Source organism: Heterodontus francisci, chromosome 13 (assembly GCF_036365525.1).
Source record: "Heterodontus francisci isolate sHetFra1 chromosome 13, sHetFra1.hap1, whole genome shotgun sequence".
Classification (NCBI taxonomy): domain Eukaryota; kingdom Metazoa; phylum Chordata; class Chondrichthyes; order Heterodontiformes; family Heterodontidae; genus Heterodontus; species Heterodontus francisci.
The window spans coordinates 25,645,215-25,717,303 of NC_090383.1; the positions used below are offsets into that span (position 1 = coordinate 25,645,215).

The 72,089-nt window shown below is 44.3% G+C and overlaps 1 protein-coding gene across 1 annotated transcript; it reads right to left on the reverse strand.

Moving 5' to 3' along the window:
* Nucleotides 1-3,738: 3,738 nt before the first annotated feature.
* tmem178a (transmembrane protein 178a) lies at nucleotides 3,739-45,194 on the reverse strand. Its single transcript, XM_068045766.1, has 4 exons — nucleotides 44,621-45,194; nucleotides 13,422-13,535; nucleotides 11,768-11,905; nucleotides 3,739-4,253 (listed from the first exon to the last, which is right to left on the reverse strand). The coding sequence occupies exons 1-4, from the start codon at nucleotides 45,051-45,053 to the stop codon at nucleotides 4,012-4,014; spliced, it is 927 nt and encodes a 308-aa protein (XP_067901867.1). The 5' UTR covers nucleotides 45,054-45,194; the 3' UTR covers nucleotides 3,739-4,011.
* Between the last annotated feature and the right edge of the window lie 26,895 nt (nucleotides 45,195-72,089).

Below are 72,089 nucleotides of genomic sequence, written 5' to 3' on the forward strand. Positions count from 1 at the left end.
ACCGTCCTCCACTGCTGCTGGCTTCATCCAGGCCACTCATTCCAGGCGGTGACATCAACTACATCATTGACGGAGCGCAATGTAGATACACCTGGTCAAGACCGGACGGGTCTACCCGTTCCAGGATTGACTTCCTGTTTGTGTCCCATGCTTTCATGGTCAGATCCACTGACGTCAAGATGGTGTTCTTCTCTGACCATTGCCAACTATCACTTACAGGATGACCAGTGGGTTGGCAAGAGGACATGGAAGCTGAATGTTATACTGCTAATCCCAGAGAAGATTGAGGAACTCAAAAGGGATTACAAAGGTTGGAGAACCGTGAAACACCTCTTTGAGTCTCCAGTTCACTGGTGGGAAGTGATCAAAGCAAACATCAAGAGGTTCTTTATCTCCAAAGGTGTTCAGAGGGCAAGGGAGAGACAGAAGGAAATGTCCTGACTCCAGAAAAGAATGCAAAATCTGCTCCAGCTGCAGTCGATGGGGGTTGAGGTCAAGGAGGACTTCCATGAGGTGAAGAGCCAGTAGGCCTCGCTCTTTACCACAGAGGTCTCCAAGATCATCTTCCGGTCCAGAGTCCACTCCATTGAGCAGGATGAGACATGCTCGCGTTTCTTCTTCCAAAAGGTACAGAGAGAGAGCTCTGTGATCAGCAGCCTGAATGAAGAGGATGGCTCGGTAACGTCTTTGCAGTCTGACATACTAAGGATTAGCAAATCTTTTTATGCTGGGCTGTACGACGTGAAGCCCACGGACAGCAGAGCCTCCCAGTCCTTCCTGTCATCTATCGCAAAGGTCTTAGATGACAGCATGCGGGAGAGTCTGGACAAACCACTAACTCTGGATGAGCTGACAAAGGCCGTCAGGTCCTTTGAGACGAGTAAAACTCCTGGAAGCAATTGCTTCTCAGTTGAGTTGTATTGACCTCTGTGGGACTGGATCGGCCCAGACCTGCTGGAAGTATACGAGAACATGCATCTGGCCAGCAGCATGTCAGAATCCATGAGGAAAGGCATCATCACCCTCATCTACAAGCGGAAAGGGGAAAGAGCGGAAATCAGAAATTGGCGGCCCATCTCACTGCTTAATGTTGACTACAAGATTCTGTCCAAAGTCATCGCCAGTTGGGTCAAGTCTGCTCTGGAGTTGGTGATTCACCCTGACCAGACCTGCACTGTACCCAGCAGGAAGATCCCTGATAGTCTTGCGCTACTCAGGGATACGATCGCCTATGTAAGGGACAGGAGGGTGGACACCTGCCTCATCAGCCTGGACCAGGAGAAGGCTTTTGACAGGATATCGCACACATACATGATGGATGTGCTCTCCAAAATGGGGTTTGGGGAGGGAATCCACAATTGGATCCAACTGCTTGACACAAACATCAGTAGCGCAGTCTCAATAAATGGGTGGGAATCAGAAAGTTTCCCGATCCAATCTGGAATCAGACAGGGCTGTCCTCTCTCCCCGGTCTTGTTTGTTTGCTGTATCGAACCTTTTGCTGAGTCCATTAGGAAGGATGTGGGCATAAGAAGGGTGACAATCCCAGGCAGCGGAGACACTCATGTCCAGCCTCCCTGTACATGGACGATGTTGCCGTCTTCTGCTCGGATCTGCTGTCCATTTGCAGACTGATGAGCATCTGCGACCAGTTCGAACTGGCCTTGGGAGCCAAAGTTAATCACGGCAAGAACGAGGCCATGTTCTTTGGGAACTTTGATCCCTTCACCCTCAGGTCAGACTATCTGAGGGTGCTAGGGATATGGTTTGGAAGGGCCGGGGCGTCCGCCAAAACCTGGAAGGAACGAGTAGCCATGGTACACCCTAAACTGAGCATATGGGAGCAGCGTTCTCTCTCCATTGTGGGTAGGAACCGGGTCATCAGATGCGAGGCGTTCATGTGCCATACCACCTATCCTTTGTGGAAAAGTTTGTGTGGACCACCAATCCATCAGGTAGTGGTCTGTACGGAATGTCCTCAAGACCCTATGGGAAAAGGAGATGGTGGATCCTGTCGGATGGTTCCCCGAGCAGACTGCCAAGATCATTTGGCAGAATGCCTCATCACGAGAATTTTCCAACAAGTATCAAGACATAGCTTGGCTGGTGGTGAGAAGAGCCCTCCCCGTCAGATCCTTCCTGCACGCCCGGAGTCTTTCCCCTCCGCACGCTGCCCCAGAGGTGGCTGTGGTGGGGAAGAGACTGTTGCCCACCTCCTTCTGTAATGTGTCTTTGCAATGCAGGTCTGGAAAGAGATGCATTGGTTTTTGTCAAGGTTCATCCCAAGCAGCGCCGTAATGCAGTACTCAGTGCTCTACGGGCTGTCCCCAGGGACCCACACCGAGATAAACATCAACTGCTGCTGGAGGACCATCAACTTGATGAAAGATACTCTTTGGTCTGACCGAAACTTGCTGGTCTTCCAGTGCAAAGAGTTGTCCATAACCGAGTGTTGCAGACTGGCACATTCCAAGGTCCAGGTCTACGTGCTGAGGGACGCACTAAAGCTTGGGGCAGCCGCTGCAAAGGCTCAATGGGGAAGGACCACTGTGCAAGGTCCTCCCGCCATAGTGAACTGGGGGGCTGGAACCATGTGAAACCCCTTGGGCTGTATACACCAAATATGTTTTTGCTGTGTAATGCAAATATACATTGCATATAAAATGGAATGGAAAGAGTTGTGAGGCAACTCATGCTCTATATCGAAGGAATCTGATCTCTATTGCACTTTCCGAAATGTCACATTTGAACTGTTTTGAACTGTTTTGAAATGTATTTTTTACAAATTTTTATGAATTAAGCATATTCTTGGAAAAAAAAAACTTACCGCCTCGGCCGTCTGAATTTTGTTCTTCCCAAGCCTATGAATTGTGTCTGGGGCCTCATCTGGCACCCATACACAGTTCACCAGTAGCAAACAAATGAGGCCAGCAGACCAATTTTGCATGGTCCAGCCATTGGCCTCATTAAACACATACAGAGTGCACTGCACCGGGATCCAATCAGGTGCGTTCCATTTTCTTGGCCACTGAGTCTTTAATTTCAACAAATAAAAACTGTATCTACAGACAAAGAGCACATAGAATTTACACTCTACCACATTTATGGAAATATTCTAACAATTGTACCAATTATTCACATTTTCATTCACCTTATTTAACACAACAACTGACAGCACACTATTGTCAAATAATTACAGTTGAACCTTATTCAAATTACACAATTTAGTAAAAGGATCACCACAGCTCTAAGAGAGGCAATATTTGGAATGAAAAAGTGCAAGTTGACATTGGACTTGGCAGTTTAAAATAAATAAGCTGATATTAATCTTTGATGGTAGCACTAAATGAGCAATAGCGAATTGATGGTCGATTTTACACCCTGCTCAATTTTCTTTGAAATTGAATAGAAAAAAAAATTGGGCTGATATAAAACGGGCTGCCAATTTGCTTTTACCCATTTAGTGTTGCCACCACAGATTGATTTCACTCCCAATGTGCTTTACTTACGGAGAAGTATTGAAACATTTTCCTCTTAGACACCATGAAAGTAACACTCTAAAACCTAAAATACAATTTTTATAGCTGAGCCCAGTTTTAATATTTCTGTTACTTTTTTGAATTTGGAATACAATAATAAAATACTGGTATTGTACAGAAAACAAATACCACAGGAGAACAATTTCAACTCATCTCAGAACTGGAATGACAAAACAAAATGGAGGCAACAGTGGTCAGTTATAAAATATTTGTTTTACGTAGAATATAGTCAGTAGCTGTTTAACAGTCCTTTTTGTGTTTGATAGCTTTACATTGAACGCCGCAGTTCTTTCAAATAACCACTGTGTTTTAAAGACACAAGCACAGATATATCATAAGAAATAATTCTTGGCATAATGTACGAAGAATCAAAAACACAGATGCGTTATTCGTAGGCCACAATCCCAACACAAGATCATATCGGAGAAGCATAGGTTGCTCATAAAATCAACAGTATTTTATAAAGGTCTGCTCACACGGAGGAATCTCTGATGGACTTTTGATGGATTGTCTTGGTTCTGCTAAGGAATGGAAAAGCAGTGCACAAACAGCCTGCCATCATAGTTAACCCCAGGCTGCACCACGCACAGAAAATGGACCAACTGTACCCATGGTCAACATCGCTCGGTAGCCCGTAGATAAATTTTGGTTGACGCGACAGATCATACGAAATGCTGGCTGCAAATGTGCAAAGCGAAATTGTGCAAAAAATTCCTAAAGATAAAAAAAGAAAAATTGCTGTCATTTATATCCAGAATGTAATCCTATTCAAACAATGTTGCATTTTTCACCAAGAAGCCAGTGAAACAAATGTGTGGCAAAACAGTGAATATGGCAAATTAGTTTAAATGGATGAAAATAATGTATTTCGACAGGTATCTGGGTGTATTACAAAATGGCTAGTGTCAGTTAAAATACAGCACTTTATAAAATTTACATGTAAGGCTTTTTTCCATGTGTAAGCAACAGTTCAGAAACAATCCATTATAAAAATATGACTCAGGGTTTTATATATATTAATCACATTTTCACAAAGTTATTCATTTTACTGTAATGGGCAGGTACTCTAATTGATAGGATGTGACTTGTGGTATCCCACTAGGATCTGTGTTGAGGTCTTAACTATTCACCATACTTATTAATGATGTAGATGATGGTATAGAGAGCTACATAATCCATGTTTGTTGATGACACAAAGATAGACAACATTGCAATAGTGTATAAAATTACAAAGATATATTAATAAATTAGGTGAATGGGAAAAACTGTGGCAAATGGATTTCAATGTAGGTAAATGTGAGGTCATCCACTTTGGACATAAAAAGGTTGGATCAGAGTATTTGCTAAATGATGAAAAACTAGAAACAAAGAGTCTCAGGGGTCCATGTACATAGATTGTTAAAATGTCATGGACAGGTACAGAAAATAATCAAAAAGGATGATGGAATGCTAGCCTCTATATCTAGAGGGCTGGAATACAAGTGGGTAGAAATTATGCGACAAGCCATACAACGCCCTAGTTATACTGCACATTGAGTACTGTGAGCAGTTCTGGGCACCATACTTTAGGAAGGATATACTGGCCTTGGAGGGAGTGCAGCATAGATTTACCAGAATGATACCCCTACACTCCAAGGGTTAAATTACGAGGTGAGATTACACAAATTAGGGTTGTATTCCTTGGAACGTAGAAGGTTAAGTGGTAAATTTAGCCTGAGCAATCCTCATCCGTTTCTCTGAGGATTGGTTTTGTCTTTCCATTTCCCCATTTGCCTGTGTCCATTTAGGTGCGACGCTGTGATGGTGAATACCTGTGACTCGCAGGTAATCTGCAAAGATGTGCGAAATGAATTGTGGCCCATTGTCTGAATACAATGTGACTGGTGGACCATGCCTTGCAAATATTTCAGTCAATGCAAACACTATTTTCTCTGCCGTTATAGACTTCATTACCACATACTCATGATAACGGCTGTAATAGTCATGTGAGCCGCATGGAAGATGGCAGGATCCCCAAAGACACATTGTACAGCGAGCTCGCCACTGGTATCAGACCCACCGGCCGTCCATGTCTCCGTTATAAAGACGTCTGCAAACGCGACATGAAATCGTGTGACATTGATCACAAGTCGTGGGAGTCAGTTGCCAGCATTCGCCAGAGCTGGCGGGCAGCCATAAAGACAGGGCTAAATTGTGGCGAGTCGAAGAGACTTAGTAGTTGGCAGGAAAAAAGACAGAGGCGCAAGGGGAGAGCCAACTGTGCAACAGCCCCAACAAACAAATTTCTCTGCAGCACCTGTGGAAGAGCCTGTCACTCCAGAATTGGCCTTTATAGCCACTCCAGGCGCTGCTTCACAAACCACTGACCACCTCCAGGCGCGTATCCATTGTCTCTCGAGATAAGGAGGCCCAAAAGAAGTCAATCACCACTAGTTTAGACTCTCCTGATGGAAATGGACCTAAGAAGTCAACTGCTAAATCCTCTGTGGTCCAGCCAGTAACAGTGAGCTGCATAGTGGTTCTGGTGGATTGGGTCTACTGACAAATTGACATCCATGACATGTTTTGACAAACTGTTCCACATCTTTCTCCATCCCTGGCTACCATACTTTGGTTCATAGGTTTTGCTTAGTACCAACCACTCCCAAGTGACCCTCATGAGCTAGCATCACTAGTTGAGGCCTACGTTTTTGTGGCAATATAAGTCTGTTACCTCTGAGAATACACTTCCCAATTGTGCACAGTTCATCTCGTATAACAACGTCTGTCTTGAATGGGCAATTCTCCCAATTTCCAACTTGGATTCTCTGTCTGATTTCATTCAATTCTGGATCTTTGTCTGATTCTCTTTCAATCTCTCTTAATTGTCATTGCTCTTGATAGAACAAAGAACAAAGAAAATTACAGCACAGGAACAGGCCCTTCGGCCCTCCAAGCCTGCGCCGATCCAGATCCTCTATCTAAACATGTCGCCTATTTTCTAAGGGTCTGTATCTCTTTGCTTCCTGCCCATTCATGTATCTGTCTAGATACATCTTAAAAGACGCTATCGTGCCCGCGTCTACTACCTCCGCTGGCAACGCGTTCCAGGCACCCACCACCCTCTGCATAAAGAACTTTTCACGCATATCCCCCCTAAACTTTTCCCCTTTCACTTTGAACTCGTGACCCCTAGTAATTGAATCCCCCACTCTGGGAAAAAGCTTCTTGCTATCCACCCTGTCTATACCTCTCATGATTTTGTACACCTCAATCAGGTCCCCCCTCAACCTCCGTCTTTCTAATGAAAATAATCCTAATCTACTCAACCTCTCTTCATAGCTAGCGCCCTCCATACCAGACAACATCCTGGTGAACCTCCTCTGCACCCTCTCCAAAGCATCTACATCCTTTTGGTAATGTGGCGACCAGAACTGCACGCAGTATTCCAAATGTGGCCGAACCAAAGTCTTATACGACTGTAACATGACCTGCCAACCCTTGTACTCAATACCCCGTCCGATGAAGGAAAGCATGCCATATGCCTTCTTGACCACTCTATTGACCTGCGTTGCCACCTTCAGGGAACAATGGACCTGAACACCCAAATCTCTCTGTACATCAATTTTCCCCAGGACTTTTCCATTTACTGTATAGTTCACTCTTGAATTGGATCTTCCAAAAGGCATCACCTCGCATTTGCCCTGATTGAGCTCCATCTGCCATTTCTCTGCCCAACTCTCCAATCTATCTATATTCTGCTGTATTCTCTGACAGTCCCCTTCACTATCTGCTACTCCACCAATCTTAGTGTCGTCTGCAAACTTGCTAATCAGACCACCTATACTTTCCTCCAAATCATTTATGTATATCACAAACAACAGTGGTCCCAGCACGGATCCCTGTGGAACACCACTGGTTACACGTCTCCATTTTGAGAAACTCCCTTCCACTGCTACTCTCTGTCTCCTGTTGCCCAGCCAGTTCTTTATCCATCTAGCTAGTACACCCTGGACCCCATGCGACTTCACTTTCTCCATCAGCCTACCATGGGGAACCTTATCAAACGCCTTTCTGAAGTCCATGTATATGACATCTACAGCCCTTCCCTCATCAATCAACTTTGTCACTTCCTCAAAGAATTCTATTAAGTTGGTAAGACATGACCTTCCCTGCACAAAACCATGTTGCCTATCACTGATAAGCCCATTTTCTTCCAAATGGGAATAGATCCTATCCCTCAGTATCTTCTCCAGCAGCTTCCCTACCACTGACGTCAGGCTCACCGGTCTATAATTACCTGGGTTATCCCTGCAACCCTTCTTAAACAAGGGGACAACATTAGCAATTCTCCAGTCCTCCGGGACCTCACTGCCACAAACCACACAGATGATTCAGCTTCCTTCTCTGGTGAAGATCTGTGTGTTTGATCCTCCCTCAGTAGTCGTGACAGCGAGTTAGCAATGTTCATTTTTCCAGCAATTTTCCACCTTGTACTTGTGTTGCTGGAGTCTCAAAACCTATCCTTCGATTCTGGCACATGGTTTGGATCTGGGAGAATAAATCATCTGTAATTGCTTGTGATCCATCATTAATTCAAACTCGATGACAAACGAGTATGCATGGAATATTTCACATTCCCACACCAATCCTAGGGCCTCTTACTCTGTCTGAGAATATCTCCCCTCCACATCTGTCGGAGATCTGCTTACATAAGCAATGACTCTTGGGCCCTCAGCATGCATTTGCACCAGCGCTGCTCCTAATCCTACTGGACTGGCATCTGCAATGACTTTCATTGGTGTATTTGGATCATAGTATCCCAGGGTTCGAGCACTTGTCAAGCTGTCTTTCACAGCTTTGAATGCAGCTTTCTGTTCTTCATCAAATCTGAACCATTCATTCTTTCTGGTTAACCTCCTCAATGGATCAGCCAGGGTGGCAAAGTATGGGATATACCTCGCACAAAATCTCACAAGTCCCAGAAAACATTTTACTTTGCGAGCGTTTTGTGGTTCACGTGCTTCTGCTGTTGCTTCTATCTTGTCTTTGGCAGGATTGATTCCACTGCTCGTGAGTTTATGGCCCATGAACTTTAGCTCTGTCACGCCCAGCAAGCACTAGCCTGTATTTACCATTAAGTCCTGCTAACTGCAATCTAGCCAATATTAATAGCCTCTTGTCATGTTTCTCTCTATTGGCTCTATGAATAATGATGTTATCTGAGATATTGGCTGCTCCTGGGATCCCTTGTATCACCTTGTGAATTTCATGTTGGTTAATTTCTGGTGCCGTATTGATGCCAATTAGCAATCTCTTGTATCATTAAAATCCAAAATGAGTGACAAAAGTAGTCACCTTCCTTGAATCAGGATGACGCTCCAGCTGGTGGTATCCCCATTTTAAGTCTAATTTGGAGATACCTTGCTTGTTGACAACTCTTGAAAGATTTCATCCACAGTGGAAATTGGATGACGTTCTCTCACTGCTTCATTTACCTGTCGCATATCATCACAGAGCCTGATGTCACCATTTGGTTTAGGCACTACCACAACAGGGCTCACCCAAGGTATTGGCCCTTCAACTGGCTCTATGATGTCTTGACCAACCAATTCCTTGATCTTTGCTTCAACTTTCCCACTCAGACCAAAAGGTGTTCTGTGTACAGGCTGGGCTACAGGCTTCACATTCTCATCAATGGTTAATCTCATTGGCAGTTGTGCAACTTCCCAATTCCTTGAAACACTGATCTAACTCGTCTCGAAGCTCCACGTAGGATTTCACAGAATTCACTTTCACTCCAATGTGTAGCACCCCCCAAGGCTTGGCCAGTTTCTCTACTCAGAAGAGGCTCACCATCCTCTTCAATCACTACAAATTCTGCCTCCACACTCTGCTCTCCAGCTCTTACACACACAGTGAAACATCAGTTTGAAGTGGAGTTTTAGATGTGTAAGGATGAAGCTTTTTGACAGAAAACATGTATCCACGATTGCTATTTGTGTCCTCACTCACTGCATCTTCTTCAACTCATCTCACAGTTGCACTGCTTTCATCTCTCTTTCCTTTACATGGTTTGCCAGGCTTGCCACTCTGCTCAGATTTGCTTCTGCACTTCTTGGCGAAATGATCTCTGCCCGTACATTTTCTGCATATCTTTCCCTTGGCAGGGCTGCAATCGTCTCTTCCATAGTGCCCCAAGTTGCCACATCTGAAACACTCTCTCTTAGATTTTTGCCGTTTACATTTACTCATATCTGGATTCCGTTGTGTCACTTAATTAACCTCAGATTTTGTCGTGCTGATGGTGGAAATGGGACTAAATTTCATGCTGTGAAATTGTTCATCCACTGCTTCCAATGCAGCCACTATTTTCAAAGTGTCATCCAACGTTAATTCACCTCCTCTTTCCAGCAGCCGATGTCTCAATTTATCCGACTAGCAATGTTGGACCACCTGATCCATTATCTGGTTATTCAAACCCATTGCAACATAATTGCATTCATCCGATGCTTGCCTCAAGTGAGTCACAAATTGGACTACTGTTTCCCCCTCTTTCTGTCCCATCTGATGGAAAACATCAATTGGAATGTGGCATTTGCCGCCACCACATAATGGTCCTTCAAAGCTTTCACTGCACATTCATAATTCGCCTTTTCTCCCATGTCAGGCAACGTCTTAAAAGTCTCCCTCACTGACGCATCTGCGTTGAACAATAATAAGGCCCATCGCTGTGCTTTCTGCACCTCTGTCCCCCCATCCAAAATCAAACCTCAACTGTTTCGAACTCCTCCAGCCACGCTTTCCACTTTACACTGATGAAACTGGCATCACTCATCGGATCAAACGGCTCAATCCTCTGAACTGCAGACTTAACAGCTCCAGAAAATGCCATTATACAATCCTAAATATCTACAAATTTACCTCTGTATGGTTTGTCTTTATAACCTCGTTGCCAATGTCACATCTCAGGCTGAAATGAATCACGTTTGAAATCACACAGCTTTAACTTTAACAAAGGTTTCACAAGTGTTTTATTAAAGACTTCTGTAGAGTTCTTGCTTACTGCTCTCACTGTGGCTACAAAGCCTATCTGACCTTACAACAACCCCCAGATCAGATGTTTTCCCCAAAGCACAAAGCTACTTTCAGTTTCCCTTCCAAGTACCATATATTCTCTAATACTCAAGACCACACATACAATCATGACAGGCAGGACTTGCTGCCTCAGAGGGGCAGAAGTCCCGCCCAAGGCCAATTGAGGGCTTGGGTCACACATATTGCTGTGTGGCTTCTAGGCCAGGTGAAGGCAGGCTCGCCCCCGACTTTTAAGCCGGTGGGTGGGGCCTCCATTGCCACGTAAAATTCCGGCCAGGATGCCAGAAAACGTATTTTCTTTTTCTTGATAATTTTCTCCCTTCCTGTTCTAAAGTGCTGAGTATAGCTGGAGGATAGGTTGGGATTTTTAACTTAACCAATGGATCTGGCCTCCATACAATTGTGATAGCATTGAGGTAAGTTAGAACAGCTTCAAGAGGAAGCTGTGATTCATTTTACTTTATAACTGCAAGCACAGAAAATACTACTTTTTAAAGTTACTTTGTGTCTTTGGTTTAAAAAGTTCTCTGCTGGCCTATTTAAATGCCCGTTTTAGGGGCTGGAAATCCCATCTTCTCCCATCTGCTCTTACAGTTCTTTGAAATCTCTTACTGTTTAGGCACATGTGAAGCTCTATTCCATGGACTTGAGCACAAAATCTAGGCAGACTGTAGAATATGGTATTGATGGAGTGCTGCACTGTTGCAGGTGTCGTCTCATCTGCCTTCTCAGGTGAACATAAAAGAATGCATGGCGCTATTTCAGAGAAGAACAGAGGGAGTTCTCTTTGGTTCCTCCCAATATTTAACCCTCAAACAACATCACTGAGACATTATCTGGTCATTATCACATTGCTCTTGTGGAATCTGTGCACAAATTGGTTACTGTGTTTCTTACATTACAACAGTGACTACACTTCAAAAGTACTTAATTGGCTATAATGTGCTTTGGGACTTCCTGAGGTTGTGAAAGGCACTACATAAATGCAAGTTATTTCTTTTTCTCTGCCTTCACTCCAATTACAGCGATGTATTGTTCACCCTGTCCACTGTCGAAAGGTATCTGGATAATGTGTAGAATTAGGTGTAAAATTAATCAAGTGAAAATACTACAGACACACAGACTGCTGAAGAAAAGTGCTGGAAAATGACCTGCCATTAGGAAAAGGAGACCTGCCACATGCTGAGTGAGGCTTTCTTCCCAGAAGAAACTCATCGACGCCACAATGCACCCACACAGCAGGACAGCAGCTGCCATGCCCAGGAATCCAGCAGTGATCCTCCTCAAATCTGAGTTGGTTGGATAGGAAAAAAATAGTTTTAAAAAATCTCATTAGTATTTCTTTTTCAACAGTTTCAACAGCATTCCATTGACCAAATTCTGTAAAATAAAATAGTGCTTATTATCATTACAGTTAAAATTATGAACCACAACACCAGTAATGTGTGCTGGATCACAGAGAAATGGGACTTGGGGCTCTGCCTAGTAATCCACTGGACTGTGAGTCCCCAATTTAGCTGAACTGCGTGGAAAAAACTAAGCAGATCACAAGCATCGCTTCTTAGAGGGGCAGGTAAAAATTCTGCCAGTGCAATTTCTAGAGACCTGTTCAAAACTGGAGCCAGTAGATAGCTGGGGCCCAGGTCCTGCACAAACCTTTCTGGATCCAAAGTTGAGGGTCAAAATAATTTAGTTAGGGGATCGCCCATGGCATTGCTTGCATGCCGCATTCTGCCTTTAACTTGGTGCCCAGTAATACGGTGTGCCTACTTTATACAAGCATGTTACTGTCCAATGTAAATGAGTTGATAATGACCGAAAATGGGATCTGTAAAATCTAAACATCATTCCCGTCTCATTTAACTATGCCTTACCTTATTTGGACAGGCACTTTTGGCATCCAGTAGAAGTGAATATAGAAATGAGCAGGACTATCATGTAACAGATCCAAAACCCTACTATCTGCCCCCGTTTGCCAAATCCCACCTAAAAGTTCTACCCAGATCGGGTCATTTTCAGAGGAAAAGCAAACCTGTTGGATTTTAAATGTTGTTTGGCTGCAATATGTAGTACCCACAGGATGCATTGCAGCAACTTGCCAAAACATCTTTGGCAGCACCTCCCAAACCCACAATCTTTACTACTAAGAAGGACAAGGGCAGCAGGTGCATGGGAATCATCACCTCCAAGTTCCCCTCCAAGTCACAGACTCTCCCGACTAGGACATATCACCCCATTCCTTCATTGTCGCTGGGTTAAAATCCTAAAACTCCCTACCTAACAGCACTGTGAGAGCATTTCCACTGCAAAGACTGCAGAGTTTCAAGAAAAAAGTTCACCACCACCTTCTCCAGGGTTACAAGCAATAAATGCAACCTTGCCAGCAACGACCACATCCTGAGAAAGAATAATTTAAAAAAACTATACAGGAAGAACTCTTTCTTTTAGAAGATCTCCACACTGCGGCCACACTAATTTCCTCAAGGTTCCTCCCACTCTGTGGCTGTAACTTCAGTGACAACTCTGTTTACGCACGTAAACAGGATTCCTGCTGAACCTCCATTGGGAGTACAAACAACAGGAATAGACCTGAGAAAACTCCTGCCACTTGCCCTGTTTCTGACACCTCCTACCAGCAACCACTGAGCCACATCAACAGGAATTAGGGATAAATCTGCGGGTGAAGAAATTCTACCTTCTCAACTGGAAAAGTGGGGAGAAGGGAGTGTGCAAGAAGGGAGAAATGGAAAGCAAAGCTTGAAAGAACCATTAGTACAGCACAAATTTATGCTAATTTACACTTACGCAGCAGATGCCATTCATCCTGCTGGATGGTTTTTGTAAGATTGAAAGGAATATTTCTTAGACGGATGGGTTGGGAGTAGTGATACTTGACAGATGTGCATCTCTGTGCAATTCCTGAGAGCAAAATGAGATTCATCAACATCAGACAACTGGGAATTAAATATCAATGGAAGTCTGCAGTAATCATATAAACACAGTAAATATTATTCCTAAGTACTGACCATCGCAATTGACATATTTATATATTGACTGTTTTATCATGCAAATAATTAAATTACATTTGTAATATAAATGGCATTATGTTAGCATCAGAATAATAATCATTAATACCATAGTCTACAATGTTCAGTTCATGAAATAACACCCATCATGAAAGATTTTTACTGAAAATATCACTATTCCAGATATGTCAGTCTTGTACAATATGTTAGCCTCTAGCCATACGTGGCCAATTGAGAATTCAGATGTGGTTCATTGCATTTCTGATTAGTAAATAAAAAATTAGTAATCGACACCATCATTGGGCCCATGATTTCAATACTCATATTTACATGGCATATGCATGTGTACTTTAATCCTTTATGTGTATTTTTTGGTAAAATGTTGAGATGTAAAGCATAGTGTGCGAGTGTTTTTTGATTATTTTGTGTCCTTTACTACCTTGGTTACTACTTATTGGTTATTTTGTAAAATAGTGTGTGACATGACTGAAAACATCAGACTTCAGCATCATGGAAACACAAGCTACATTGTACGGACAGGGGAGCTATCATTGTGGTCATCTCGACCAATCGAATTATTCGCTCCAGGCTAATAGAAGAAAGTGACCCAACCAGTAACGAGAAGCTCCAAATTCCCTACCAATTGTTCCATGCCCCAGGACCCTCTCCTACTCCTTCCATGCTCCAAGGCCCAATCAGTGTGACCATACTCCAACACCCCTATTCCACTCCTTCCTAGTGTTATCTTTCCAGTGCTCCTAACTCCACCCGAGGCTGGCCTGGCAGTGCTTTTGCACCCTGCAACTACCCCTCCCTTGCAGATCTCATCAACCCTTGAAACCCACCAATGCTCCCAAATGCCATGACCCCAGTTCCCAGTGTTCCCCAGCCTTAAGAGCACCATCCTGACACTATTAACTCACTCTCCACTTCCCTGCAGCACTACATGCACTTCCTGCAATTTAACTTTTACCTAATTAAAACTTGAAACATCATTCCTAACATTTATTGAATCCTAAGCTTTAAAAATCATAAGTGGCAAAATCAACAATATAGTTAAACATATATTTAATCATAATCAAACCACTTATTTACAGTTTCTTTACAAATAAGCACCCAATCAGGAATGTCACAGCTGAAAATATAACTGACACTCCCATAGCATTTTGAAATAAAACCTTAGTTTAACAGTCAGTGTGCCTGATAATATATTGGATGGTACAAAGCACTGTATCCATAGACTCACCATCTATTATATGTTAAATTCAGTACATGACCAGTGCATTTAATTGAAAACTTATTGGCCTGGATTTTTCTTTCCCAACAGGGGCGAATGCTGAGACGTTCACTGCTATTGAGGGCCGCAACAGGACCTCAACTTCTGGCGATCGCACTTATGCCAAAACCCAGAAGTTGCGGTGTGCCTCAACGGACTCCAGAGGAGCACACACTGATGGTCATGCCATTCCAATGCTTAAAGCGACAGGGACCAGAAGAACTTTGTCTAATTGCCCATAATGTGCACGGATATTTACATGCAAGGAGTTAGGGCTGATAATCACAGGCATAAATCAGCAAAGAAGGTCTAAATTAGTGGCAAGTAAATTTAAAGCAGATATATTTGGATGGCCTTGTTTATTTGTGGGGTGATAATCTGTCAGACAGGGTAGTAAAGATGAAAATATTAGCACCATTCAAATCACAGTTGTATGGTATAATGGGAGATTAGAGTATTAGAGAGGCTGCCTTTAACGGGCCAAAAAGCCTGTTACTATCCATAGTATTCCTTGTGTTTTTTCTGCATGCTCCATAAATGAAATCTCTCTCTCTCAGGTACTAACTTACTTCAATAGTTCGATAGAAATTTATGAAAATGCATTCATTAGGATAAAAATAGTGAGTTAAACTAAATTTTAAAGATATTTGTAGAATTATGTAATTACATCAATTTTATTCATATTTCAAAGAAAGACACCTTAGTCACAATAGGTTATTATGTGACTGCTAAACAGAAATGATTGTTTGGACCAGTTAACAATTGTTGCAAATATTGAGACGTACACTCCGGCTTACAGTTCTTCACGATTCAATGGCAAGAATGCAAGAGTGTCACAAATGCTCCCCTAGCTCCTCTTCCACAACTAGCACCCCCGCTCGCCCACCTCCCCATCGCTCCCCGGCTCCTCTTTACAGCTCCGCATCCGTCTCCCCAATCAGGCTTATCTTCACCCCCATCCTGGCTCCTCTTCCCCCCTCCCACCATCCCCCCTCCCAGCTTCTCAGTCCCACCAATGTCAGAACAGCATTTGATAGAAGGGGATACCCACCCCGGTTCTTCAGTTCCACTTGATGGGAGGGGGGAAACACAGCAAAACCATCAGAGGTTATCCCCTTCTATCAAATGCTGTTCTGACATTGGTGGGACTGAGAAGCTGGGAGGGGGGGATGGTGGGAGGGGGGAAGCGGAGCCGAGGAGGGGGGTAAGAGGAGCCGGGTGGCATTGATACCAGAGGGACAGACATCGGCAAATGGGAGGTTTATGCAAAGCCAGGGGCCAGAGGGATTTGTCACTGAATTTTCCTGTGCTTGTCTCTCTCACTTTCTGTCTGCCTCCCTCTCTCAGTCTCTGTCTGCTTCTCCCTCTGTCTCAGTATTTAAAAGTTTCTAAACTTTTAAAAGTTGTTACAAAGGTGTCAAAAATGTTTAAAAGTTTATAACAGCGTTAAAAAGTGTCATGAGTGTTTTTAAAATATTTAAATTCATAATAAAAAAAATTTACCTGCATTGAGCTGAAGACTGACCTCAAGGGATATGGCTTCAGCTTGTGACATCACTAGGAGGTGTGGCTTCGCTAGCAATGCACCACACTGGAAGACCTCACTGTTTGTCCCGACGCCAGGCCATGTTGCAACAAGAAAAGAAAATTCTTGCTGCAGCCAACGAACCCTGTAAGTTCATTTCTCTCTGTGCAGTCAGCAGTGAACGCCATCATTTCGCCACTGACTGTAAAATCCGGGCCATTGAATGTACCTGCAGTACCTGTTAATTCTGTAGGTGGCACTGTGAAGGTTACATTGGCCTTGGAGGGAGTGCAGCATAGATTTGCCAGCATACCTTGTCTCCAAGGGTAAAATTACAAGGAGATTTTACACAAACTAGGCCTGCATTCCTTGGAGTGGTTTTTGTTGAAGTTCATCCCAAGCAGCTCTGTAACACAGGAGTCTGTGCTCTACGGGCTGGTCTCAGGGACGCACACCGAGATAAACATCAACTGCCGCTGGAGGGCCATCAATTCGGTGAAAGATGCTCTTTGGTCTGCCCGAAACTTGCTGGTCTTCCAGTGCAAATAGTTGTCCACAACCGAGTATTGCAGACTAGCACATTCCAAGGTCCAGCATTAAAGCTTGGGGCAGCTGCCGCAAAGGCTCAATGGGGAAAGACCACTGTGTAAGGTCCTCCCGCCATAGTGAACTGAGGGGCTGGACCCATGGAAAACCCCATCAGGCTGTATACACTAAAATATGGCTTTGCTGTAAAATGTACATGGCATGTAAAATGGAATGGAAGGGTTGTGAGGCAACTCACTCCTGTAGTGAAGAAAACTGATTTCTTTTGCACTTTCTGGAATGTCAACTTGGTGCTGTTGAACTGTTTTGTAATTTTTTTAAACAGATTTTTATGAATAAAGTATATTTTTGGAAAAAAAAATTCCTTGGAATTTAGAATGTTAAGAGGTGAATTGATCGAATTTTTCAAGATATTTAGGGGAACAGATAGGGTAGATAGAGAAAATCTATTTCCACTGGTTGGGGGAGTTTGTCACTGGGAGACGTTGTCTAAAGACGTTGCCTTTCAGCAGTAAAATTAGGAAACAACACTTTTACACATAAAGTGTGGTAGAAGTTAGGAACTCTGTTCCACAAATGGCAGCTGATGCTCGATCAACTGTTAATTTTAAATCTGAGATTGATAGGCATTAAGGGATATGGGGCAAAGTTGGGTACAGGAGTTAGATCACAGATTAACCATGATCTCATTGAAAGGTGGACAGGTTCAAGGGGCTAAGTGGTCTTCTCCTGTTCCTATGTTCCTATGTATTTTTTAATGTTAAAGGTGTCACTGAATGATGCATAAAAACTGCTAATTTATACAGAGTATAACACCCTATCATTGCACAATCTGGCCACCAGGCTCCAACAAATTGCTCAAAGTGCTTTCTGAAATTTATTTTCATCCATCATGTTTTGTCTGTAACTGGAATAGCTAATGTCCCTAGTAAGTGTTTAAACAAAATGGTAAAATTTTATTAAAAGATTCTATTTCACAATAACGTGATTACATTTATCCATTTAATTGTTTCTTGTCTCTTAATGACTTCATTAAAGGTTTTATTTGAAGGTTTTAGTCTCTCCCAAAAGGCTGCAGTTAGACTTAACTAGCTCAGAGCTGTGAATTTGTAAGCTGAATTTGGATATGTATAGCCTGAGATATGTACTATATCTAATTTCACAGGTTGCAACTGTTTATTTAGTTCGACCAATGCAATATTTTGCTTCTGCATCCAGCACTTACTGTCTTATATCTTTTATTCAAATAATTATATATAAAAACACCAGGACATATTTCAAAAGCTTTACTCAGATAAATTTATGTTGAATGTTTTCCAATAACACAGAGAGGCTGTGCATGCAGGAGAGAGAAATTACAGTGTTCTGATGATACACTTGTAGATTTTGTTTTGACCAAAATCCTTGGAGGAGGGTATTGGAGGGAAACACCCTCCAATACCCAATGGTCCAGGCACTTCAGTAGCCCGATGGCCTGCTCAATGGTTGTCCTAGTGAGCAGGTGGCATTGATTGTATCACCTCTGTGACTCTGTCTGGGGCTCCTGTAGAGGGGTGAGTAGCCATGTCTTCAAGGGATATCTCTTGTCCCCCAGGATACATCCACACACTTTGGAGGTTAGAGTGAAGATCTGAGGCAGCCTGGTTTAAAGGAGGCAGAGGATGAAAGAGTCATGGCAGCTGCCAGGAAAGGGAGCGTACACATGGAGGAAGCTCTTGTTGTGGCAGTACACCAGATCGAAGTTGAGGGAATGGAAGCCCTTCCTGTTGATGGATCTCACTGGCCAGTCACTGAGTGCCTTGATGGCCACATTGATAATGCCCTGCACCTGGGGGAATCCAGCAATGGAGGCGAAACCCAATTATCGGTGCCTGCGCAAGCCCATCTGTGTCAAAGTGGATATAGTCCCCTGCCCTCCAGAATATGGCATCCGTGATCTGCCTGATGGAGTGATGAGCTGCCGACTGCGAGATGCCAGAAGAACCCTGGAACGACCCGATTGCATGGAAATTCAGGGGGACAATGACTTTGATGGCTACAAATAAGGGACTGCCATGTGGGATATGAAGCCGCAGGCAATTGTGAATCAGAGCACAAAGGTCCAAGACCATCTGCCTGGATTGGGACAGCCTCCCACGGCACTACCGCTTAGTCACTTGCAGGTAGCTAACTCTTGGGTGGTATACCTGATGGCTTGGGTAGCGCCATCCTGCCCTTACAGAAACCACCCCCTCCTCCCCGCCGTGCTGTACTCCTCTGGCCTCCTGCTGTCCAGGAGGTTGCATCTGCTGAAGCTCATCCTGGCTGCTCTGTCTAATATCAGAGAATCCTGTTCCCATCTCAACTCTCTCAGCTCTTGTTCATTCTTTCACAAGGTGATGCCAGCAGGCTCACGTCCCTCTCCGGATTCCAGCCACTCACCACTGAGAAAAGCAAGTCTCACTGTTCCAGCAGTGGCTACTCTGTGGCACTCTTGCAGCAGCTGAACTTAATTTTGTGCCTCAGCATTATTTTAATCACCCCTTCCCATAGCCCTCATTGTCCCCTGCAGTGTACATGTCTCCTAAACCCTCCTGTGTTCCCCACATGGTGTTCTCCCCATTTCCTACCTTAAAAAATCCCAAAATGCTGCAAACAAGCCTCTTAATAAGCTCCATAATGAGCTCAACAAGAAGTTAATAGGAGGAGGTGTGCAGGGTTACCGTTCTCTCCTCCGGACCTCCCTTTAAAAATGGTTTCACATTCCAGGGGTGGTGGGATCCAGTGCTGACCTCCGAGAACACGATCTTTAAATCGCACTCGCCCTGCACCCACACTCACTGTGCATCCTCACTCAACGGGCTTTAAAATGGTAAGGGTGAACAGGAGGCAGGAAACTGGTTGGCGGTAAAGGAACTTTTGCCCACTTGGCACATACCCTTGGGGGAGAATGTGGGAATGATGGGAGTGGACTGAGGGTGAGGTGAATGTTGATAGAGATGGGGAGGGCAGAATATAGGGGTTGAGTGGGTAGTTTAAAAGAGTTAAATGGGTGTTTTTGTACATTACATCTGCTACGAGAAGGTGACGGCCCACCATCTTGTTAATTTCGGTGATGGTGAAGTTGCCTCCGCACAGCAGAATACTCAGGCCAGAGGTATTGTCATAATGCTTTAACTGCCTGAATACTAGCTAGCATATCACTGAATATGTAAATAGTTTAGTATACACCATTACAGGAAGTGATGCAAGCTAGCATGTAATACAATAGTTGAAGCAGTGTTAGTCAGCAGGCAGCACAAGTATTGTAGAGCGCTCCTGTAATTCTGTTATTCTGTAATAAAGAACCCTTTGTTTAACTTACTAAGCAGTTTCAGTGTTTGTTACGTGTGTGTTGAAAACCAATAACACAATATGGTGGCAGCGGAATGCAACAGGGTAGCAGCGATGCAAAGGAACGTGTGGTACATTATAATATCTTTTGTATACTGCCCTCTCTGTTGGGAGGTGTAAATAAAGGTTCCAATATGGCTGCTCCCAGTTAAGACCTCATGTTAGTTTTATCCTGAATACACAACAGAAACATGACAACAAAAGGATGTGATTTAAAAAAAAATCTCATTCAAAAGATTACAGTCTGAAGAACATTCTGATACAGTTTTGGAGCTCACAAAATTGATTTGCGGAAGTTTGAGCTAGCAATTTGAAAGATTGCTTCGTGTGTCTGCAATTCGGGTTCAGCTACAACTCACAGAGTGCGCAATTTTAAAAATATGGCACCGCAGACATATTTTGGGACAATGGGGGAATTCAACGCTAACAAAGAGGAGTGGTGTAATTACGAATGAAGGTTACACATTTGTCTGTAAGCTAATAAAATCCTAAATGAGGATATGGTGAATGTTTTCCTGACCATGATAGGGTCAGATGTTTTTGAAGTGGTGTTTAACCAATGCTGCCCATGAGACCTTGGACTATTCAAAAATTAATGAGATTCTAGACTCATATCATGGCTCAACTAAGAACGAAATTGCACTGCAAGTTGCATTTCGTGGAAGGGAGCAGTTACCAAGTAAGTCTATTACAGATTATAACCTTTTTTTTTTATTCATTCATGGGATGTGGGCGTCACTGGCCAGGCCAGCATTTATTGCCCATCCCTAATTGCCCTTGAGAAGGTGGTGGTGAGCTACCTTCTTGAACCGCTGCAGTCCATTTGGGGTAGGTACACCCACAATGCTGTTAGGAAGCGAGTTCCAGGATTTTGACCCAGCGACGGTGAAGGAACAGCGATATAGTTCCAAATCAGGATGGTGTGTGACTTGGAGGGGAAGTTGCAGGTGGTGGTGTTCCCATGTATTTGCTGCCCTTGTCCTTCTTGTTGGTAGAGATCGCGGGTTTGGAAGGTGCTGTCTAAGGAGCCTTGGTGCATTGATGCAGTGCATCTTGTAGATGGTACACACTGCTGCCACTGTGCGTCGGTGGTGGAGGGAGTGAATGTTTGTAGATGGGGTGCCAATCAAGCGGGCTGCTTTGTCCTGGATGGTGTCGAGCTTCTTGAGTGTAGTTGGAGCTGCACACAGCCAGGCAAGTGGAGAGTATTCCATCACACTCCTGACTTGTGCCTTGGAGATGGTGGACAGGCTTTGGGGAGTCAGGAGGTGAGTTACTCGCCTCAGGATTCCTAGCCTCCGACCTGCTCTTGTAGCCACGGTATTTATATGGCTACTCCAGTTCAGTTTCTGGTCAATGGGAGCCCCTTGGATGTTGATAGTGGGGGATTCAGCGATGGTAATGCCGTTGAATGTCAAGGGGAGATGGTTACATTCTCTCTTGTTGGCGATGCATTGCCTGGCACTTGTGTGGCGCGAATGTTACTTGCCACTTCTCAGCCCAAGCTTGGATATTGTCCAGATCTTGCTGCATTTCTACACGGACTGCTTCAGTATCTGAGGAGTCACGAATGGTGCTGAACATTGTGCAATCATCAGCGAACATCAATGGGGGATATGCCGGGCCATGAGGTTACAGATTGTGGATGAGTACAATTCTGCTGCTGATGGCCCACAGCGCCTCATGGATACCCAGTTTTGCATTGCTAGATCTGTTCGAAATCTATCCCATTTAGTACGGTGATAGTGCCACACAACACGATGGACGGTATCCTCAATGTGAAGACGGGACTTCGTCTCCACAAGTACTGTGCGGTGGTCACTCCTACCAATACTGTCATGGACAGAAGCATCTGCGGCAGGCAGATTGGTGAGGACGAAGTCAAGTATGTTTTCCCTCATGTTGGTTCCCCCACCACCTGCCGCAGACCCAGTCTAGCAGCTATGTCCTTCAGGACTCGGCCAGCTCGGTCCGTAGTGGTGCTACCGAGCCACTTTTGGTGATGGACATTGACGTCCCCCACCCAGAGTACATTTTGTGCCCTTGCCACCCTCAGTGCTTCCTCCAAGTGGTGTTCAACATGGCAGAGTACTGAGTCATCAACTGAGGGAGGGCGGTAGGTGGTAATCAGTAGGAGGTTACCTTGCCCATGTTCAACCAGCTGCCATGAGACGTCATGGGGTCCGGAGTCGATGTTGAGGACTCCCAAGGCAATTCCCTCCCTACTGTATACCACTGTGCCACCACCTCTGGTGGGTCTGTCCTGCCGGTGGGACAAGACATACCCGGGGATGGTGATTGCAGTGTCTGGGACATTGTCTGTAAGGTATGATTCCTTGAGTATGACTATGTCAGGTTGTTGCTTGACTAGTCTGTGGGACAGCTCTCCAAATTTTGGCACAAGCCCCCAGATGTTAGTAAGGAGGACTTTGCAGGGTCGACAGGGCTGGGTTTGCCGTTGTCGTTTCCGGTGCCTAGGTCGATGCCGGGTGGTCCGTCCGGTTTCATTCCTTTTTATTGACTTCGTAGCGGTTAGGTTCAACTGAGTGGCTTGCTAGGCCATTTCAGAGGGCATGTAAGAGTTAACCACATTGCTGTGGGTCTGGAGTCGCATGTAGGCCAGACCAAGTAAGGACAGCAGATTTCCTTCCTTAAAGGACATTAGTGAACAGATGGGTTTTTACAACAATCGACAATGGTTTCATGGCCATCATTAGACTAGCTTTTAATTCCAGATTTATTAATTAAATTCAAATTCCACCTTCTGCTGTGGTGGGATTCAAACCCATGTCCCCAGAGCAATACCCTGGGTCTCTGGGTTACTAGTCCAGTCATAATACCACTACGCCACCACCTACCCTGAATTAAAGAAACTGTCTCATCACTGTGGTTAGGATGCCAACTTAGAAGTCAACCTTAAGACATGTTCATTGCAGGTCTAAAGAACAGTAAAGTCCACGCCTAGCTTTTTGGGTAAAGGCAATAAACTGATATGAGGGATGCCTGCGGAGAAACTACAGCCATGGAAATGGCAGGAAGAGATAGCTGCAGATTGCAAGGAAGTTCTTTTCCAGAGCTGGCAGGGGAGGTCCACCGGATTTCAGCAGGAACCAGGCAGCCAAGTTCACAGACTCAGAGTCAGAAATTTAGATGCTATCGTTGCCATGGTAGCCACCAACCATCCAAATGCTCCCATTTCTAGTCAAAGTGCTATGCCTGTGGGAAAGTCAGTCATATCCAGACAGCATGCAGGATTAGAGGAAACAGTAATGCTGCAGGTTGTGGCAAAGCTCCAGGTCGCAGAAGTGCACTAGGACAAGGTCATGGTAGACCGAAAAATATGCCATTCTTGTGGCACAAAGATCATCAAAATGCATTCAATTTGTTAAAACTGTCACTTTCTACTGAGGCATGTTCACAATACTACGACCCAAGGAAAGAAACTACTACTCAAAGTAGATGCTTCAAAAAAAGGTCTCGGAACATGTCTGTTACAGAAAGGTAGACAAATTGTGTTTGGTTCTAAGAGTTTGTCACTTGCTCAGGCAAACTATTCAAACATAGTTTAGTTTTTAGTTTAGTGATACAGGACTGAAACAGGCCCTTCGGCCCACCGAGTCTGTGCCGACCATCAACCACCCATTTATACTAATCCTACACTAATCCCATATTCCTACCAAACATCCCCACCTGTCCCTATATTTCCCTACCACCTACCTATACTAGGGGCAATTTATAATGGCCAATTTACCTATCAACTGCAAGTCTTTTGGCTTGTGGGAGGAAACCAGAGCACTCGGAGAAAACCCACGCAGACACAGGGAGAACTTGCAAACTCCACACAGACAGTACCCAGAATTGAACCCGGGTCGCTGGAGCTGTGAGGCTACGGTGCTAACCACTGCGCCACTGTGCCGCCCAAACGAGAGACCGATTTGGCAAATGCTTTGTTTTCAAGACTGATCATAAGCCATTGGCAATGATTTGGCAAAAAACACTCACCAGTGCGCCACCTCGATTCCAAAGGCTACTAATCAAGGTACAAGGGAATGATTGTGAGGTCTGATACAAACCTGGAAACCGCATGGTTATGTCTGACACATTAAGCAGACTACTCAACCCCAAGAAGACAGAAAATATGCCATTAGATGTACAAGAAGACAAAATAGATGTAGAGCTGGAAGATGTGTATAACATTGACTAATGTGATTTGAACAAAAGAAAGGTGAAGAGCCCCAAGAAGAGACTTCCAGAGATCCTGTTTTATGAGCATTATAGCAGCTTATCATCAGTGGATGGTCAGATATAATGCAAGAGGTTCCCACAGGTCTCAGAACCTTTTGGCCATATCATGACAAATTAGGGATATCTAGTGGTGTCATTTTTAAAGGTAAACAAGTGTTGATTCCAAAAACCCTTTGTCAAAATATCCTTACACAAATATATCAAAGTCACATGGGATTGAAAAGTCAAGACGACTTGCATGTGAGACAGTTTATTGGCCAGAGATCAATAATGACATCAAATGTGCAGTGAGGATGTGTGATGCATATCAAGAGCATCAGCCAAATGAACACAGAGAGCCACTTCATCCTCATGGTGTTCCATCACATCCATGGTCAAGAATAGCTACTAATCTTATTTACTGTCAGAGGTGATAACTTTTAACTCATTACCGACTACTTCTCCAAATTTCCTATCATTCATCAACTACATTGGTAGCAAACACAATGAGTACAGTTTTGAGTTTTTTTTTGTCTCCCAAAGGAAATAGTGTTGGACAACAGTCCACAGTACACTGGTAATCCATTTCAAGACAAGTGCGCAAAGTGGGCTGTAAATCATCGGCTTATGACCAATCTCGACAACAAAGCATTTGCCAAATAGTATGGAATCTGGTGATATGGATAACTAATGCTAATGTTTCTCATTCTATTTTTGAATAGTTGCCTGAACAAGTGACAAACCTGTGGAACCGAATGCAGTTGGTCTCCCTTCCTGTAACAGACATGCTCTAAGACCCTTTTGTGAAGCATCATCTCCACATTATCCAAGTTCAAATGGACTAGCAGAAAGGATGGTGATAACAGTACAGTCATTAATTTTGAATTGTAATCAGACTAATCAAGACATCCAAATAGAAATGTTGCATCTATGAACAACACCACTAGACACAGGATTACCATTCACAGCAGAGATCATGTTTGGAAGGCAAGTCAGGATAACTGTTCTGAGTCATCATTTGGTCAGATCATTGTCAGTCCAAGATAAATTATTGGTAAGACAAGAGAAAATGAAGATCACACAGGACGAACATGTAGGCATGGAGTTGCCTCTGCTGCACGTAGGGCAAAAAGTCAGAGTGATACACCATGAGAAAAGACATGGTTCCCTATGGAAGTGTCAAAGATCTGTAATGATCCGCGGTCATACGGGGTAACCACCTGAATGGAGCGGCATCGAGGAGGAGGAAATGTCAGCTGAGAGAGTTATCCAACAACATCATTACTTAACACTCCTGTAGCATCAAGAACACATTCACATTCAAGTTCTGAGAATGAAGTTAAGTAAGATAACATGTAAAACACCCACGTACCAGATAATTGTCAATCTAGACCTACGAGTCAAGAGAAAAGAATTGACAATTCCAGATCTCAGCAGAGTTTCACGGTTACCAGATCAGGTCGAGTCAGCAGACCACATGTACATTTCAGAGACACTTGTGTAATTAATATGAGAGTCCATATATATGCAAATGCTGTTCACAATTATCCTATTTCATTATGTGCAAAGCTAATAACTTATGTTAGTTTTTTATTTAAGGAAAGGGTGATGTTGTGATATTGCTTTAACTGCCTGAATACTAGTTAGCATACTGCTGAATATGTAAATAGTTTAGTATACATCATCACAGGAAGCGATGCAACAGTAGTTGGATTAGTGTTAGTAAGCAGACAGCACATGTATTGTAGAGCTCTCCTGTAATACTGTTATTCCGTGATAAAGAACCCTACGTTTAACTTAACAAGCAGTCTCATAGTGTTTGGTACATTTGCATTGAAAACCAATAACACAAGAGGAGGAATAGCAATTGTTTCCTCCTGACCAGATCAATGGCCGGTGGGACCTCTATCATGACCACTGCCTGTAGGTTCTGAGGTGCAGTATTCCTGCAGAAACAACAGATCGGCTTTGACCTTGGGGAGGTACCCCTTAACACTCAGCATGCTAATAGAGGAAATTTTAATCCCATTTAAACTGTATGTAGTTTACCAGTCCAATTGTATATGCTAGTTCCAGTCTTTGGGATGTTCCTGCATACCATACTGTTCACGAATTGTTCGACCAAACCCAGGCTCAGATAACCATCCTGGTAACTCACAGAGGGCTGTTCCACTGGGATCACATTGGTGGGGAATTGTGTAAGCAGGGAGATTTTGGACAGTTGGTGCTGTCCTGTCCCTCAGTTCCTTTTCTGGAACTTTGCTGCTCCCAGACTCCCGGAGCTGGGGTGCGCTGAGCACTACAACGCTTCTGGTTTCCTGGAGCTGGGGTGTAATGAAGCAGGATGCCGCTCCCGGTGTGCCGAAGCTGAGGTGGCCTTTCTGCGTCCCTGTCAACTTTTGGCATTTTGCCATTTGTTTTGATGATGATCAGTTTGTTTTGTCCTCGTCTTCGTTATCTGATGAGCAGCAGCCGCTGCTGTCCGTCTGGGACAGGAATGGACTTTCGCCATTCAGTTCAGAATTGGCAGCTGCTTTCACATTATTTCGTGTTTTCCTTTTGCTGGCTTTCCTCTTCACCACCTGCCAGTCTCCTGGTTGTTCCTCTGCTGCCTCTTCATCTTCCATGGACTCTGTCTGATCTGGTGGAGGCTCAGGACTGAGTGTTGGGGCTTGGCAGTTTGCTGCAGACCCTTTTCCTTCTCCCGGCCCTCCGTTCTTGGGATTTCTTCACCAGGGGTCTTGGTGGTGGGAGGGTTGTTGGTCTCCTTTACAACAGCCACATTCGCTGTTCTCTCCTCCTGTACCGCCTTGATGCATGCTTGTGTGCATAGCTGAGGTTGCACTGTGGGCAGGCCTTGTACAGATGGCCAGCCTCACCACACAGATTGCAGCTTTCACTCTCTCTGCAGTTCTTTGTCTGGTGACCTTCCTGCTTGCAGGTGCGACAAATTCTGAGCTCCCCCGTGTAGACCAAATAGCCTCGGCGCCCTCCGATGGAAGCTGCAAGGAGAGTGGAGGATGGCTCCCTTGGCATCCACTTTCAATGTCACTTTCACCTGCCACTTACTAGTCCCGATCCCAAACAGGTCATTGACTTCACTCTTATTTCCAGCCACCTTGACGTACCTGGCAAGGAATGTAAGCACATCCACAACAGGCACGTGGTGGTAATACATATGGATGGTCACCATGTGGTTCCTTTGTGATGACAGAGTGAAGAGTGGCTCCGCAGTGAGGATCGACAGCAAGGCCTGTTTTCCTTTCTCTTCAAATGCCCGCAGAAGCTCCAAGCAATGTTTTTGAAGGTCACATCGAAATACCCACTAATGGGGAAATCTTGCAGGCAGAAGATGTCCGCGGCTTGAAAACCATAGCAGTCAAAGAAGATTCAGTCCACCGGCACACCTTCGTCCGTTGTCTTCACTCTCACCCTGACAGCTTTACATACCCCTAGACTTGGAACTGGGTGTTAATTGCAGCCATGGCTGATGGTTGAGTCTTCACTGTATTGAGGTTAGGCCTAAGCAAACATGAAAATCCACTAATCACAGGCGAGCTCAAACGTTGTTATGGCGTTAGGCCGAAGCCAGCATTGAGATCCACCCAAAAACAAACAAAACATCTAAAAGACTCACAAGTCGGAACTTACAATTGATCTTAGCCAAAAGGCTGAGAAACATTAGGACCAGTAATTTAACATGACTAAATATGTCAAATTCCATTTTTATTAAATGCAATTCTGGGATTCTTACTGGTGTTTTGGGGATTCAATTGCACAACTCTGTCCATCATTCTCTGAAAACCACAAATGAGCTGCCTTTATTTCATATATATTCCTTTACCTGCATATATTTTTTTAATCCCTTGCCAGTTTCATCAACAACTTGTATTTATATAGCACCTTTGACGTAATAAAACATTACAAGGTGCTTCACTGGAGAGTTATAAAGCAAAATTTGACACCAATCCATATAAGGAGATTTAAGGGCAGATGGCCAAAAGCTTGGTTAAAGTGGTATACTTTAAGTATCAAGGAAAGAGAAGTAGAGAGGTGGAGAGGTTTAGGGAGGGAGTTCCAGAGTTTAGGGCTTAGGCAACTGAAGGCATGGCCACCAATGGCAGAATAATTAAAATAGGGTATGCTGAAGAGGCCTGAATTGGATGGGTGCAGGTATATCGGAGAGTTGTGGGGCTTCAGTCTTCCCAGCATTTAATTGAAGGAAATATTTGCTCATCCAGTACTGGATGCTAGACAAGCAATCTGATAATTTAGTGAGAGTGGAGGAGTTGAGAAATGTGGTGGTGTGGTACAGTTGGGTGTCGTCAGCAAAACTAACATTGTGTTTTTGGATGATGTTGCCAAGGGGCAGCATGAAGATGAAAATAGGAGAGGGCCATGGATAGATCCTTGTGGGACACCAAAGGTAATAGTGTGGGTGCGGGAAGGGAGGTCATTGCAGGTGATTTTCTGGCTATGATTACATTGAGAAAAATGGAACCTGGTGATAGCAGTACTAACCAGCTAGACGACAGTTGAGAGACATTGGAACAGGATGGTGTGGTCAGCTATGTCAAAGGCTGCAGACAGGTCGCGATAAACGAGGAGAGATAGTTTACCTTCGTCACAGTGATGTAGGATGTCATTTGTGACTTTGATAAGAGCTATTTTAGGGTAGGGGTGGAAACCTGATTGGAGGGATTCAAACATGGGAATCTGGGAAAGATGGGCATGGATTTGGGAGGTGACAACACATTCAAAGACTTTGGAGGGGAAATGACGATTGGAGATGAGACAGTAGCTTGCAAAGACGGAGGGTTCAAGGGTTGATTTTTTTGCGAGGGGTGATAGCGGCAGTTTTGAAGGAGAGAGGCACAGTACCTGAAGAATAGGGTTGAAGGAGCAGGTGGTGGGTCTCATGGACAAGATGAGATCAGAGAGGGCATGGGGGCGTTAGGAGATGAACTAGAGAGAGATGCGAATTTGGGGCTAAGTCAGGGGGTACTTTCGAGGAAGGTTGTCCCAGGTGCTAGGGGAAGGGAGGGAAGGCACAGAGGCAGCTGATTGGATGGTCCCAAACTTAGTGTCAAAAACATCCACGAGCTCCTTACACTTATTGTTGGAGGTTAGACTGGAGGAAATGGGAGAGAAGAGTTTAAGAAGGTGGTGTGTAGTCAAGAAAAGAAACTGGAGATCATCTTTGCATTCCAGAATAATCCTGGAACAGTGAGCAGTTTTAGCAGACAGGGGCAGGACCCAGTAGTGTTTTACGTTGCCTGCCATATCCATTCAAGTCTGCGACCATAGGGAACGGCTACGTAAGAGAGGGTAATGGTTTTAGTCGGGACTATGGTATCAAGGATGGAAGTGAGGGTGTAATTGAACAAATCAGTAGCTGCAGAAATGTCATAGTGAACAGAAGGTCAAAGGCTAGACAGTTGGGATTTTGAAAATGCAGTTGTAAGTGAATTGGATAGCTTTATCCAGGAGTGGATACAGAGCAAAGTGGAGGGAGATGGTGGTGTAGTGGTAATGCCACTGAAGTAGTAATCCAGACGCCTAAGCTAAAGCCCTTGGGACATGGGTTCAAATCTCACCATGCAGCTGGTACAATTTAAATTCAATTAATTATTAAAAATCTGGAATTGAAAGCTAGTCTCAGTAAAGATGCCATAGCATAATGGCCTCACAAGCCAGTCAGTCATCAAGGATGGGCAACAAATGGTGGCCTTGCCAGTGATGCCCACATTCCATGAAAGAATAAAATAAAATAGGTTTGGGACATGGAGGATGTGGGTGGACTGTGACACAATGAAGTGGTCACAGATGGCCTTAACTGTGATTGATACAATGGGAGTAGCGAGGCCATGCGAGATGGTAAGGTCAAGGGGTGGCCATGAATATGGGTTGGGGAGTTTACATGGAGGGAGAAGAGGGCATTGAACTCAGAGGAGAGAGGACATGATGAGTTGTGATGGAGGTTGAAATCAGTGTGGTTGAGAAGTCGCTTGTTGCAGAGGCTGAGGGAAGAAATCAGTGATGATATTGCCGTGAGAAAATTTTAATGTTACTTGGATGGGTGGCCGAGAACACAGATTTTAAATGAGAGATGAGAGGAGTGGAACAAGGTGAGAAGAAACAGCAAGATGCATCAAATAATAAGAATGAACCTGCATTTATATAGCGCCTTTCATGACCTCAGGACTTCCCAAAGTGCTTTACAGCAAAACTAAATACTCAGGAAGTGTTGTAATGTAGGAAACACAGCAGCCAATTTGCACATAGAAAGGTCCTACAGACAGGGATGAGATAATGACTTGATAATTGTTTTAGTGATGTTGGTTGTGGGACATGTATTGGCCAGGACACCAAGGAGAACTTCCGTGCTCTTCTTCAAATAGTGCCATGGGATCTTTTATGTCCACCTGAGAGGCAAAGGGAATCTCAGTTTAATTTCTTATCTGAAAGCCAGCACCTCCGACAATGCAGCACTCTCTTGGTATTGCACTGAAGTGTCAGCTTTGACTTTGTGCTCAAATCTTTGGAATGGGATTTGAACCCATAGCCCTTTAAACTGAGAATCAAGAGGCTACTACTGAGCCGAGACTGACACGTAACGGTACTGGTCAGAAAGTGAGGTTTCTCTGAATTGTTTTTGTCTCATCCTGCTGACTATGACATATGTAACAACTAAATTTGTGACGTTTAGCTGCATTTTCGTACCAGAGTCCTGTTGCATTGGTGGATATTGAAGATTCCATGACATTATCTGAAGAAGAGCTGAATATTCTTCCCTCAAAAACTGCTCGCCGGAATTTTACGGTAGGCGAATGGGAGCCAGCCACCAACGGAAAAGTCGGTGGCAAACCCCCGTCCGCCTCACCCAGGGATCCGAACCATATTTTGCAGGTCCCCGGGCATCAATCGGTGTGAGGCGACGTCCCGTCTAATAGAGCTGCCGGCCAAGCGCCACTGGGAGCGGTGGCCACTGCTGGGACTGCAGCCCAGCATGAAGAGAAGATGCCTGGGAACCGGGAAGACAGGTAGGTTTTGGTTGCCTCGCCGGGGGTAATTGGTCGGGCCCCGGCAAGGCAAGGGTGGTGGATTGGGAGGAAGGGGGGCATGTTAGGTCTTGGGGGTGGTTAGGTTGGCGGGGGAGGCCCTCCATCGGGCACAGGATGCCTGATCATGAAGGCCACCCCGGGACGCTCTGAAGCTGCCTGGTTTTGCCATTTTTCACCCCCGCTGCCGGCGGAGACGGGAGTGGGTCGGGAAGGACTCCCGGAGCCTCCCGCTCCATTTTACTCCACTGCACACCTCCCCCCCCCCACCACTATCCCACTCGTCGGGGCGGTGTAACATTCAGCCCGCTGTTTCCACTGGCAGGAGGGTTGAATATCAGATTTAAGATAATTGGCAAAAGCGCCCGAGGAGAGATGGGAAGAATTTTCTATGCAGTGAGTTGTTACGATCCTAAATGCACTGCCTGACCAGGTAGTAGAAGCAGAATCGATAGTAATTTTCAAAAGGGAATTGGATACATACTTGAAAAGGAAAAATTTGCAGTGATATGATGAAAGAGCATGGGAGTGGAACAAATTGGGTAGCTCTTTCAAAGAACCCCATTATGGCCAAATGGCCTCCTTCTCTGCTGTGAGATTCTTTGGGCGAGATTTTAACTCATACAAAACCCATCCATTTACACACAGAATTAAAATCGAGCCCTATGACTCTATGCAATAATTTTACCAGTCATTCATTGTTGTTCATTGGTGGAATATAACAGCAGTCAATGTGCTCCAAAATTAAATAACTGTGTAAAATCCTTTGAACCTATTGGTGCTATGGTAAGGTGCAATCCAGCAAGCCGGGACCAAAAATTCAGAGAATGAGTTCAAATCTGAATTTGAATTCAGTTTTTAAAAAATCTAAAAAATAAAAAATGAAAAAAGCTGATTTCAGTAAAAATGTGACCATGAAGCTATCAGATTGCCTTAAAACCCCAACTGGTTCATTTATCTCCTGCAGGAAAGGAAACCTGCTGCCCTTACCTGGTCTAGTTTACCCAATCACACACTAATATGATTGACTCTTAAGTTCCCTCTGAAGTGGTCCAACAAGCCACTCAGTTGTATCAATCTGCCACAAAGACAGCAGCAGTTTAAAAAGATGGCTCACCACCTGAATCCTGGAGAAGCCCAAAGGTTATTCCTACTCTCAAAACAAAAAGTCTTTCTAAGTGCTAGTAGCAAAATGAACAAGACTAGCTTTAATGTACAAAAGCACAAACAGTACTTGCAGTAACTAGGATGCACACTAAGGGTCTCCAAAACCATATCTTGACATACATAATTTTCACCTATGGTCTGTGGGATAAAATGCATGACTGATAAAAGGATGCTAATCATAAAAAGAATAACATTGAAATATTTGTGATTTCTTAAATTTAGTTTCAGAAGATTGTAAACAAATATCTTCTATGAAAATTGCTAATATTAGGAAAAGCCGAGGTCAATATTGTGTCAGCTTGCCTTATGTGGTAACATTCTTGCTCCCAAGTCAGAAGAGTACGCGTTCAACTCATTCCCCACCAGGATTTGAGGCTATAGGGCTGAATTTTACCGGCCCCTCGACACCGCCGGTCACGGCGCAGGGGCCAGTAAAATGTTAAACGTCAAGAAGGGCCCGCCACATATTACCGGCGACAGGGAGACCCCCCCACTCCCCCGCCCGCCACCTGGCAGCGGGCCCTTCATCTGCATATTTAAGTTGATGGTAATGATATTCAAATGAACGTACCTGCCGTCCCACACCGACTTTACGGCCTCCGTTCGGCCTTCACGCGCCTTCAGAACTCCGCACAGAGTTGTGAGGCGAGAACCTGGTAGGGAGGGGGGAGTAATAAAAATTTCAGGGCGGTAGGGGTGGAGGAGCGGGGAAATCAATTTTTATTGGATGTGGGGATGGTGGGAAGGGGTTATAGGCCAAATGTTATAAGTTTAGGGGGTAAAGTTCGGCTAGGGAAAAAGGAATGTGTGGGTCATTGCGGGCATTGAAATGACCATTGGGGGGGTGGTTAGGGAAGGGCCATCCACATACTACTTATTGTTTATTAAAAATTTAATACTGCTGCCTGTTTAAAAATTTAAAGTAATCATAAGAGCTTAAAGCCTTTTAAAAATGGCGTCGGAGCCTGCGCGGTGATGACGGACGCTGTTGCCGGGAATGCAGGGGCCGCCCCTACACTCTGCCCCCACTATTTAAGTGGGTGCTGAATGTGGGCACCCCACCAAGTTCAAAGGGCGCCACCGCGAAGTGTGGCACCTGAATAAAAGTCAGCCCATAATCTATATTGATACTTCAGTGCAATACAATGGATGTTCAAATCTCACCATGACATTTTGAGAATTTGAATTCAATTTTAAAAACCTGGAAATAAAAAGGCTGCTATCAGCTTGAAGCTGTCGGATTGTCGTAAAAACCCAGCAGATTTAGTAATGTCCTTTAGAAAAGGAAACCTGGTGTCATTATCTGGACTGGTCACATATAAAGTCACTTCAGTCCCACACCAACATGCTTGACTCTTCTCTGAAGTGGCTTAGCAAGCCACTCAGTTATATAATAAACTTCTCAAGACAACTAGGGTTGGACAATAAATGACCGCCTTGCCAGTGACGCCCATATCACGAAAATTAATTTTAAAAATTGCTTTTGTTGAGGGTGCCACTGTTTAAATGGGACAATAAACAAAGGCTCTGTCTGTTCCAATGGTTCAGATGAATGTTGGAGATCCTACAGTATTATCTCAAGAAAAACAGGAAGGTATCCTGGTGACTCCGGAATTATCTCTCCGTCAGTTCACAACACCAAAAATAGATTAACTGTTTCATCGTCTAAGTGTTGTTTGTAGGTTTTTGATGTGCACAAAATGATTGCCATGCTTTTCCTAAATAATAATAATACATTATACATGAAACACTTTGACACGAAAGGTGTTATTTCAATGCAAATCACATTACTTAAAATCTGAAATCCTATGTATAGGGGTGAAAGACCCTTTTATCATATACACATGAACATACCTAGAACTATTATTCTTTGATCATCAATGAGTTGATGAGCAGAGAATAACGTGTTGAAAAGAAGTAAAGAAAGAAAGGACATGCATTTATATAGTCCTTGCAAACTACCATCCCATCTCCAACCCTCTCTTTCCTCTCCAAAGTCTTTGAGCATGTCGTTGCCTCCCAAATCCATGCCATCTTTCCCAGAACTCTATGTTTGGCTCCCTCCAATCAGGTTTCTGCCCCTGCCACAGTACTGAAACACTCCTTACCAAAGTCACAAATGACATCCCATGTGACTCTGACAAAGGTAAACTATCCCTCCTCGCCCTTCTTGACCTGTCTGCAGCCTTTGATGTGGTTGACTACACCATCCCCCTCCAATGCCTCTCCACCGTCGTCTAGCTGGCTGGAACTGCTCTCGCCTGGTTCCATTCTTACCTATCTATTTATAGCCACAGAATCACCTGCAACAGCTTCTCTTCCTGCGCCACACTGTCACCTCTGGTGTTGTTCTTGGCCCCCTCCTAGCTCTCATCTATATGCTGCCCCTTGGCAACATCATCCTAAAAAGCAACATCAGTTTCCACATGTACACTGACAATGCTGCTGCCACCATATTATATGTTTGATTCTGTCTGCTTCCACCATATTGAGTTTAGCCAGAGAGGTTCTTAGACTGTAGTATTTAAACATTAATATTTATTTCATAACAACTGTATACACTCCACACTAGCCTGTGTGAGTCCTTCAAAAGCCTTGCCGTATCTGTTCTCGAGTTTCTCCCACATGATCCCTTACATCATCACGGTGGGTGGTATTCTTTCCACTCACTCAAGATTAACCCTTTCAGACCCTTATACTAAACCTCACCATCACCTCCCTTGACGCCTCACTGTCTTGTAATTGTCAGACTGCTGGTCCGGCAACCAGTACTGGATGAGCAGAAATTTGTCTTTAGCCCCCACCACAAACTCCTTCCCTAGCCACTGACTTCATACTTCTCCTTGGTCCCTGTCCAAGGCTGAACCAGACTGTCTGCACTTTGGTGGCATTTTTGACTCCGGCGACATATCTGCGCCATCACTAAGACCATCTATTTCCACTTCTGAAATATCGCTGGCTCCGTCCCACCTCAACTTTTCTGCTGCTGAAACCCTCATCCATGCCTTTGTTACCTCTAGGTTTGACTATTCCAACATACTCCTGGCCAACATCCCACGTTCTACTCTCTGTAAACTTCAGATCATCCAAACTCTGCTGCCCCTGTCTTAACTCGCACCAATTCCGTTCACCCATCACCTCCATGCTCGCTGACCTACACTGACTCCTAGGTAAGTAATGCGTCAATTAAAAAATTTTCATCCTTGTTTTCACATCCGTCCATGGCCTTGCCTTTCCCTATCTTTGCAGTCTCCACCAGCCCCACAACCCTTCAAGATATCTGCACTCCTCTAATCCCGGCATCTTAAGCATTCCCAATTTTAATCCCTCCACCATTGGTGGATGTGCTTTCAGTTGCCTAGACCCTTAAGCTCTGGAATTCTCTCCCTAAACCTCTCTGCCTCCATACTTCTTTCCTCCTTTAAGATGCTCTTTTGACCGGGCTTTTTGTCATTTGCCGTAATATCTCCTTAGAGTCATAGAGTTATACGGCACCGAAACCAGCCCTTTGGCCCATCGTGTCCATGCTGGCCATCAATCACCTATCTATTCTAATCCCATTTTCCTGCACTTAGCCTGTAGCCTTGTATGCTATGGCATTTCAAGTGCTCATCTAAATACTTCGTAAATGTTGTGAGGGTTCCTGCCTTTACCACCTCTTCAGGCAGTGCATTCCAGATTCCAACCACCCCCTGGGTGAAAACATTTTTCCTCAAATCCCCTCTAAACCTCCTGCCCCTTACCTTAAATCTATGCCCCCTGGATATTTACACCTCCGCTATCGAAAAAAGTTTCTTCCTATCTACCCTATCTATGCCCCTCATAATTTCATATACCTCAATCAGGTCCCTCCTCAGCCTTCTCTGCTCTAAGGAAAATAACCCTAGTCTATCCAGTCTCTCTTCATAGCTGACATACTCCAGCCCAGGCAACATCCTGGTGAATCTCCTCTGCACCCTCTCCAGTGCAATCACATCCTTGCTTTGGTGTGGTGCCCAGAACTGTACACGGTACGCAAGCTATGGCCTAACTAGCGTTTTATATAGCTCCATCATAACCTCCCTGCTCTTATATTCTATGCCTCGGCTAATAAAGGCAAGTATCCCATATGCCTTCCTATCTACCTTATCTACCTGTGCTGCTGCCTTCAGTGATCGATGGACAAGTAAACCAAGGTCTCTCTGACTGTCTGTACTTCCCAGGGTCCTACCATCCATTGTATATTCCCTTGCCTTGTTAGTGCTCCCAAAATGCATCACCTCACACTTCTCAGGATTAGATTGAATTTACCACTGCTCTGCCCATCTTACCAGCCCATCTATATCATCCTGTAATCTAAGGCTTTCCTCCTCATTATTTACAACACCACCAATTTTCATGCCATCTGCGAACTTACTGATCATACCTCCTATATTCATGTCTAAATCATTAATGTACACTACAAACAGCAAGGGTCCCAGCACCGATCCCTGTGGTACACCACTGGTCACAGGCTTCCAATCGCAAAAACAACCCTCGACCATCACCCTCTGCCTCCTGCCACTAAGCCAATTTTGGATCCAATTTACCAAATGGCCCTAGATCCCATGGGCTCTTACCTTCTTAACCATTCTCCCATGTGGGACCTTATCAAAAGCCTTACTGAAGTCCATGTATTCCACATCTACTGCTTTACCCTCATCTACACACTTAGTCACCTCCTCTAAAAATTCAATCAAATTTGTTAGACATGACCCCCCCCCCCCCCGACAAAGCCATGCTGACTATCCCTGATTAGTCCTTGCCTCTCCAGATGGAGATTAATCCTGTCCCTCAGAATTTTTTCCAATAGTTTTCCTACCACTGATGTTAGACTCACTGGCCTGTAATTACCTCATTTATCCCTCTACCCTTCTTGAATAATGGGACCACATTTGCTGTCCTCCAGTCCTCTGGCACCTCTCCTGTGGCCAGAGAGGATTTGAAAATTTGTGTCAGAGCCAACAACCACCCATTTATACTAATCTTACAGAGTTATGGTCACTATCCCCAAAATGCTCCCCCACTGACACTTCTACCACTTGTCCGGTTTCATTCCCCAGTACCACCCCTATCTCCTCCCTTGCCTCACAATAACAGCCTGGGATACATCTCATCTGGGCCTGGGGATTTATCCAATTTTAAGCCTGCTAAAACCACTAATATCTCCTCCCTTTCAATACTAATTTGTTCAAGTATATCACAATCCCCCTCCCTGATCTCTGCACCTACATCGTCCTTCTCCGTAGTGAACACAGATGAAAAGTAATCATTTAAAACCTCTGCTACATCCTCCGGCTGCACACACAGATTGCCACTTTGGTCCCTAATGGGCCCTACTCTTTCCCTGGTTATCCTCTTGCCCTTAATATACATATAAAATGCCATGGGATTTTCCTTTATTTCGCCCGCCAGTGTTTTCTCATGCCCCCTCTTCGCTCTCCTAATTACTTTTTTTAAATACTCCCCTACACTTTCTGTACTCCTCTAGTGCCTCAGCTGTTTTCAGCCCTCTGAATCTGCCATAAGCCTCCTTTTTTCCCTTATCCAATCCTCTATATCCCTTTACATCCAGGGTTCCCTGGATTTGTTGCTCCTGCCCTTCACCTTTACAGGAACATGTTGCCCCTGAACTCTCACAATTGCCTTTTTGAATGACTCCCAGTGGTCTGATATAGACTTTTCTACAAGTAGCTGTTCCCAGTCCACATGGGCCAGATCCTGTTTTATCATATTGAAATCGGCCTTCCCCCAATTCAGTACCTTTATTTATTTAATTTATTGACACAGCACTGAAACAGGCCCTTCGGCCCACCGAGTCTGTGCCGACCAACAACCACCCATTTATACTAACCCTACAGTAATCCCATATTCCCTACCACCTACCGACACTAGGGGCAATTTACAGCAGCCAATTTACCTCTCACCTGCAAGTCTTTGGCTGTGGGAGGAAACCGGAGCACCCGGCGAAAACCCAGAATCGAACCCGGGTCCCTGGAGCTGTGAGGCTGTGGAGCTAACCACTGCGCCACTGTGCCGCCCCATTTCTGGTCCATCTTTGTCCTTTTCCATAACTACCTTAAATCTTACAGAGTTATGGTCACTATCCCCAAAATGCTCCCCCACTGACACTTCTACCACTTGTCCGGCTTCATTCCCTAGGATTAGGTCCAGTACCACCCCTTCTGTTGTTGGACTTTCTACGTGCGGGCTCAAAAAGCTTTCCTGGATGCACTTTAAGAATTCCGCCCCCTTTAAGCCTTTTGCACTAAGACCGTCCCAGGTAATATTGAGGAAGTTGAAATCCCCTACTATTATTACCCTATTATTTTTACATCTGTCTGAGATTTGCCTACATATCTGCTCCTCTATCTCTCCCTGACTGTTTGGAGGCCTGTAGTACAGTCCCAGCCAAGTGATTGCCCCCTTTTTGTTTCTAAGTTCTACCTATATGGCCTCATTTGAGGAACCTTCTAAGATATCATCCCTCCTTACTGCAGTAATTGACTCTTTGATCAATAGTGCAATGCCACCTCCTCTTTTACCCCCCCACCCCCGACACACCTGAAGATTCTATACCCTGGAATATTGAGCTGCCAGTCCTGCCCTTCCTTCAACCATATCTCTGTGATAGTAATGATATCATATTCCCATGTGTTAATCAATGCCCTCAATTCATCTGCCTTACTTGTAAGACTCATGCCGTTAAAATAGATGCAATCCAGCCTGGCATTATTCGCTTGTGCCTTAACAGGTCTATATTTGCTCTGCCTTCCAGACTGATTTAGTTTCTCTTCTATATTTGGCTGTGGATCACCCCTACTGTACCTCCACTCTGTATCCCATCCCCCTGCCTAATTAGTTTAAACCCCACCACCCCAACAGCACTAGCAAACCTCCCAGTAAGGATGTTGATCCTGTTCCGGTTCAGGTGCAACCCGTCTGACTTGTATAGTTCCCACCTTCACCAGAAACAGACCCAGTGATCCAGGAACCTAAAGCCCTCCCTCCTGCACCACCTCTTCAGCCACGTATTCATCTGCTCTATTCTCCTATTCCTATACTCACTAGCACGTGGCACCGGGAGTAATCTAGAGATTACAACCTTTGAGGTCCTGCTTTTTAATCTGCTACCTAGCTCCCTAAAGTCTTGTTGCAGGACCTCATCCTTCTTTCTACCTATGTCATTGGTACCAACATGAACTGCGACGTCTGACTGTTCACCCTCCCCCTTCAGAATGTCCTGCATCTGCTCCATGATATCCTTGACCATAGCACCAGGGAGGCAACATATCATCCTGGAGTCATGTTTGCGGCCACAGAAATGCCTATCTGTACCCCTTACAATAGAATCCACAATCACTATAGCTCTCCCACTCTTTTTCCTCCCCTCCTATGCAGCTGAGCCACCCGTGGTGCCACAGACTTGGGTCCTGCTGCATTCCCCGATATCCAAAGCAGAAAATCTGTTAGAGAGGGAGATGGACCCAGGGGACTCATTATGTGGCTTAGTGTCAAATATTGTTGTACAATGCTTCTATGAAGTAGCCTGGGACTTTTTACTCCGTTAAAGGTGCTATATAAATATAAGTTGTTGTTGTCATTGTTTCAAGATCTCACAACGTTTCCAGAGTGCATTACAGCTATTTAAATACTTTATGAATTGCAATCTCCATTGTAACGTAGCAAAGCGCGGTGTGTGGTTGGTTGAGGGATAGATACTGGTTGGGAGACAGGGGATACTCCGCTGTTCTTCTTCCAATAATACTATGGGATATTTTATGTCTACCTGAGAGGGCAGATGGGACCTCAGTCTAACATCTATCTGAATGTGCAGCACTTTTGACAGTGCAGCACTCCCTCAGCATAGCACTGATGTGTCAACTTAGATTATGTACTCAAGTCTCTGGATTAAAACTTGAAGGCACAATGGGAATTGATAGCTGAATGATGTCTGTAGTGAGGAATGAAATACATTCCACTTTTGGAAGCAAAAGTAAGCATCAAGTGCTACTAGGTCATGTATAGCACAACCCAATGCAGACTGAATACTCCTCTGCTCTGACCCAGTAATGACTATGCTATGTATAAAATTTTAAACACATTCTTGAATGTAACTGCAGGGTCACTACAGATAGCGATCTGAGCAATTCTTCCCCAATTATATCTTAACTCCATGCCGTACTACACCAGTTTGATTTTTGTTGCCGCATTTCCCACTGAGGCATGTTTCTAATTTTAATAATCGAAGTTAGTAATTCAGTGCCAATTTATGCTGAATTATTAATCTTTTGCACTTGACTCACGTCCTATCAGAAATGATTTGAGATTGTGCTTACTCATGTAAGGATATTGTGAAATAACAGTGTAAACCAGTGACATAAAACTACCCAAAATATGGCACCAAACAGCACCTAAATATAATCGTGTCTCAGAAACACCACTGAAAGAACTGATACCACAAAGGTGTCAGCCTTAGCTCAGTGGTAGCACCTCTTGCCTCTCAGTCTAAAGATTATGGTTTCAAACTTTATTCTAGGATTTCACTCCTTATCTAGGCTGATACTTCAGGGAGTTCTGCACTGTCACAGGTGCTGCCTTTTGGATGTGATATTAAACCGAAGTTCTGACTGCCCTCTCAGATGAATGTAACATATCCTGTGGCACTATTCAAAGAAGAGCAGTGAGTTTTTCCAGTGTCCCGGCCAATATTTATCCTCAACCACCAGCACTAAAATAGATTATCCAGTCTTTTATCTCATTGCTGTTTGTGGGACCCTGCAATGTGCAAATTGGCTGCTACCTTTCCCTACATTACAACAGTGACTACATTTCACAAAGTACTTCATCAGCTATGAAATGCTTTGGTAGGCCCTAAGGTTCTGAAAGGTGCTATATAACTGGCACTGTTCCAGATGCTCTCGGAACATTGGGATTTAAGCAACCCACAAGACCACAACGCTTAATTTCTGCTGATGCTGTGGTGGCCCAGGGAGCATTCAATTTCCAAACTGAGGACAAACGTGATGGAGCCTTATATAAAAAATACATTTTCCTCGGTGGAACAGGTTCAAGGGGCTGCATAACCTACTCCTGTTCCTTTATTCCTATGATATTAGGATCATTTGTACTCGGCAATATTTTTTGTGATGTTTACGAGATATTTATACAATACCTAACAGATTAATGCAATATATATGTTGCCATGAAGTAAAAAAAACAAATGCTGCTTTGTACTTGTAAATTCAACCCATACTGCATTCATTCACACCTATTGGCTGCTGAAAATAAGCACAGACAAGTGGGAGACTTAGGAGAACAGATCACCTATGATTCTGCAATTAAGAAATAATGCATGACATTAAAGAAGCCGCTAGACAACTAGAAATTCCCCAAAAGGCAAAAGAAGTAGAATTGCTAACAGGTTCAATGCAACAGATTTCACTCTTAGGGGAAAAAAGAACCATACACAAAATAAGCTACTTTCCAAGTGTCAGCCTTGGCTCAGTGCTGGCACTCTCACGTCTGAGTCAGAAAGTTGTGGATTCAAGTTCCTGCTCCAGAGATTTGAGTAAGAGATGCCAGGGCATTATTGGAAGAAGAGCGGGGGAGTTCTTGTCCTGGTGTTCTGGCCAATATAGAATTCTGAATGCACCCCAAAACAGATGGTTATATCATTGCTGTGCACAAATTGTTTGCGGTGAATTCTTTTTTTCTTTTCTTTTGGGCCTCCTTATCTCGAGAGACAATGGATACGCGCCTGGAGGTGGTCAGTGGTTTGTGAAGCAGCGCCTGGAGTGGCTATAAAGGCCAATTCTGGAGTGACAGGCTCTTCCACAGGTGCTGCAGAGAAATTTGTTTGTTGGGGCTGTTGCACAGTTGGCTCTCCCCTTGCGCCTCTGTCTTTTTTCCTGCCAACTACTAAGTCTCTTCGACTCGCCACAATTTAGCCCTGTCTTTATGGCTGCCCGCCAGCTCTGGCGAATGCTGGCAACTGACTCCCACGACTTGTGATCAATGTCACACGATTTCATGTCGCGTTTGCAGACGTCTTTATAACGGAGACATGGACGGCCGGTGGGTCTGATACCAGTGGCGAGCTCGCTGTACAATGTGTCTTTGGGGATCCTGCCATCTTCCATGCGGCTCACATGGCCAAGCCATCTCAAGCGCCGCTGACTCAGTAGTGTGTATAAGCTGGGGATGTTGGCCGCTTCAAGGACTTCTGTGTTGGAGATATAGTCCTGCCACCTGATGCCAAGTATTCTCCGAAGGCAGCGAAGATGGAATGAATTGAGACGTCGCTCTTGGCTGGCATACGTTGTCCAGGCCTCGCTGCCGTAGAGCAAGGTACTGAGGACACAGGCCTGATACACTCGGACTTTTGTGTTCCGTGTCAGTGCGCCATTTTCCCACACGTTAATAAATTGGCTGTAAAGCCCTTTGTGATGTCCCGATGTGATGGAAGCCTTTATATAAATGTAAATCTTTCTTTACTTTGCCCCAAACTGTTCTGGGTACAAAGCGACCTCCACAAGTCACACTGAAAATTGAACCATTCTGGCATATTTAATATTTTTGGAAGGATGTAAGAATGCACAATTCCGTTTCAAAACTTGCTACTGCTTAGTTTGACCCGCGGGATAACCCCGTGTCTCCTTTCAGAATCGCGCGTCCTTGAATAAGAAACCAGGAGTAAAGCGGAATTTCGCCCCAACGAATATTCCCAATAACAAGGGACGATTGTAGGGAGTCGTTGCCCTTGTTTTTGGAGTCAGAAGATATGGACAGTTCCCACTGAAGGAAGGACTCCACCAGTCTCTAGATGTACATGGTACCTATTAACCAGCTCTTCCTGAAGATCTGATTTAATTTAGTTAAATCCTTCTATTTATTTATTTATTTATTTTTTTTTATTTCCAAAATATACTTTATTCATAAAAATCTGTAAAAATTACATTGCCAAACAGTTTCCAAACAGCACGAAAAAATACAAACATTGCAAAAGAGATCAGTTTCTTTCAATAATGTCATGAGTTTCTTCCCAACCCTTCCGTTTCACAATTGTCATGTCAATTACAGTTTTACATTTACAGCAATTGAGAATATTAACGATACAGTTCGAGGGGCTTCCCATGGTTCCAGCCCCTCAGTCCAGCTTGGTGGGGGAACCTTACACTGTGGTCTTTCCCCATTGAGCCTTTGCTGCGGCTGCCCCAAGCTTTAGTGCGTCCCTCAGCACGTAGTCCTGGACCTTGGAATGTGCCAGTCTGCAACATTCGGTGGTGGACAACTCTTTGCGCTGGAAGACCAGCAAGTTTCGGGCAGACCAAAGGGCGTCTTTCACCGAATTGATAGTCCTCCAGCAGCAGTTGATGTTTGTCTCGGTGTGCGTCCCTGGGAACAGCCCGTAGAGCACAGACTCCTGTGTTACAGAGCTGCTTGGGATGAACCTTGACAAAAACCACTGCATCTCTTTCCACACCTGCTTTGCAAAGGCACATTCCAGGAGGAGGTGGGCGACCGTCTCTTCCCCACCACAGCCAACGCGGGGGCACTGTGCGGAGGGGGCGAGACTTCGGGTGTGCATGAAGGATCTGACGGGGAGGGCCCTTCTCACCACCAGCCAAGCTACGTCTTGGTGCTTGTTTGAAAGTTCTGGTGATGAGGCATTATTTATACTGTACTTTTCAGGCGTTTAAGTCCAAGCAAATCGACTTGAGAAGATGACTGACAATGATATCTACCTCCCCCCTCCCCACTCAGTATCATTGTGTCCTGAATCTTACCTTTGGATATGAGGTGGTCGATGTCCCTATCGATGCCCCTGTAGTAACATTTTCTCCACAATCCGGTGTAAGTGGCGAACAGAGGACGGGCACAGTCCGACTCAAAGACCCCGAGCCCCAGGACCGAGCGCCAGTTCTCCAGCAGATCCTCGTCGCTCGCCAGAGCCGGGGGAGCCCGGTTCAAAGAGCCTCTCGTCCCGGCAGATGCGGGCTCCGGTGGCGATCCGCGCTCCCGCAGAGGGAGGTTGTAGATGGGCATCACTCGGTTCTGCTCTTCGCCGCTGCTCGCCAGACTTGGACCGTCACAGCTCTCCCGGTGCCTCCTGGTGTCTGTTTCGTACCAGTGATCGGTGAAAATGGCCGTGGTGAGCAGCAGGAGAGCAGAGGCACTGAGGAACAGGCTAACAGCAGTGATCCAGCTCCGAGTTTCCATCTCTCAGTTTGCCCCAAAGCATTGATTCACTCACTCTCGCTTGTCTGGAACGCCGCCCTCCAGTGCCAAAGGATTTCTTCTTTTTCCCTTTCTTTCTTTGTCTTCCCCTTTTCTACAAAGCTCGCATCCTCGCCGATGCGCTGGGGGTCGGTCAGGCGCTTTTGCTTTCATTTATCATTTGTCCGGACTCGGGTCCGCGGATGTGCAGTGGCTCGGACACACAAGGGCAGTGAGTCTGTCAGAGGGACTGACTCGCTGAGCCGAGATGTGCACTGGGCTCTTTTTGCCTGCAGCCTCTCACATTCCCCTCCTCACTGCCAGATGCAGCATCTCCCACTCCGACTGTTCCTTCTGTATTTCTCCTCTCTCTCTCAGTGTGAGATTACCAATGTCTCCAGGTGAAATCCCGAATTTATAACAGCATCAAAACCCCACACCTCCCCCACCACCGAGACTGAGAATGTCACACTAGATCCAATTGTAATGCCACAGGGAATTTACAAGTCTCACATCTAGCTCAGTGGCAGCGCTGGCTGCTCTAAGTCAGAAGGTCTAGAGGTTCAAGTCTCACTCCAGAGATCTGAGCACATAATGTAGGCTGATCCACCAGTGCAGTGCTGAGAGAGTGCTGCACTGTTGGAGGTGCTGTCTTTCTATTGAGGTGTTAAACTGAGACCCCTCCTGGTACTCAGGTGGGTGTAATATATACCATCGCACTGTTTGAAGAAGAGCAGGGGTGTTCCACCCAGTAAACCAGCCAATAATTATCCCTCAACCAACTTCACTAAAATAGATCATCTGGTCAATACCATATTGCTGCTTGTAGGAGCTTGCTGTGCACAAACTGGCTGCTGTGTTTCCTACATTATAATAGGGACTACACTTTTAAAAAGTATTTCATTGGCTGTAAAGTGCTTTGCGGTCATGAAACTGTGGAAGTGCAAGATTTTTTTTGTCATGCTGGTCTGCGGCAATGTTAATTAACAGAAACCCAATCTTTCTGCCCCATTTCTAAACTTTAAGAGCTGATATCTTTTTATGAAACACATTCAATTCAAAAATATGTGATATATCGCCGGGGGCAATCTAAATGCATCTGTCAGCAAATAAATATCAACCCATGGCAATTTTCACATCCCGCCCACTGTACATTCAGCTCCTGAAACCATTACTATGACAACGTGCAACCAGTGGGAAAAAATCAAGGTAGAGCACTATAAGGAAAGACAGACTACACGGCTATAAATACATCCATACTTCCCCTCCCCCTCCATACATTTGAACTGAGATTTAGCTTGTAATAATTTAGTGAATTAAAAAAAACAAAAATAATTTCTTTTTCAAAAAAATCTTTAGTGTGTTAGTGAAAATGTGGATGTCAAATGCTAAAATATGTTACTATTTGAAATTAAATTGAAATGCCATAAATTAAGACATTTTACAGAACCATAGAAAAATTATGGTACAGAAGGAGGCCATTCAGCCCATCATGTCCACGCCAGCCAAAAAAACTAGCCGTTCAATCTAATCCCACCTATCAGCACCTAGTTTATAGCCTTGCCGGTTACAGCACTTCAGGTACATGTCCAGGTACCTTTTAAAAGAATTGAGGGTTTCTGCCTCCATCACCGTTCCTGGCAGTGAATTCCAGACACCCACCACCCTCTGGGTGAAAAAGTTTTTCCTCATGTCCCCTCTAATCCTTCTACCAATCACCTTAAATCTGTGCCTCCTGGTAATTGACCTCTCCGCTAGGGGAAACAGGTCCTTCCTGTCGACTCTATCTAGGCCCCTCATAATTTTGTACACCTCAATCTAGTGACCCTTCAGCCTCCTCTGTTCTAAGGAAAACAACCCAAGCCTAAACCAATCTTTCCTCACAGCTGCAACTTTCAAGCCCTGGCAACATCTCCTCTGCACTCTCTCCAAAGCAATTATGTCCTTTCTGTAATGTGGTGACCAGAACTGTACACAATTCTCCAACTGTGGCCTAACCAGCGTTTTATACAGTTCCAGCATTACATCCTTGCTTTTGAATTCTATACCTCGGCCAGTAAATGAAAGCATTCCATATTTTTTTTTATTTCCAAAATATACTTTATTCATAAAAATCTGTGAAAATTACATTACCAGTTTCAAACAGCACCAAGTCAAAAAATACAAACAGTGCAAAGGTGATCAGTTTCCTTCTATACAATCATGAGTTGCCTCACAACCCTTCCATTTCACATTTGTCGTGCCAGATACATTTTTACATTATACAGGAGACAGAAATTTTCCCAATACAGTTCGAGGGGTTTCTCATGGATCCAGCCCTTCTGTTCAGCTTGGTGGGGTACCTTACACTGTGGTCTTTCCCCATTGAGCCTTTGCTGCGGCTGCCCCAAGCTTTAGTGCATCCCTCAGCACGTAGTCCTGGACCTTGGAATGTGCCAGTCTGCAACATTCGGTGGTGGACAACTCTTTGCGCTGCAAGACCAGCAAGTTTCGGGCAGACCAAAGGGCGTCTTTCACCGAATTGATAGTCCTCCAGCAGCAGTTGATGTTTGTCTCGGTGTGCGTCCCTGGGAACAGCCTGTCGAGCACAGACTCCTGTGTTACAGAGCTGCTTGGGATGAACCTCGACAAAAACCACTGCATCTCTTTCCACACCTGCTTTGCAAAGCCACATTCCAGGAGGAGGTGAGCAACAGTCTCTTCCCCACCACAGTCACCGCGGGGGCATTGCGCGGAGGGGGCGAGACTTCGAGCGTGCAGGAAGGATCTGATGGGGAGGGCCCTTCTCACCACCAGCCAAGCTACATCTTGGTGCTTGTTTGAAAGTTCTGGTGATGAGGCATTCCGCCAAATGACTTCGGCGGTCTGCTCGGGGAACCATCCGACAGGATCCCCCGTCTCCTTTTCCCGTAGGGCCCTGAGGACATTCCGTGCAGACCACTGCCTGATGGATCGGTGGTCAAAGGTCTTTTCCCGCAGAAACTGCTCCACAAAGGATAGGTGGTACGGCACGGTCCAACTGCATGGAGCGTTCCGCGGCAATGTGCCCAGGCCCATCCTTCGCAACACCGGGGACAGATAGAACCTCAGCACGTAGTGACACTTGGAGTTTTCGTACTGGAGGTCTACACACAGCTTGATGCACCCGCACACGAAGGTGGTCATCAGGATGTGGGCCACTTTGGGTACATTTTTCCCGCCCTTATCCAGAGGTTTGAACATTGTGTCCCTCCGGACTCGGTCCATTTTAGATCCCCAGATGAAGCGGAAAATGGCTCGGGTGACTGCCACGGCGCAGGAGTGGGGTATGGGCCAGACCTGCGCCACGTACAACAACAACGTGAGCGCCTCGCACCTGATGACCAGGCTCTTACCCACAATGGAGAGAGATCGCTGCTCCCACATGCTCAACTTTTGTTATACCTTGGCTACTCGCTCCTGCCAGGTTTTGGTGCACGCCCCGGTCCTTCCGAACCATATCCCCAGCACTTTCAGGTAATCTGACCTGACGGTGAAGGGGACAAAGGATCGGTCAGCCCAGTTCCCAAAGAACATGGCCTTGCTCTTGCCATGGTTAACTTTGGCTCCCGAGGCCAGTTCGAACTGGTCACAGATGCTCATCAGTCTGCGCACGGACAGCGGATCTGAGCAGAAAACGGCGACGTCATCCATGTACAGGGAGGTTAGTAGGAAAGTATTCCATATGCCTTCTTCACCACTCTATCTACCTGTCCTGCCACCTTCAGGAACCTGTGGACATGCACTCCAAGGTCTTCTCCTACCCCTCTCAATGTTCTCCCGTTTATTGTATACTCCTTCGCTTTATTTGCCCTCCCCAAATGCATTACCTCACACTTTTCTGGATTGAATTCCATTTGCCACTTTTTCGCCCACTCAACCAAACCATTGATATCATTCTGGAGGCTACATTTATCCTCTTCACTATCAACTACATGGCCAATTTTTGTGTCATCAGCAAATTTCCCAATCATGCCTCCCATATTTAAGTCCAAATCATTAATATATACCACACACATCAAGGGACCCAACACTGAGCCCTGTGGAATGCCACTGGAAACTGCCTTCCATTCACAAAATGATCCGTTGACTACTACCCTTTGTTTCCTGTCACTGAGCCAATTCTGGATCCAACCTACCACATTCCCCTGTATCCCATGGGCTTTCATTTTATTGACCAGTCTGCCATGTGGGACCTTGTCAAATGTGTTACTAGTAGTACAGAGGCAGATAGATTCTTGATAAGCAAGGGGGTGAAAGGTTATTAGGGGTAGGCGGGAATGTGGAGTTGAGGTTACAATCAAATCAGCCATGGTCTTGTTGAATGGGGGAGCAGCTTTGAGGGGCGAATGGCCTACTCCTGCTCCTAATTCGTATGTTCATGTGTAAACTAAATGAGGTTTTTGAAGGTGCCAGGACAATTTGAGAAAGCTGTTAAAAAGGCATATGGGATCCATGACTTTATAAATAGAGGTATAGAGTACAAAAGCAAGTAAGTTATACTTTATAAAACACTGGGTAGGCCCCAGCTGGAGTATTGTGGCCAATTCTGGGTACCACACTTTAAGAAGATTGTCAAGGCCTTAGAGAGGATGCAGAGAATGGTACTGGGGATAAAAGACTTCAGTTAGGCAGACAAACTAGAGAAACATAGAGCAGAGAAGGCTAAGAGGAGATTTGATACAATTGTTAAAATTTTGTAGGGTTTTGATAGCATAAATAGTGGGAAATTGTTTCAAGCGGCAGAAGGGTCAGTAACCAAAGGGTACTGATTTGATTGGCAAAAGAACCCGAGGCAACATGAGGGAAAACATTTTTATGCAGTGAGTTGTTATGATCTGGAATGTACTGGGTGGTGGAAGCAAATTCAATAATAACTTTCAAAAAAGAATTGGATAAATACTTGAAAAGGATACATTTGCAGGGCTATGGAGAAAGAGCTTGGGAGTGGGACTAATTGGATAACTCTTTCGAAGAGACAACAGAAGCATGATGGGAGGTTTGGCTTCCTCTGTGTTGTATCATTTTATGATTCTATGCTTCTAGGATCTGTGCAAATGTCACATACAGCAAAAACTTGCACTTATATAGTGCCTTTAATATAGTAAAATGTTCCAAGGCATTCAGAGGATCTTTCTCAAACATATTTTGATATTAAAATTGGTGACCAAAAGCTTAGTCAAAGTGGTAGGTTTTAAGGAGCATCTGAAAGGAAGAGAGTGAGATAGCGAGACAGAGATGTTACATAGGACTACATAGGATATACGGCCTAGAAACAGGCCATTCAGCCCAACCAGTCCAACCAGTCTATGCTGGCGTTTATGCTCCATTTGAGCCTCTTCCCATCTTTCCTCATCTAAATCTATCGATGTAACCCTCATTGGAACATAGGAGCAGGAGTAGGCCATTCAGCTGATTGAGCCTGCTCCGCCATTCAATTAGATCATGGCTGACCTCACCACTTTCCCGCACTATAAAGGACAGCTCGGGTCTGCAAAAAAAACTCGACCCTAGCCCGACAGAACCACATCTGACCCGAGCCCGACCTGGCCTGAGTCCTTCCATTTTTTCCTGCGCCCAACCCGACCCAACCAGACCATCAGTTAACTTACCTTCCGTTTTTCACTTTCTTGCTGATATGCACAAGCTTAAAATAACTGTAACAAAACCACCTTTCTAGTCCAAAAATTAATTTAACATTGCAGGCATATACCTGTGATAGAGCTTGTCCGTCCCAGCCCGACCCGAGCCCACATGCCAGACCCGGAACTGCAACCTGACCCGACCCAAACCTGACATATGTCGTTGGGTTCCGTCGGGTAGCAGGCCTTTACCGCACTATCCTCATATCCATTGATGTCATTAGTATACAGAAATCTGTAAATTTCTGTCTTGAACATGCTCAATGATTGAGCTTCCACAGCCTTCTGGGGTAGAGAATTCCAAAGATTCACCAGCCTCTGAGTGAAGAAAGTCTTCCTCATCTCAGTCTTAAATGGCCTACCCCTTATTCTGAGACTATGTCCCCTGGTTCCAGACTCACCAGCCAGGGGAAACATTCTATCTACATCCACCATGCCATGCCCTGTAAGAATTTTGTAAGTTTCAATGGGATCACCTCTCATTCTTTGAAACTCTAGAGAATACAGGCCCAGTTTCCTCAATCTCTCCTCATAAGACAATCCCGCCATCCCAGGGATTAGTCTGGTGAACCTCCGTTGCACTCCCTCTGTGGCAAATATATCCTTCCTCAGATGAGGAGATCACAATACTCCAGGTGCAGTGTCACCAAGGCTCTATACAATTGCAGCAAGACTTCCTTACTCCTGTACTCAAAACCCCTTGCAGTACGAACATACAAACATATGAATTAGGAGCAGGAGTAAGTCACTCGGCCCCTCGAGCCTCCTCCGCCATTCAAAAAGATCATAGCTGATCTGATTGTAACTTCAACTCCACATTCCTGCCTACCCTCAATAACCTTTCATCCCCTTGCCTATCAAGAATCGAACTACCTATGCCTTAAAAATATTCAAAGACTCTGCTTCCACCGCCTTTTGAGGAAGAGAGTTCCAAAGACTCACAAGCCTCTGAGAGAAAAAATTTCTCCTCATCTCTGTCTTAAATGGGTGACCCCTTATTTTTAAACAGTGACCCTTAGTTATAGATTCTCCCACAACAGGAAACATCCTTTCCACATCCACCCTGTCAAGACCCCTCAGAATTTTATGTTTCAATCAAGTCACCTCTTACGCTTCTAAACCTCAGCGGATACAAGCCTAGCCTGTCCAACCTTTCCTCATATGAAAAACTGCCCATTCCAGGTACTAGACCAGTAAACCTTCTCTGAACTGCTTCCAACACATTTACATCCTTCCTTAAATAAGGAGACCAGATGTACTCCAGATGTAGTCTCAACAATGTCCTGTATAACTGAAGCATAACCTCCCTACTTTTGTATTAAATTCCCCTCGCAGTAAGTGATAACATTCTATTAGCTTTCCTAATTATTTGCTGTGCCTGCACACTAACTTTTTGCGATTCATGCACTAGGACACCCAGATCCCTCTGCATCTCAGAGCTCTGCAATCTCTCACCATTTAGATAATATGCTTCTTTTTTATTCTTCTTGCCAAAATGGACAATTTCACATTTTCCCACATTATGCTCCATTTGCCAGATCTTTGCCCACTCACTTAACCTATATGTATCCCTTTGTAGCCTCCTCGTGTCCTCTTCACAACTTACATTCCTACCTATCTTTGTGTCATCAGCAAATTTAGCAACCATACCTTCAGTCCCTTCATCCAAGTCATTTATATAAATTGTAAAAAGTTGAGGCCCCTGCACTGATCCCTGTGGTAGCACCACTCATTACATCTTGCCATCCAGAAATTGACGCATTTGTGCCTACTCTCTGTTTGCTGTTAGCTAGCCAATCTTCTATCCATGCCAATATGTTACCCCTACACCATGAGCTTTTATTTTCTGCAATAAACTTTGATGTGGCACCTTATCAAATGCCTTCTGGAAATGCAAGTATAGTACATCCACTGGTTCCCCTTTATCCACAGTACATGTTACTTCTTCAAAGAACTCCAATAAATTGGCTAAACATGATTTCCCTTTCACAAAACCATGTTGACTCTGCCTGATTACCTTGAGTTTTTCTAAGTGCCCTGCTATAATGTCTTTAATAATAGCTTCTAACATTTTCCCAATGACAGATGTTAAGCTAACTGGCCTGTAGTTTCCTGCTTTCTGTCACCCTCCCTTTTTGAATAAAGGAGTTACGTTGGCTATTTTCCAATCTAATGGAACTTTCTCCGAATCTAGGGAATTTTGGAAAATTCAAACCAACACATCAACTATCTGAAGAGTTCTGAAGTTCTGACCTGAAATGTTAACTCTGCTTCTGTCTCCACAGATGCTGCCAGACCTGCTGAATATTTCCAGCATTGCTTGCTTTTATTTCAGATTTCCAGCATCAGCAAAAAGTATTTTGCTTTTATTTACATCAACTATCTCACTAGACACTTCCTTTAAGACCCTAGGATGAAGTCCATCAGGACCCAGGGACTTGTCAGTCTGTAGCTCCAACAATTTGCTCAGTAGCACTTCCCTGGTGCTTTTAATTTTCTTCAGTTCCTCCCTCCCTTCCATTTCCTGATTTATAGCTATTTCTGGGATGTTATTTGTATCCTCTATGGTGAAGACAGATGCAAAATACCTGTTCAATTCATCTGCCATCTTTTTTTCTCTTACTAATTTCCCAGACTCACTTTCTATAGGACCAACATTCACTTTGTTAACTCATTTCTTTTTTAAATATCTGTAGAAACTCTTACTATCTGTTTTTATATTTCTAGCCATCTTTCTCTTTTACTCTAATTTTTCCCTCCTTATTAATCTTTTAGTCATTCTTTGCTTATTATATTCTGTCCAATCTTCTGACCTGCCACCCATCTTTGCACAATTATATGCTTTTTCTTTAAGTTTGATACTATCTTTAACTTTTTGGTTAACCACGGATGATGGGTCTTCCCCTTGGATTTTTTTTTTCATGTTTGAATGTATCTATTTTGTGTGTTCTGAAATATCCCCTTAAATGTCTGCCATTGCATCTCTATTGACCTATCCCTTAACTTACTTTGCCAGTTCACTTTTACTAGCTCTGCTTTCATGTCCTCATAATTTCCCTTATTTCAGATTAAACTACTAGTCTTAGACCACTCTTCTTTCCCTCAAACTGAATGTAAAATCCAATCATATTATGATCGCTGCTACCTAGGGGTGCCTACACTATGAGGTCATTAATCACTCCTATCTCATTGCACAATACCAGGTCTAGTATAGCCTGCTCTCTGGTTGCCTCCAGAACGTGCTGTTCTAAGAAGCTATCCCGAAAACATTCTATGAACTCCTCATCTAGGCTACCTTTGCCCATCTAGGCTACCTTTGCGATGAAGGCCAACACACCATTTACCTTCCCAATTGCTTGCTGCACTTGCATGCTAGCTTTTTGTGACTCATGAACAAGGACACCCAGGTTCCTATAGACATCAACACTTCCCAACCTCTCACCATTTACGAAATACTGTGTCTTTCTATTTTTCTACCAAAGTGGATAACTTCACACTTATTCCATCTGCCATGTTTTTATCTATTCACTTAGTCTGTACAAGTCCCCTTGAAGCTTCCTTGAATCCTCCTTACAACTTACATTCCCACCTAGTTTTGTGCCATCAGTAAATTTGGAAATATTACATTTTGTCCCCACATCCAAAGCATTTACATTGATTGTGAACAGTTGTGGCCCTAGCACTGATCCTTGCAGTACCCAATAATAATAGCTTGCCATCCTGAGAATGATCCATTTATTCCTACTCTCTGTTTTAACCAATTCTCAATCCATACCAGTATATTATCCCCAATCCCATGTGCTCTAATTTTGTTTACTAACCTCCTGTATGTGACCTTATCAAAAGCCTTCTGAAAATCCAAATACACAGCATCCACTAGTTCACCTTTGTCTATATTACGAGCAACATCCTCAAAAAACTCCGACAGGTTTGTCAAACATTATTTCCCTCTCAAAAATCCATGTTGACTGAGCCAAATCTTATCATTATTTTCTAAGTGTAGTTATCACATCTGTTATAATAGATTCTAGCATTTCCCCTACTTCTGACGTCAAACTAACAGGTCTGTAGTTCCCCGTTTTCTCTCTCCTTCCTTTCTTAAATAGTGGGGTTGCATTTGCTATTTTCCAGTCAGCAGGAACCTTTCCAGAATCTATAGAATTTTGAAAGATAACCACCAATGCATCCATTATATCTATAGCCACCTCCTTCAACACTCTGGGATGTAGCTCATCTGGTCCAGGGGATTTATTCACCTTCAATCCAGTTAATTTTTCAACTTCTACCTCTTTATTAAATACTAATTTCTTTCAGTTCTTCATTTTCACAAGTCTCTTGGTTCCCTAGTATTTCTGGGAGATTTTCTGTATCTTCCTCCATAAAGACAGACGCAAAGTAATTGTTCTATTCCCTTCTCCCTCAAATGCATGTCTAGCTTCTCCTTAAATGCATCTGTATTATTCGCTTCAACCACTCCCTGTGGTAGCGAGTTCCATATGCTCACCAGTCCTTGGGTACTTAAGTTTCTTCTGAAATCTCTTCAGGAGGGAATGCCTGAGCTCGGGCCGAGGCAGCTGAAGGCACATAGAAACATAGAAAATAGGAGTAGGAGTAGGCCATTCGGCCCTTCGAGCCTGCTCCGCCATTCATTATGATCATGGCTGATCATCCAATTCAGTAGCCTGTTCCGGCTTTTGCCCCATTCCCTTTGATCCCTTTAGACCCAAGAGCTATATCTAACTCCTTTTCGAAAACATACAATGTTTTGGCCTCAGCTGCTTTCTGTGGTAGCGAATTCCACAGGATCACCACTCTCTGGGTGAAGAAATTTCTCCTCATCTCAGTCCTGAAAGGTTTACCCCGTATCCTTAGACTATGATCCCTGGTTCTTGACTCCCCCACCATCGGGAACGTCCTTCCTGCATCTACCCTGTCAAGTCCTGTTAGAATTTTATAGGTTTCTATGAAATCCCCCCTCACTCTTCTGAAATGCAGCGAATATAATCCTAACCAACTCAATCTTCCCTCATATGTCAGTCCTGCCATCCCAGGAATCAGTCTGATAAACCTTCGCTGCACTCCCTCTATAGCAAGAACATCCTTCCTCAGATAAGGAGGCCAAAACTGCGCACAATATTCCAGGTGTGGCCTCACCAAGGCCCTGTATAATTGCAGCAAGACATCCCTGCTTCTGTACTCGAATCCTCTCGCTATAAAGGCCAACATATCATTTGCCTTTTTTACCGCCTGTTGCACCTGCATGCTTACCTTCAGCGACTGGTGTACGAGAACACCCAGGTCTCGCTGCATATTCCCCTCTCTCAGTTTATAGCCGTTCAGATAATAATCTGCCTTCCTGTTTTTGCTACCAAAGTGGATAACCTCACATTTATCCACATTATACTGCATCTGCCATGCATTAGCCCACTCACTCAACTTGTCCAAATCACCCTGAAGCCTCTCTGCATCCTCCTCACAACTCACCCTCCCACCCAGTTTTGTGTCATCTGCAAATGTGGAGATATTACATTTGGTTCCCTCATTTAAATCATTAATGTATATTGTGAATAGCTGGGGTCCTAGCACCGATCCTGCGGTACCCCACTAGTCACTGCCTGCTATTCGGAAAAAGACCCATTTATCCCTACTCTTAGTTTCCTGTCTGCCAACCAATTTTCTATCCATCGCAATACACTACCCCCAATCCCATGCGCTTCAATTTTACATGCTAAACCCTTATGTGGGACTTTGTCGAAAGCCTTCTGAAAGTCCAAATAAACCACATCCACTGGCTCCCCCTCATCAACTCTACTAGTTACATCCTCGAAGAATTCTACTAGATTTGTCAAGCATGATTTCCCTTTCGTAAATCCATGCTGACTCTGCCCGATTCTACCACTGTTTTCTAAGTGCTCTGCTATAAAATCCCCACTACCGATGTCAGGTTGACTGGTCTATAATTACCTGCTTTCTCTCTACCTCCCTTTTTAAATAGTGGGGTTACATTAGGTACCCTCCAATCTGTAGGAACAGTTCCAGAGTCTATAGAATCTTGGAAGATGACCACCAATGCATCCACTATATCTAGGGCCACTTCCTTAAGTACTCTGGGATGCATACCATCCGGCCCTGGGAATTTATTGGCCTTCAATCCCATCAATTTCCCCAACGCCATTTCTCTACGAACACTGATTTCTTTCAGTTCCTCTCTCTCACTAAGCCCTGTGTTCCCCAACATTTCTGGTATGATATTTGTGTCCTCCTTTGTGAAGAAAGAACCAAAGTATGCATTTAGTTGCTCAGCCATTTCTTTATTCCCCATAATAAATTCCCCTGTTTCTGACTGCAATGGACCTACATTTGTCTTCACCAATCTTTTTCTCTTCACATACCTATAGAAACTTTTACAGTCAGTTTTTATATTCACCGCAAGCTTGCTCTCGTACTCTATTTTCCCCTTCTTAATCAATCCCTTGGTCCTCCTTTGCTGAATTCTAAACTGCTCCCAATCCTCAGGTCTGTTGTTTATGTGGCAAATTTTTATGACTCTTCCTTAGATCTGATGCTATCTCTAATTTCCCTTGTAAACCATGGTTTGGCTACCTTTCCCGTTTTACTTTTGCGCCAGACAGGGATAAACAATTGTTGCAGTTCATCCATGCGCTCTTTAAATGTTTGCCATTGCCTATCCACCATCATCCCTTTCAGTAATGTTTCCCAATCCACCATGGCCAACTCGTGCCTCATACCTTCGTAGTTTCCTTTACTAAGATTCAGGACCCTTATCTCAGAATCAACTACGTCACTCTCCACCATGATGAAGAATTCTATCATTAATATGGTCGTTCATCCCCAAAGGGTGTCGCACCACTAGATTGTCAATTATTCCTCTCTCATTACACAATACCCAGTCTAGGATGGCCTGTTCTCTAGTTGGTTCCTCAATGTATTGGTCCTGAAAACCATCCCGTATACACTCCAAGAATTCCTCCTCTGCGGTAATGTGACTAATTTGATTTGCCCAATCTATATGCAGATTAAAGTCACCCAAAATTACAGATGTTCCTTTATCACATGCATCTCTAATTTCCTGTTTAATGCCATTCCCAACATCACCACTACAGTTTGGGCGTCTATATACAACCCCCACTAATATTTTTTGCCCCTTAGTGTTTCTAAGCTCTACCCATTCAGATTCCAATTGGCATGTAGAGTGATGAAAACTGGGGATGTGCAAGAAGCCAGAATTGGAGATGCACAGAAATCTCGGAGAGTTGTCAGGCTGGAGGAGGTTACAGAGATAGGGAGGTGTGAAGTTATGGAAGGATTTGAAAATAAAGATGATAATTTTAATATCGAGGTGTTGTCGTACTGGGAGCCAATGTGTATCGTTGAGCACAAGTTGTTGGGTAAATGGGATTTGGTGCACATTAGGGATACTAGTACCCGGGTTTTGAATGAGCTCAAGTTTACAGAGGTGCAAGTTGTACAGGGCATATTCAACAAAATGGTCTTTGCAGAAGGAAATCAGAAAGATGCAACTTATCTTAAAAGATAGAACAAAACTGACAATTACTGCCCAGTGTATATCACAGTCAACCACTTGATTACTTGAAAACCAGAAGACAAAAGAACCATCTAGCCAAAGAGGTGTGCAGACACAGAAGAAAATACACTAGATAAACACATCGAACAACACTGGATATGTTAAAGAGCTTATTGCGTTCTAGATGAAGGGTCATGAACCTGAAGCATTAAACTGAACTTTTCTGTCTCCACAGATGCTGCCTGACTGTCTGAGTGCTTCCAGCATTTTCTGTTTTAGTTCAGATTTCCAACATGCGTGTTATTTTGCTTTCTGTTAAAGAAATAATTGGTGGACATATAAAGAAAACTGGTTTTGGGGGACAATCCAGGGAGCACAAATAGTGACATGGCTATACCATAGGGCTATATACCAGGTCAGTGCATCGTATTCTCTAACCCGTCAGATAGGGCCTGACCATATACGAACAATGTACTTGGTACAAATGAAAAATGTACTCGAAAGAGAAGCTAGCAGCTCTTAGAATCATATTTACAACTCTTCATAATATTGGACAGGAAAGGAACTTACATTTATATTGCACATTTCACAACCTCAGGAGCTCCCAAAGCGCTCGACAGCCAATGAAGTATTTTTGAAGTGTAGTCATTGTTGTAATGTAGGAAACGTGGCAGTCAATTTGCACACAGCAAGGCCCAAGCAGACAGTAATGACATACGTGACTAGACAATCTGTTTTAGTGATGCTGTTTGAAGAATAAACATTGGTCAGGACACCGGGAGAACTCCCCGCTACCTCCACAGCTCTTTCATAAGAACATAAGAAATAGGAGCGTTCCGTCCTTTCAGCCTGTTCTGCCATTCGCTAAGATCATGGCTGATCCACTACTCAACTCGAACTCCATACTATCCCTAAATCTCTTGATTGCCTTAGTACCCAAAAATCTATCGATCCCTGACTGGAATGTACTCAACGACTGAGCATCCATAGCCCTCTGGGGTAGAGAATTCCAAAGATTCACAACCGTTTGAGTGAAGAACTTTCTCCTCATCTTATTCCTGAATGGCCAACCCCTTATTCTGACACTGTGACTCTTAATTCTGGACTTCCCAGTGGGGGGGAAACATTCCCCCAGCATCTAGCCCCTTAAGAATTTTATATATTTCAATGAGATTACCTTTCATTCTTCTAAACTCTCGGGAATGTAGGCCTAGTCTACAATCTCCTCATCCTAGGAATTAGTCTATTGAACCTTTGTTGCACTCCCTCTAAGGCAAGTATATCTTTCCTTAGGTGCAAAAAACAAAACTGTACTCAGTACTCCAGGTGTGAGGCTGGATTTTATTCTGGTGACCGGGATCCCGGTGGCAGGCCAGAAGGTGGGGAGAGAACCTGCCTTGGCCCCCTGTTGGACCCTCATTGCTATTTAACAGCAGGCAGTCAATTAACTGCCCAGCCTCGGGGATGCTTTCCCTATAAGGCTTGAGCTCCCATCTCTAGAGCCGCCGGCCAATCAGAGCACTGGCAGCTCTGCAGTGAGAACAGTGCCACCAGGAGCGGTGACCACTGCTGGTACTACAGAAGGCCCTGCAGTACCGAGGACATCGGAGAACCCAGGACAGGTAAGTGAGGTCGTGTTTTCAAGGCCAGTCAGGCAGGCCCTGGCGATGGAGTGTTTGGGGGGGGTTAGTTAGTGAGGGGGGGGAATCAATTCCCTGGGTGGGGGTGGCCATCATCACTGAGGGGTGTCCTCTGGGGGCCCTGGATTGATTGCCCCCAAAAGAGGCACCCCCTTTACCCCGCTAGGAGCCCACCAGGATTTTACCTGGTGGAATCTCCATGTAGCGGCAGGCCCCTCCGTCCTTCACAAAATTGGAGTGGAGGTGGTAAGAAGCCCTTAAGTAGTCATTAAGTTTGTCCTTGGCCTTCTTCACCCCGGACAAAATGGCAGGGGGCCCAGCAATGTTGGGAATGGCCCCCTTACCATTTTGTTTGCCCCCCTGCCTCTGTGCCCGTCTCCAAGGGCAGAATAAAATCTTGCCTGTGGTCTCACCAAGGCCCTATATAATTGCAGGAAGACTTCTTCACTCTTATACTCCAATCCCTTTGTAATACAGGCTAACATCCTATTTGCTTTCCTAATTGCTTGCTGTACCTTCATATTAACATTCTGTGCTTTGTGTACTAGGGATTGAGATCCCTCTGAATGCCAACATTTCCCAGTCTCTCACCGTTTAAAAAACATTCTGCTTTTCTATTTTTTCTATGAAGTGGATAACTTTGCACTTCTCCACATTATGGCTGTAATGTTACCGTTGGCGGCGGCTCAGAGGCCAATGAGGTGAAAATGGGTGAAGAACTCGCTCCCGCTCCGCGCCTCGCTGCCGTCGGTATCACACGCGGGGCAGCCATTTAGCGGCTCCGCGGTGTATTTCCAAATGAAAAGGGCTTGCGTGGGCGGGGGGTGCTGAGCATTGGCGGGGGCAGGGCAAGAACCGGAAGAGTTTGCTGAAAACTATTTAAAAAGGCTTTCAGCAATCTCTGTGACTCTTGAGAGGCTTACCTGAAGCAAGAAGGATGACGTTGAGAGGAGACACTGTGCAACTGCAAGGGAGAAACAAGGGGCTGAGGTTGAAAGGACTGTAGGAGGACTGAAAGTGCCCACCAAGCCAACACTTTGAGAATAATCAGAACCCCACCAGAACCTGCTTGCAGCAATGGAAGGGAGAAGTAACCACATGGCCCCCGCTTCTCAGAGGAATCCTTACATGTCTCCTCCAGGCAGCTGAGGCAAGGCGGGAGGTCCTCTTCCCATCCGACAGAAGAAGAAGGCCTTCCCAAGTCTCGAAGAAGGCATGGCTGGAGGTAACAGAGGAGGTCATCAGCTGCGGAGTTGTTAGGAGGACATGGCTCAATTGCTACAAGCGGGTCAATGACCTTCTGCACTCTGCCAGGGTAAAGGGCATTCCGCATTCCTCTCATCTTGTATGCGACACAGGAGGGTTTATGAATGCTGATGCTGCAAGGTGGAAGCCATCAGTGTTCATTGATTGGCTGCAGCCATGCCTTGGGCCGTATAATGGGCACACCTGTGACGCTCAGTGGTCCAGATGTGTTCTACCCGTGCACTTCACTGGCATTGGTTTGAGATGCAGCACTCAGCCCAAGGGGTGAGTGCGTGATCTTCCAAGTGATATGTCTTAACTAAGTCCTTTGTGTATACACGGGAGAAAAGGGCACATAATGCCCGAGGGAGGTCCCGGACCGGTGGCAGCATGGCCAACCTGGCACCTTCTCCCCCTCCGCCATTACGAGGCTACAGTGGGCCAGCAGGTTGCATGTTGCCCTGGCCAGTTGTCCTCCTGCTGCTCCTTGGGGCAAGTCCTCCTCGTTAGATGATCCACCTCCAGAGCGCACAATTCCCATTGCTGCTGTGTTCCACAGATGCAATTACTTCAGATATTAGCAGCCTGCTGTAAGGAAAGGCACACACAACCCCCTCCCTTTCAGCCAAGAAAACAATACTGCTGGGGCCCGATCAGGAGTGAGTAACACTCAGATGAACCCTGTTGAACAAGCTGAAACTACCACAAACTTTAAAGTCACACAAATAAACAACAATGAACATAGAACCAACAAAACAGTACCGCCAACGCCCTCACAGATACACTGTCTGCTGCTCTTTTAAAGCTGCTGGGTTCCCGACACGCCCCTCGACTCGTTTTACGGCCGTAAAATCTGACAGCCAATGTAAAATGACTGCCAATTGGTATTTTAACGACCTCAAATGCCCTTTAATTGTTTGTAAGTGGACGGCGAGTGGCGCCTCGATCTCGCCCGCCGTCCGACCAGCGTAAAATGGCGTTTGTGCGTTATGACATTGGGGACCCGACCCGACGTCATCAACCGCCATTTTACGTCTCAGATGCCTCGGAGGAGACCCGTTTTTCAAAGGTAAAATTCCGGCCTATATTCCATCCGTCATGTTCTTAACCGCTCACTTAACAGCCTTTGCAGCCTCCTGACAGCTTACTTTACCACCCAACTTTGCATCATCAGCAAGCTTGGATACATTACACTCAGTTCCCTCATTGATATCAATGGTAAATAGCTGAGGCACAATTTACAGCCTGCCAACCTGAAAATTACCCATTTATTCCTAACCTCTGTTCCCATCCATTAACGAATCCTCAATTCATACATTACTCCAATCCCATGAACCTTAATTTTGTGTAATAGTCTGTTGTGCGGCACCTTATTGAATGCTTTATGAAAATCCAAATACACAACATCCACAAGTTCCTCCCTGATCTACCCTTCTGGTTACAACCTCAAAAACTTCTAATAGATTTTTCAATCATGATTTCCCTTTCATGAATCCGTGTTGACGCTGCCGAATCATATTTTCAAAGTGCCCTGTTATCACGTTCTTAATAATAAATTCTTGCATTTTGCTTACTACTGATGTCAGGGAACTGATCTAAAGCTCCCTGTTTTCCCTCTCCCTCCTTTCTTGAATATCGTGGTTACTTTTGCTATCTTCCAATCAATATTCCAGAATCTAAGGAATTCTGAAAGATCAAAACTGATACATCGCTATCTCTGTACCCAACTGTTTTAAACCCCTTGGGTATAAGGCATCAGGCCCAGGGGATTTGTTTCTCTAGTCCCATTAATTTCTCCATTACTATTTCTTTACTAATACTAATTTCTTTAAGTTCCACATTCTCACTAGACCCTTGGATCCCCACTATTTCTGGATTTTTTGTGTCTTCTGCCATGAAGGCATGAAGGTATGAAGGTTTAACATCTCTGGCATTTCCACATTGCCCATTATAAATTCTCCTGACTCTGCCTCTAAAGAACCCACATTTATTTTCACTAATCTCTTCCTTTTACACTTGCTGGTTTTATATTGTATATTTTCTTCTTTTATCATTTTTCTTCGAAATAGTGGCACGAGATTTTTTTCTGTCCATATAAGAGGCCAGATGGGACCTCAGTTTAATATCTTGTCTGAAAGATGGCACCTACGGACAGTGCAACATTCCCTCAGTATTTTGCAGAAGTGTTTGAACTGGAGTTTGAACCCACAACATTCTGTCTCAGAAGTGAGAATGCTACTTCTGAGCCAAGGCTGACACCTAATTATATTTATATTGTAAAGCAATAGTAAGCAAAAAGAACTTTTAAAAAAAGCACTGGCAATGAGATGTCTAATAATATTATCAAAGAATGACATATTAAAAATGAATCCATCATAATATTCTGCTGTGCCTTCAACCATTTAGGCCCTGGAATTCCCTTCATAAGCCTCCCCACCTCCATGTCTCTCTCCCTCTTTAAGATGTTGCTTAAAACCTACCACTTTGACCAAGTATTTGGTCACATGTCCTAATGTCTCCTTCTTTGACTCAGTGTCAATTTTTGTCTGATTACACTCTTGTGAAATATCTTGGGACATTTGACTACATTAAAGGTGCTATATAAATGCAAGTTGCTGTTTTGGAAGAACAGGTTTATTGAATGACAAAGCCATGAACAATAAGGAGCATTAGCAGAAGAGCACTCATCAGGAAGCACACACACATACCAGCTCAAGAGTCATGAGGATATTAAATCTAAAAAGCATGCAAAATAGTCTGTCCCATCAGGTCATTGCACAAATTTATAAATCATAAACACATATTTCACAGTCAGGTCACAAATCATTTTCATGATCTTATTGAATGGTGGAACAGGCTGGAGGGACTAAATGGCCTCCTCCCACTCCTGTTCCTATGTTCATAGAGCTGTACTGTAACACAGACATTGCTGAAACAAAAGCTAGCCTAAGAAATCAGGAATTATTATAAATGTAATGGTAAAGAATACTATGTAAATATACCAATAGAAAACACAAACCACTCAGTATAGAAGAATTAAGAGAAAAACTATAAGCAAGAAAATTCCAGACTGCACAAATGTCTGGACACAAACCACAGTCAACTGAACTAAACATAACAGCAGCACATACCAGACATCCTAATTTGCTGTCGATATGCGAGGTCTATTTATGTCCCTAATGAAAGAAAATCACACCGTCGAATGTTGAAACAAAAAATGCCAGCACTTATTTTAATTTAGCTGTTATGTTCAACTAATAATAGAAAAACAAAAAGATTTAAAAGAACATTTGCCAATTCTTACATAAACAAAAAATAAAAGGGCCCTCCAATGGGAGAGTTGATTAAGATAGTCAGCAGCCTTAGCAATGAATACCAAGGAAAGTTCTGTATTCAACCTCTGTTCTTTGCTGAGTTAGCTAAATACCAAGTCCTGTTCACCCATCACCCCTGTGCTCTCTGACCTACATAGACTTCTGGTCTGGCAATGCCACAAATTTAAAATTCTAATCCTTGTGTTCAAATCCTTCCATGTTTTCACCCCTTCCTCTCTCTGTAACCTCTGTAACCTACAACTCTCCAAGATCTCGGCATTCCTCCAATTCTGGCCTTTTGCGTATCCTCAATTTCCAGCGGCCCTCCAATGGTGGCTGTGCCTTCAATTGCCTAGGCCCTAAATTCTGTAATTTCCTCCCTAAACCTTTCCACCTCTCTACCTCTCTCCCCTCCTTGAAAAAAACTCCTTAAAACCTACCTGATTGAACAAGCTTTTGGTCACCTGTCCTATTATCGCTATATGTGGTTCAGGGTCAAATTTTATTTGACTATGCGTCCTTGAGGTGCCTTGGGAGGTTTTGCCAACATTAAAGGTGCTATATAAATGCAAGTTGTTGTTGTTGATAGTGCGGAGATACAATGAGCATCTATGTCCCTGAATTAGGAAGGGAACAATTGACCAGAATTCTTGCTCAATAAAAATCAGACTGTCCCTGCTGGAAGTTTGCGGGCATGGACAATCGTTGAGGACAGGATCAGACTTGGCTGTGACGGCCTTCCAGTTACAATCCCTGTCAGCATCCACTGTTCTAGCACAAGCATTAGGAATAGCCACTTGGGCAAGGAGCCTGATTGAACCATATCCCAACAAAAAATGATTGTCAACATTAACTTCTGCTACTCATTTCCATGCAAGAATCTCTTATGTTCTTATGATCATGGCTTCCAATCCAGAGACTTGAGCACATAATTTAGGCCGACACTGCCAGTGCTGGTTCTGAGTGAGTGCTGTAGTGTCAGAGGTGCTGTCCTACAGATGGAATGTTAAACTGAGGCCCAACTGCCCTCTGGACAGCATTGATGAAGAGCAGGGGAGTTCTCTCGATGTCCTGGCCAATATGTGTCCTTCAACCAACATCACTCAAGCAGATTATCTGGTCATTATCACATTGCTGCCTGTGGGACCTTGCTGTCTGCAAATTGGCTGTGGTATTTCCCACATTACAGAAGTACCTAATTGAATGTAAAGTGCTGTGGGATGTCTTGAAGTTGTGAAAGATGATATATAAATGCAATCCATTCTTTCCATGTCTTGGTGTGCAATTAGGTCCTGGATGTTATGGACTTCATGACTGAAGTTACGGATGCCATGGATTCATTATTTTGCACACATGCAGTAGTCATTGAGGCACAGCCATCAATCTCCCCTCTTGTTCTTTTGCCAATTATCTTAAATCTGCATCCTCTGATTACTGATCCTGCTGCCAGTGGAAACAATTTCTCCTTATTCAAGCTCTCAAAACCCTGACATCAAAATCATGATTCCTGGTTCTGGACATACTGGGCTGAATTTTGCCACTAGCATTCCAATCTTGACATTGGGATTAATTCTGGCTCGGGAGCTCGGAAGAGCAAGTGGTGAGACATCGGACGCAATCTTCCCAGAAGTGGCCAATTAAGAAGCCGCCTCCAGGACCCCCATCCAATTAGGGATGGCAGCTGGGTTCCAGTGTTGGGAGGTCCAATCAGTGCAGCCCAGGGAGATGGCTGCCATCCTCTTTCGCAATGTGGGTGATGCCTGGCCATCAGCAGGAGTGGCAACAACGCCACAGAGGCACCTTCAGTGGCAGGGAAGCTGCTGTCATTGAAACTGGGCAAGCATTAGTGGAGACATCAATCTTCATGAAGCGACTGTAAGGGAATGCCTGCTCTTTGGGATAGATCCCCTTTGTGTATTACCACTGGCAAATAAATGTAAACCCTCAATTGAGTCATAGCTCGGACTTCCCATTGCAAAGCTGACTCTGATCCATTGCTGGACTCCTGACAAAATGAGGGGCCCATGCATTCAAGGGAAAATCTCTTGTGGTATGGAAAATTGCAGAAAAATGGCTCATTACCAGTCTTAATGGGCTTCCCACTGCTGCCAGGCAGGTTGCTGCCGAACCCACTAGTCCACCTCCAGGAAAAGTGCACAGAGGTGGAAACATGACAGGGAGCCAATCCAATGTGCAACTTTCCAAATTTCCTCACATCCCCGCCTCCAAAGTGCCTCTGCGAGCCTGGGAAAATTCCGGCCATTATTCCTCCATATCTACTTTATTGATTCTCTTCACAATTATTGCAGTTTGGATAATTCTCACCTTGTCTTAATTTTTTTTCTCAATGAGAAGAGATTACAGAGCTTCTTTTCAATGATCTAGGCTGACACTCCAGCGCAATGCTGAGGGAGTGCTGCGCTGTCAAAGGTGCTGTCTTTTGGGTGAGATGTTAAACCACAGACACCTCTGCCCTCTCAGGTGGACGTAAAAGCTCTCATGACGCTATTTGCATAAGAGCAGTGAAGCTTTCCTCATATCCTGGCCAGTATACTTCAGTACAGAACCACCTTCAGAGGTAAAAAGGCTGTGTGCTAAACCACGGCACCACAGCACTGTGCATTTTGCATGCACCACAAGTTGTGTAACAGAGATCACGATCTTCACATATATATTGAGAGATGTGACTATACAAAAATTTGAAAGTAGCTCTGGGGAACAGAGTTCTTTTCAGAATCTCTCTGCAATTGAAATATCTTTCAAGTCAAAGCGCATTAAAATAAACACTGCTGAAATGTCACAACATTTCTATAGTTTTGGTAAATTCTGTAAGTTGATTCATATAATGCAGATATGGAAAGTGAATTTTGCAATTGGCAGATGCAAATCAGGTATTAGTTAGATTCCTATTTTATTTGAATTGATTGACCAGATTGTCTGGCTCTTACAAACATACAAACATATAAATTAGGAGCAGGACTAGGCCATTTAGTCCCTTCGAGCCTGCTCCACCAATTAATAAGATCATTGCTGATCCGATTGTGGGCTCAACTCCACTTTTCCTCCTACCCCTGATACCTTTTGACTCCCTTGTTAGTCATGAATTTATCTAACTCTGCCTTAAAAATATTCAGTGACCCACCTCCACTGCTCTCTGGGGAAGAAAGTTTCAAAGACTCACAATCCTCTTAGAGAAAAATATTCTCCTCATCTCTGTCTTAAATGGGAGATGCCGTGGGCTGAATTTTCAATGGTGGAGAGCTCCAAACGGTGTGCGGTGCAGCTTTACATCTTTTACTGTTTCCATTAGGAATCTGGGAATCCAGTTTCCTGTCGTCACTGCCAGATCGTCCAGCCGCATCGATGATGCAGTTGAAGTCACTGCCTAGGATGACCGGCCTGGATGTCGCCAGCAGCAGTGGGAGCTGCTGGAGGACAGTCAGCGCTCGCTGCATTGAACGTTGATCAACCACATTGTTGTACATTACGTCTGCTACAAGGAGGCGACCGCCCACCACCTCCTTAACTTCGGAGATGGTGAAGTTGCCTCCCCGCAGCAGAATACCCAGGCTGGAGGAACGGGAATCATTTCCCCCTGACCAGATCGATGGCCCGTGTGACCACCATCGAGACCATTGCCTGTAGGTGCTGAGGTGCGGAATTCCACACTCCTGCAGAAACAGCAGATCAACTTTGACCTTGGCGAGGTGGTCCGAAGTTGAAACACATTGCGCAGTGGATTTAACGCTCTGCACATTAATCGAAGCAATCTTTATACCCATTTTAAATTTGAGTGTTTCTTCCCACACCAGTTGTCCTTGCTAGTTCCAGTTCCTGCACACCCATATTGTACACAAACTATTTCACATTTGTTGGGCTCAGAAACCTCTCCTGGTTACTCATGGGGGTTTTGTTCCGCTGGGGTAACATCAGGGGGTCTTGTAGGCAGCAGGGCTTGGGCTGTCCTCTGCTGTTGTTATCTTTCCCCTCTGCTCCTCCTCGAAGATATCACTTAGTAACCTTTGATGTGGCACCTTGTCAAATGCCTTCTGTAAATCTAAGTACAAAACATCCACAGGTTCCCCTTTATCCACATTCTTTGTTACTTCCTCAAAGAAGCCAATAAAATAGTCAAACATGATTTCCCTTTCATAAAACCATGTTGACTGCCTGATTACATTGAGATAAAGATTTGGAATTGTCTGAAATTAAATTAACACTAGTTTATTTCCCATGTTGAATCTTGGAGAGAAAAATAAAGTGTTTCTTTCTGTGAATATTATTCTACTTGGTTCTTACTCATTAATTCCTTCTGTCTCTATCTCTCCTTCTGTTTGTCTCTGACTCTTTCTCGCTCGCTCCTTCTGAAGGTCAGTTATAGAGTCATAGAGGCGGGCCATCAATGTGGGACAGGAACTGATGCCAGAAGCGATATGATGACTGCATTGATGTCGAGAGCCGGAGACTAACACAAGAATGGTAGGTTGGTCAAGGGTGAGGACAGAACCTGCATGATTGGACAAGCACAGGGAAGCTGGGACCATTCAGAAACAAGGCCAGATAACAAAGAGGCAGAGGTGTGTGCAAACACCAGCTATCCCAATGTACTGCAAGATGGCAATCGAAATGTACTGAATGAGGCATCTGGTTGGTTCTTGCCGACTGTGTGACCTGTAAGATCAGAACTGAGAAGTGGATCATTTTCCTACTTTGTGTTCCTGGTGGGGAGCTGGAAGTGCATATCATTGATCATGGCTGATGGTGTGCACGATATTCTGATATTAGGGAGAAAATATTTGGAATTTCAGATTTGTGGTTTTGGCAGGTGAGGCTTGAGTGATGCTTGGTTGACTAGGTTGTCAGGGACCAGACCAGATATGGTGGGGGAGGGGTATGCACCTGATTGCTAGGCACTGTAATCGTTGAAAATGGATTTTTAGATGGATGGACAGACATAAAAGAACATTTTCTCTCTATAAATGGTGAGTATTGGCAGTTTGCCCATCCCTGTATATCCCATAATAAGCACCACTGGATCAAACAGTTCCTGTTTTATAAGTACTTGTAGTTTGTCATTTCCTTGCATTAAACAGCTCCAGGGATGTTCTCCAAGCATTTCTAGAATTTGTGCAGAATGTTTTTAATGGCAGCAGTGATCGGAGATGAAGTAACACTATAATTAATTAAATTATTCAAAATACAGAGGAAGGTAGCTGGAGCTATTAATTAAATGGTGCTAAGCAGCTGGCTCAAGAAGGTTTTAGAAACAATAATCAAGGCTCCAACAACACTCCAGGCGCTGCTTCACAAACCACTGACCACCTCCAGGCGCTTACCCATTGTCTCTCAAGACAAGGAGGCCAAAGAAGAAAGACAATCAAGGAAATAATTAACAGGCACTTGGAGAGGTTTGAGTTAGTTAGAGAGTTAGCATAGATTTACTAATCTAATTTAATTTTTTGATGAAGTGACAGTGAAGGTTGATGAGGGGTATGCAATGGATATTGCCTGTATGGATTTTAAGAAAGCATTTGACAAAGTACCACATAAAAGGCTGGTTAACAAAATTGAGGGTCATGGAATAGGAGGGTCGGTGTCAGCTTGGATAAAAATATGGTTTAAGGACAGAAAACAGCAAGTCGTAATAAATCGTTGTTTTTCAGACTGGAGGATGGTAGACAGCGGTGTTCCCCAAGGTTCAGTACCAGGACCACAGCTTTTTTTTATATATATAAATGACTTGGATATTGGAATACACAAAACACACAAGAAATGCGAGCAGAAAACCATATGGCCCATCAAGCCTGCTTACATTTTCAAACTTTGCCGATGACACCAAACTTGGAGGAATAGCAGACAGTGAGGAAGATTGGTCATAGATAGGCTAGCAGGATGGGCACACAAGTGGTGTATGGAATTTAATACAGTGAAGTGTGAGCTAATGCATTTTGGCAGAAGAGATCGGGAGAGGCAATATAGACATAATGGCACAGTTCTAAAGAATGTGCTGGGACAGACAGACTTGTGAGTTCATGTGAACAGATCTTTGAAGGTGGCATGACATATTGAGCGAGTAGTTAGCAAAGCATGTGGAATCTTGGGCTCTATAAATAGAGGGATTGAGTACAAAAGCAGGGAAGTTATGCTGAAACTTTATAAAACTCTGATTAGGCTACAACTAGAGTGTTGTGTCCAGTTCTGATCGCCATACTTTAGTAAAGATGTGAGTGTCCCTGAGGGGGTGCAGAGGAGATTTACTAGAATGAGGGATTTTAGCTGCAAGGTTAGGATGGAGAAGCTGGGTTTGTTCTCTTTGAAGCAAAGGAGGTTGAGGGGCGATGTGACAGAGGGGTACAAGATTATGATAGGTTTAGATAAGGTAGACAAAGAAAAGCTGTTCCCATTAGCTGATGGTACAAGGACCAAGGGACACACTTTTTTACCCTGCGAGTGGTAATAACCTGGAACTTGCTGTCTACATGAGTAGTGGACTTGAGGGAAATAAACTAGCAGGGCAACGGGGATAGGGCGGGGGAATGGGACTGACTGGATTTCTCTTAAAGTGTTAGATGTGGCTCAGTTGGCAACACTATCGTCTCTGAGTCACAAGGTTCCAGGTTCAAGTTCCACTACAAGGTTTGAGCACAAAACTCAAGGCTGACACTCCAGTGCAGTACTGTGGGAGCACTTCACTGTTGCAGGTGCTGTCTTTTGGATGAGATGTTAAACTGAGGACCCATCTGCTTGCTCGGATGGATGTAAAAGATGCCATGGCACTATTTTGAAGAAGAGCAGGGAAGTTATCCCCAATGTCCTGGCCAATATTTATCTCTCAATCAACATTGCAAAAACAGATTATCAGGTCATTATCACATTGCTGTTTGTGGGGTGTTGCTGTGCGCATACTGGCTGCTGCATTACTTGCCTACCAACAGTGACTGCACTTCAAAAAGTACTTCATTGGCTATAAAGTGCGTTAAGACTTCTGGTGGTTGTGAAAGGTGCTATATAAATGCAAGCCTTTCTTTTTTACAGACAGCTGGCATGACGGAAATGCACAAGTCGCTTCCTTCCGTGCCATTATGTCTCGATGACTTCGTCAAAAGAAAAATATTGTGGATGCTGGAAATGTGAAAAAGAAACAAAACTTCTGGAAACCCTCAGCAAGTCAGGCAGTATCTGTGGAGAGAAATGTTTCAGGTCGATGACCTTTTATCAGAACTTTTCTACTTTGTGTTTCATATAATCTTTGACAATCTCCCCCATAAAATGAAGAATTATTATTGTAAGTTAACATGATAGGAATCTTATAAAACTGACCAAGAAGCATACTGAGGTATGCAAACTGTCCAGAAAGAATGATATCAATAGTCTGCCAGTCGTCTGAATTCTTATCAGGTTCTCTGATAACTCTCACTCTCAGCTCCTAAATCATGCAGCATGTTAAGTACAGCAGAGACGTGTAATTCCAGAGGTTACTAAGTTGCTTTTATATATATATTAAATTGGATATTCCTGGAGCTATATTTTTGGTTGTGCAAATTATGCTGTTTCCCTGCTTAATACTGTATGATGCCTTTCGCCCACATATGTAGAGACAGGCTGTCAAAAATATTCATGGCACAATGACTGAA

What these genes read in the sequence shown, in the direction of transcription:
- tmem178a (XM_068045766.1), bottom strand. Translation starts at nt 45,053, where the DNA reads ATGGAAACTCGGAGCTGGATCACTGCTGTTAGCCTGTTCCTCAGTGCC. An exon ending in CGACCACCTCATATCCAAAG is followed by an intron (nt 13,536 to 44,620) that starts GTAAGATTCAGG and finishes TTTTGCTCTCAG; the next exon opens with GAATTGCACAGAGATGCACA. An exon ending in GGATGAATGGCATCTGCTGC is followed by an intron (nt 11,906 to 13,421) that starts GTAAGTGTAAAT and finishes CAACCAACTCAG; the next exon opens with ATTTGAGGAGGATCACTGCT.